The sequence below is a fragment of the Herpailurus yagouaroundi genome, unplaced genomic scaffold (genome assembly GCF_014898765.1).
Source record: "Herpailurus yagouaroundi ecotype Mexico unplaced genomic scaffold, PumYag 29, whole genome shotgun sequence".
Taxonomy (NCBI): domain Eukaryota; kingdom Metazoa; phylum Chordata; class Mammalia; order Carnivora; family Felidae; genus Herpailurus; species Herpailurus yagouaroundi.
This window is the reverse complement of record NW_024412377.1, coordinates 3729836-3797290: the sequence shown is the minus strand read 5'-3', so window position 1 is coordinate 3797290 and position 67455 is coordinate 3729836. Positions and strand designations below refer to the sequence as shown.

Genomic DNA, 67455 nt, shown 5'->3' with positions numbered 1-67455 from the left:
ACCTGTGTGTGCCTGTGCCTGTGTGTGCACGTGTGCACAGGTGAGGAGGAAAGGCTGGAAGATGGAGGTATGCAGGGGAAGAGGAGGGCAGAAGGTATGTCAGGAAATGGAACAAAAGAAGGACTCATTTCCATTCTATTTTAAATGTTTGGTGGCCAACCACCTGGCTAGTTTGTAACATAAGGTCTCACTTCTTCAGAAAACAAACATTTTATGGTCCTTCAACGTTCTTCCTTTGTAGTTCAGATTGACACGTTACACCCTGGGAAAATAACTTAATGATACGAAGACTTACAAAATTCATACTAAAACGCAAAGCCAAGCCAGCACATGCAAAACACAAGCGAGTCCTCACCTGGACTCTGTCACCAAAGGAATCCTTCCCTGCTGTGGTCTTTGGGGCCCGTTCTGAGGAGGGGACAGAGTGACAGTGAGGGGGCACTCCGCCTGCCCTGGTGTAGGTGAGAGTGGAGGGCTGGGGCGCCACACTCTGTACCTGCCCTCCGGGCTTCCTGCTTCTTTCCCTCCCGCTCTCATTTCTCCTTCTCTGTTTTTCTTGTTCAACTACAACCTAGGACCAGGACGGAGCTGCACACCCGCCAGTGTGATAAACAGCAGCTCTCCACTGTGACCCTCACAGCAGCTGGAACAGAGAAGCTTGTCACAAACCTCCACTGTGTTTATCTCGGCAATGCAGGATTTGGGCGTAATTTTGGGGTGTGCGGTAGCCTGCAAAAGTACAGTATTAATTGTCGTGGATCGTGAATTCAGATTTTTGTCTTATAGCTTCATCTAACACAGTCTCCAGTACAGCCTTTGAACTACCCTGCTGGGGCAATGTAAATGCAGTGTCCGCCTTACCTGGTCAGATCCTGCTCCCAGGGATCCTTTCCTGGCTGTACTCTGACCTTTCAGGAACGTGAGTCATCTACGTGACTGCATCTGCTGTCGTACCTTCCAGATACGTTTCTGGGGTCACGTCAGAACATGTTCCGTGGAGAAACCATTTCAACTCGGACATAATGACCCACACTAGAACAGGCGACCCACGGTCCATTTCCAGAAAACACCAGCACTCTTTATAAAGGAGAGTCACTGAATTTCTAATGAAGCACAGGAGAAAGGGAGGGTCCCCAAAACAGATGTTACAAAAATAGCCTATGTCATTAAGACAGCAAAACAATATGAAAATGGGATGCACTTGAGACCAGCACATATTTCCATAATTTATGGAAATGGCTTTTTGCTACATTTAATGGCCATCAGGAGCTCCATTAAGAACATACTCCTCTCTTCCTTCCTTTATACCCTCAAATTAGAAATCACTATATCATTCCGTGGGGTTTTTTGTTTTAATCTCATTTGATTTACTGAAATATAGTCTGTGGTTTTCTTTGACTTGAGTTTGATAGCTACCCCAGAATTATACAGCAAGATCAGCAAAGCCAAGGCTGGAATAAGTATCAAAAATTGTTGTTGACTTGTTGTGTTCATGGCATTCATCCTGCCAGGCTGCCTTCTTCCATGGACTCTTTCTCCAAGAGCTCACCTTTTCTCCCCAGTAGGGGTCGCTGCTTGGCAGAATCCACCAGTCCGGGCCTTTTCCAGTTGCCTCTTTGGCAGCCCCCACCCTGGTTTAGCAGCCCCCACCCGGATTTAGCAGCCCCGGTATTTGCCAGGAACAGCAGTTCTAATCTTTTCCTCAAATGACTATTTTGAAAGGAAAACAAATCCTGTGGGTGCAAAGGAAGGCAGCACTCCATGTAAATAATATGAGGGAGTGGTGATAAGAGGGTCAACCTGGAGGATGACTGCAGGCCAGTTGTTTTGTACAGTGACCTGGAGTTTGGCTTTGCTTAATGTTCCCTCACTTAGCTTCTTATGTTTTTGCAGCAACATTACAGAAGTGATGTTGTATCCTTCTCTGTGCATCATATCACGAGCCACAGGATGTCCCTTGGTCTCTTTGCTTGCAAAATTATCTTTGATTATGCCATTAGAGTGGTGTCCATCATGTTTTTCCATCGTAGAATTATTATTTTTCCACTTGTAATTAAGCCCTTTGTGGAGAGAAGCTTTGGGACCATGAAAAAGTCCTGTTCTTTGTCAAACTTTCATCTAGTGACACTAGAAATCAATGATGTGAAGAGTGAGGACAGGAAACTGAAAACGGAAAAGCCACAGAAGCAATATTAATATAAGACAGGACAGAATTCAATATTGAAAATTCTAAACAATATAGACGGATGTTGTACCTGTAACAAAAGTCCCACATTACGAACAAAATACATCAGTGATAAACCTTAATACACCAAACAACATAACATCCAACCCGTAGAGACAGAAGCACAAACATGAGAGTACGATGAAAGACGTTGAGCAACATCGTTTGATCAGACATTTCCCCTGGAAAAAAAAAGAAATAGATTAATTTGAAAAGTTAATTGAAAATTTGCAAATGTGTAAGTGAATAATAAATGTATAGAGAAATGAACCTTTTTTTAGAGACTGTTTTGTATGTAGCGGATCACTTACAAAAATTGGTATGTACTTAGCTACAAAAGCTAAACTCATTTTTAAAGGTAGAGTTTTGTAAGGCACCTGAGTGGCTCAGTTGGCTGAGTATCAGACTCTTGATCTCAGCTCTGGTCTCGATCTCAAGGGCAGGAGTTCAAGCCCTGTGTTGGGCTCCACTCTGGGCATGAAGCTTACTTAAAAAAAATGGTAACAGTTTTAGATTTGTTTGTTTGGGTTTTTGTGTTTTGTAGTTCACACGCTCTGATTATGAGCTAGTAAAAGTTAGGAATAAGTGATCAGAGAGAACAAAAATCTTTGACTATTTAGTTATTGAGATGCACTCTCTTAGATAACCCATGGATTCGACTGAAAGCTGCAGAGCAAAATAGATGCTGTATATCAAGATCACTGTCATCAGTCAAGAAGAGAAACTACCTATAAGGGATACTCATACTCATTTGAATACATTAAGAAAAAAGCAAAAAAAAAAAAAAGAGCAAAAATTAAGGAGAAATAAATGTAACAGATGCTACATATAATTCAGTATAGAACGATAAAAACAGTAACTGGAATGAAAAAATAAATCCAAATCTGTTTTTTAAAGATCAACATGATAGATAAATGTTTCATTAGCTTCATTGAACACATGATTGGAATCATAAGCATGAGCCCACTGGGGAAAAATATCCATCACCCAAAATGAACGAGCAAGAGGGTGGGCAGCTAAGTGCATAGGTAATCTTAGAGCATCTCTCTACTCTCAAAATGACCTAAGCAACTAATGGATACTTTTAGATGATCTGACTGCAAATAGTGTGTAATCACATCTCAGGTTAGACAGACCACTGTTTAGAAAGCGGTGTTGGGGCCTTGGTATGTTGCGGAACAAATCAGTTTCCTCTGTCTACTTTTAGCTTGAAAAGATTCAGTCTCAACCTCTGTTCTCCCCTACCTCCTTGGCACACCGGGCACGTTCCAGCGCTCCCTCCTTCCCTTTCCTGGGCAACGTTGCACAGCCACCCCACGTGGGATGGACCCACATAGGACATGTTTGAGCCTCAGTGAATCCACTCTGATGTTCTGGGCCCTGGTGTGAGGTCCGCTTGAAAGAATTCAGCTGTGATATTTCCATGACAGTATCATGCCAGGAAGTTCTTTTGGTGCCTCATGAATTGACATCAGGCTTTCACTTAACACAGCTGTTTATTTTTGTCACGTTCTCGGAGTTGCAGTGTGGTCTATGCAAGTTGCAAAACCGGGCAGAAACACGGCCCTTCCATTTCTGATGGATCAGGCCGGATCCTGAAGACAGGGTCAGGGAAGAGGCCAGCATGGGGACGGACACCGGCACAGAGCAGGTATGGGTGCAGCTCTGTGGGGTGCCTGGGGGTCTGGCCCTGAGTCTTCCTGCACCACTGTTTCAGGAACTCAAGAGGTAGAAGCATTCAATGATGAAAGCATGGACTTGGGGGCCAGAGTCTCTGGGCTTGAACCCTGGCCTCATTAGTCATCAGCTGGATAGCTTCAGTCAAATGAATTTTCATCTCTGGGCCTCGATTCTCCATCTGTAAAAAGGTCACAATAATGTTTTTCCGCATACGGTTTTCTTATATGGGGAGTGAGTGTGTTATGATGTCTAGTACTTAGAACATTAACTGACATACAAGTTCTACGTTTAGCTATAATTATCTCAAGCTAGACCATTCCTTGGGGGAAGATCATTTCAATTCATTTTTTTGTGATGGGAAGATAAGATATGGGAAACACTGAGTCTCAAATCAGGGTTTTTCTCATGATGATTATTATGAAGTGTGCATTTGTGGAACTAAACTTCCAGGAGTAACTGTGAGAATGGTGGGGGCGGGGGGGGGGGGCGGTGCGGTTACCTCCACAGAAGAAAAGAACAAAACTGGACAAAATATTAAAAATAACTATTTCAGAGGACTGAGAAATGACCAAAAGGAGACAATAATGAGGAACATTTTATATATGAAAGTAGAACAAAATATTCCAGAAAGAGTACATTCGGTAGGCAAAGCTGAAATAAATGTGATTTTTCCTTTTTAATTTCTTTAAAAGATATACCGGCCAGGGGCGCCTGGGTGGCTCAGTCGGTTGAGTGTCCGACTTCAGCTCAGGTCATGATCTCGCAGTTTGTGAGTTCAGGCCCCGCGTCGGGCTCTGTGCTGACAGCTCGGAGCCTGCAGCCTGCTTCAAATTCTCTGTCTCCCTCTCTCTCTGCCCTTCCCCTGCTCATACTCTGCCTCTCTCTGTCTCTCAAAAATAAATAAATGTTAAAAAATTTTTTTTAGATATAAAAGTTATACGGCTGGTTAAAATAAACTCGTGACACTGTGGTTTTGGAACTATAACATAAACACATGAAATATGTGTAACAAGAAGGAGACGGCACATGGAGTTGTAATGCTGCTAAATTTCTATATTTGACCAGAAGTAAATTAATATTAACTTGGAGTAGATTGTGCAAAGGTAAAGGTTTATATTGTACTACTAGAATAACCACTGAAAACCATATATAGTCATATAGCTAAAAAGTAAAAAGAGAAACTGAAATGGTACTAAAAGTATCTGTTTAAAACAAAATAAATTAGTATCAGAGACAGACGAATCAAAGAGATGAGAACACATGACAAGATATGGCAGATAGGAATTCACCATGTCAAGAATTATATTATAGGTAAATGGAATAAACAATTGAATCAGAGTTGTAACTTACATGGAATGAGGAAGCACAGCATGATTACATGCTGCCTAAAAGAGATGTACTTTATTTATTAAATTTTTTTTAATGTTTATTTATTTTTGAGAGCGAGAGACAGAAACAGAGACAGAGCATGGACAGGGGAGGGGCAGAGAGAGAGGGAGACACAGAATCTGAAGCAGGCTCCAGGCTCTGAGCTGTCAGCGCAGAGCCGGATGTGGGGCTCAAACTCACGAACCACGAGATCGTGACCTGAACCAAAGTTGGACGCTTAACCGACTGAACCACCCAGGTGCCCCAAGAGATGTACTTTGAACTCCAGGACAGAGCTAGTATGAAAGTAAAGGATGCAAATGTATATTCCCTGTCAACAATAAACTTAAGGGAAACAGACTGGCTATTTGTCAGAAAAAACATACCTTATATTAAAAACTAAAGAATAAAACAATCATTTCCTAACGACAAAAGGCAACTAGGAAAGGGACATATAAAAATTATGAATGCTCATGCACCTAAAAACAGACCTTAACATATATAGCAAAAACTGAAAGACAATGGAAATATCAACCCTTATAGTTGGAGATTGTAGCCAACTCGCTCAGTAACAAATCCCTAAGTATATAGACTTGAACAGCACTTTCAACCAATTTGACTTAACATCCATAAAACACTATAAATACACTTTCGTAAATCAAAACAGTTGTATATACACGCTTTTCAAGTTTAACCGAAAATTTCTCTAGATAGACCTTAAGCTGGGCCACAAATGCCGTCTCAGTGAGCTAATCCATATGTCTAATGTTATGCCAATAATTGATTCTCTTGATTACTATAATTTTATAGCAAATTCGGAAGTCAGGTAATACAAGTCCGCTGGGTATTCTTATATTTTAAAATTATTTTGTTATTCTAGGTTTTTTTTTTGTTTTTTTTTTTTGCATTTCCATATACGTCTGGAATGCGGTCATCAATTTCTATTAAGTGACTGGTGGGATTCTGGTAGATTACCTTGTAGCTATACATTGATTTGGAGAAAATGCCTATATTGACAATACTCAGTCTTCCAATCAAAGAAATTAATACATGTCTATTTTCTTCCTTTCTGATAGCAGTTTTGTGGATTAAAAAAAAGTTTTTTATTAATTTTCTTTATTTTTGAGAGGCAGAGAGAGAGGGAGACACAGAATCGGAAGCAGCTCCAGGCTCTGAGCTGTCAGCCCAGAGCCCGACGCGGGGCTCGAACTCATGGACCGCGAGATCGTGACCTGAGCCCAAGTTGGACGCTGAACCGACTGAGCACCCCTGGCGCCCCCGGTAATCTTTAGAAGAAAATTGTTTTCCTCCGTGTCTGACGAGCTGCCTCTACTGTGTGCTTGTGGAAGGAAGGGTTCCCTGCTCAGGGCCACGTTGGGGACAGTGTGGCTCGTATTTCTGGCCCTCACAGCAAGGGCCGCTCTTTCTCCTTCTTGGCTTGTTACCTGATGTCTTTGCAGCTTGAACCTCGTAAGATAACTCTCCCTTTGGTTGAATCATTTGTAGTATTTCTTCAGGTGACAAAAAAAAAAAAAAAAAAAAAAAAGATCTACGAGGACTGTATTTGCAGGTTTCCCATCGTTCAGGCAAGTGACAGCTTCTTTTAAACAATCCAGGTGCTTTCCTCCACTTCTGTCCCAGGAAGGAGCTGTTTGTCTCGCTTTGCTGAGACAGATGGCCCTCCATGCTGAGGACACAGCCTGCTGTCCGCACATCGTTGGGGGCAGCGAGTCTGTGGGCAACTCACCTTCTGCCTCTTGTAACTGAAAATAGTTTTGTGTCTTTTTCTCAAGTCTAATCGAGATTACGTTTGAGTTATAGGTTCCGGAGAAGTAGTTTTTCTTTTCTTTTCCTTCCCTCAAAGCTTCTATATTGAACGTGTTTAACTTCTATAAACAACAACAACAAAAAGCATTTTTTGTTGTTTTTATTTTTTTTTAAATTTTTTTTTCAACATTTATTTATTTTTGGGACAGAGAGAGACAGAGCATGAACGGGGGAGGGGCAGAGAGAGAGAGAGGGAGACACAGAATCGGAAACAGGCTCCAGGCTCTGAGCCATCAGCCCAGAGCCCGACGCGGGGCTCGAACTCGCGGACCGCGAGATCGTGACCTGGCTGAAGTCGGACGCTCAACCGACTGCGCCACCCAGGCGCCCCTTTTGTTGTTTTTAAAGATAGCTTTGATGAGGTTAGGGACCTTGATCACTGATACGTAAGTTGAGGAATCGGAATGTGTTAAAATTGCACCTCGACACGGAGTTGGACAGATTAATTAAAGACATGTTAAGGCTAATTTCGATTTCTAATAACCTCAAAAAAAATAAGCAACATACAAACACTAGTAATTTTATGACATTTCAGAAAATCAGGAAAGTCAGGGACAAGGTGCTTTCTATAAATAAATAGGAGGGCTTTAAGTTTATATTGCTTTTATTTGCAAATTAATTTGAGTTTGAATATATTATGCAAATTGAACATACAGGTAGTGCAGAGAGATTATATTCTTGGGTTCTTATCATCTAATAAATTGCTTCTAAATCCTCCCTAATGAATTTACGCCTTGCACCTGTACCATTTTTGGGTGCATTAGCATAAAAGTTTTACTTTAGAGTTGCCCGCGTGCTTGCAGTGGTGCGGGGCCGGTGGAGGGGACCACGGACCACCAGATCGTGACCCGAGCTGAAGTCGGACGCATAACTGACTGAGCCACCCAGGTGCCCCCTTCTTGGCTTGTTTTCGAAGCTCCCTTTTGGCCTCGGGCTCTGCGTGGCCCCTCAGTCCCCAGCCCACGTTTCAGCTGCTGGGATGGTGTGGGCGCAAACAAATGGAGGGTGAATACAGGGGTGTGATTCTGAGTGTGTGAAAGGCACATCCATGTTTATAAATGGAAACTAACAGGAGCAAGTATCAGCCCCGGTTTGCACTTGATGAGACCCGAGGGAGGGGCGTCTGTTCGTGCTGACAGGTGAGGAGGTAGAAGGGAGAGCTTTAGTGTCAGGTGAATTCTGTTTCCCTGGGGTCGTGGGCTGCCAGGGGTTGGGGGCACTTGACGGGACCTAGGACGATGCAGGGCCTCTGTGTTAGTGTTTCTGGTGGTTTTTCACTTCCAACACGTGTAGTTGGCTTCATCAATAAGCTAGGTTTCTTTACTTCTTTTTTAATAACTTTCTGGGAATTATTAACTCCAAATGTAATTTGCAAAGGTAGAGTTGTAACAGGAGTGATTTGTCTTCTGTTCCACATTTTCTCAGTTTGCGATGCTTTTTTTTTTAAGTTTATTTATTTATTTATTTTTGAGAGAGACAGAGACAGAGAAAGAGGGAGAGAGAATGAGAGAGAGAATCCCAAGCAGGCTCTAGGCTGTCAGCACAGACAGAGCCCAACGCGGGGCTCGAATGCATGAACCAGGAGATCATGACCAGAAATCAGGAGTCAGACACTCAACTGACTGAGCCAACCAGGTGCCCCAAATGCTCTTTTTTTGTTTTTTTGCAAGGAAGTCATCCATCATTTCCAGCAAGGCCTTGTAAGCCCTTCCCTTGTGGACCTGGTGGGGTTCCCGCGGTCCGGGGCGCATCTGTCCTTACATCAATATCGAAACAAAGCAAAACACAGCAAAATGCACTGTGTCCTCCTGGCCAGGCAGCTAATTGCACACGGCTTTCCGGGTGACTTTCGTTCCCCTTCCCTCCCATGCTGTCTGCCTGGCCAGGCTCACGGCCGAAGGGTCCTCTGGCTGCAGAGGGGACTGCTCCGTCCCCTGAGTCATGTGCATGTGGGTTCCTGGCCTTGGCAAGTTGCATAACCCCTCAGAGCTTTGCTGTCCTGTTGTGTAAGCGGGAGGCAAGCCATGGCCGTGTCCCCAGCCCCGTGATAGATCACCGGGAACAGTGAGCGGCCCCATGAAGGTAATCCGTACCAGAAGTGTGTGTCTAACTCCAACCTCCTGCCCAAGCCGGGGACTTCGCTCACCTGCCAACTTGGCGGGGCTTCCTGAAGCTTTCCAAACAGATCAGATGGAACGTGCCCGGACGGCCTTGCCCCTCACCAGCCTGCTCCCGCCCTGCCCTCCTGGATCCATGGCTTGTCGGCCGGGGCCCCCATCACAGGACACCACACACTGTCAAGCTTCGAAACACACTTCCGTCCCTGACGGTCCCGGGGGCTTCAAGTCCACGATCGGGGCACTGGCAGGTTTGGAAATGCTCCTCCTGGCTTCTGGAGGGCCACTTTCTCCCTGTGTCCCCACCTGGCCTTTCCTGGGTGTGCGCACTGGGAGGGAGGGAGCTCTCCAGTCTCTTCTTACGAAGGCGCTGATCCCTTCGTAAGAGGGATTTCTTCACCCTCATGAGCTCGTCTAACCTCCCAAAGACCCATCTTCCTGATAGCATCACACTGGGGCTTGGGGTTTCGGCATATGAGTGGGGGGCTGGCATTCAGTCCATAACATGCAGTTTGTGGACATGGTCCCCAGGAGCAACAGAAGACCCAAGGCAGGGGATCACCGCCCCTCGTGCTCCCCTCTGTCCCCCAGGCCCCAGCCTCTATCTGGGGACAGCACCACACCCCGCCCTGCTGGCCCCGAACCGCAGCCCCTTCTCCCTCCGCCGAGAACACTGCTGGCCTCCTCGCCAGACCCCTGGCCCTGCCTGCTACCAACTGGCTTGAGCCACTGCCACGGGCGCTGGCTGCTTCCTTGCGGCTGGCGGAAGAGAGCCGGACTTGAGACTGTTGAGTCAGCTTCTTCCAGGGACCCGGAGCCCCCATGGCGCCCTTATACCTCAGGGCACAGGCAGCCACCCCGCTGAGGGAGCTGACCTCCATTAAGGCACCTGTGTCCACATGGGACGACTACTTTCGTACCTTCCTCCTCCCCTAGACTCCTTCAGGGCTGGGCCCCTGCCTCTGCAAACCCACCACCATCTCGGGTGACCGCCGATGAGTCCTCTCGGGCCCCTTTCCTGACTGCTCCTTTGATAGCAGGGCACAGAGGCCGCATCTCATATATACAGATGAACAGCAGGGGCTCCTGGGGGGCTCAAGCGGTTGGGCGTCCAACTCTTGATTTTGACTCAGGTCACGATCTCACTGCTCATGTGATTGAGCCCCGTGTCAGGTTCTGTGCTGACAGAGCGGACCCTGCTTGGGATTCTTTCTCTCTCTGGCCCTCCCCCACTCTCTCTCATTCTCTGTCAAAATAAATAAGTAAATAAACATTGAAAAAAAGGATTAGGGGTGCCTGGGTGGCTTAGTGGGTTAAGCGGCCGATTTTGGCTCAGGTCATGATCTTGGGGTTAGTGAGTTTGAGCCCTGCATCGGGCTCTGTGCCGACAGCTCGGAGCCTGGAGCCTGCCTCGGATTAAGTGTCTCCCTCCTTCTCTCTCTGCTCCTTCCCCACTCACACCCTGTCTCTCTCTCTCTCTCTCCAAAAAATAAACATAAAAAAAAAAAGGATTAATGGTGCATTTCCACACCGAAGGATCAGAAATGGGCATCTCAGAGCTTCTTGACCCTCGGTTGGGAGGGCTGGCTTGGATATGGGATTCACACCGCAGAGGACGGGCGGATTGCTTCTGGTGACTTCCCCTCCAGGGAGCATTGGCAGCCTGCAAACAGGGCCAACGCAGGAACCCTGGTGGCCTGTGAGCATATGCTGGCTGGCGGCAGGGACAGGGAGATTTACGCCAGACCCTAATATAAAGGATCCACTGAGATAAAAACATCTAGACAGTTCAGAGCAATATTGCGACATGCACTTTTCTTCACGTATAGAATTGCATCCCTTCTGCAAATGTTTGTTTCTTCGGCCCCCAGGGCTGTAAAAAAGAAATGTGATTAAAAAAAAAAAAAAAGAGGAGAAAAGGCCTTTTTCCGAGGAGCACGTGGAAACTCCAAATTAGCATATATTTGCAGTCTTAGCCCTTCTGGGATGACTTTCAGGTTACGGTGCATCAATCCCACCTGAAGAGGAAAGCCCAGGGTACCCATCATCCCCACGGGGAGGCGGTCTTGCGAGGAGGTCCTGGGGGCACAGCATCACTGCCGCTTCCAGGTCCGCATGCCATGTCAAGGTCGTGGTGGCTGTGAGGCTGGGCTGGGGGCCAAGAGCATCTGCCAGCAAAACACGTTCCTAAGAGAAGAGCTACACCAGGCCACGGGTTGGGGGACCGAGCTGTAGCTGTTGGGACTGCTTGGGGGCACACCGCAGGTCTCCCAAGTTACAGCCCTGCCCTCCCATGGTTATTTTCTCCAGAAGGACGTGGTAAGAATATGAGACGTGTATCTTTTTATGTCCATTTGTTTTCCCTTCTCCTCCTTCCAAACTCAGCTCCAGATCCCGTGGCAAACAAGCAGAAAACTGTTAACCCACAATCCCTTGTGCCTTCAGGATGGACGGGATAGATGAACGTGATGTTTTTTCAACCTTTGCAGGTAAACATGTTACTGGATAACATTCTTGCGCAAAGAGAAAAAAATGGCAGGTACAGATTTATGCATCTTTTAACTATGAAACGGTTTTCCAACGAGGAGCCTCCTTTTGAGGCTTTGATTTCAAGAGACTGGAGTGTGGCTGCAGGGCCCCAAAGTCCTCAACTCCCCGTAGGGCTGAGTCTCAGCCTCCAGGGATGGCTCGGGTGGGGGGGCAGCCGAGGGGGCGCCGGGGGCCGTGATGTCACGTAGGCAGAGTGCATTGCTCAGCGTGGTGTTGATTGCCCATCTGAATTCTGCACTTGAGTTTGAAACGGCTGGAATTCACTTGATGTGAGGTGGCAGGGCAGCAGACGGTGGCAGCGTGGTTCAGGGGAGGTGAGCCTGGAAGGGTCAGGAGCCAGGATAGGCCACCTGCGTCCCCCTCCCCGCAGCCACCCGCTCGCTGCCCGCCCTGAGTCAGCAAAGGCAAAGGAGAGAGGGAGCAGTAGTCCAACAGATCCTTTTCTATGTCTCCCCACTTAACTGCCCTCCACCACCATTCACATCCTTGTACGCTAGTTTCTAGAATTTTCCACGAGGCGGTGTCTCTGTGGCGGAGTCCGGTGCTTCATATCGCCTTGCGTGTGTCTTGTCCCATCTCTATTCAGGACGGAGACAATGGCAGACAGCTTCTCAGCAAGAGACACAGCTTGCAATCCCGCAGAGCCGCGAACGTGAGATTGGAGACGTGTCTAGACAGCATATTTAGACAACCAGAAAGGAAACACAGATGTCCCCGGCTCCCGATACCAGTGCTACGTGGCTCTGTGCGCTCTGCCGCATCTCCCTTCTTGATCTCCCGGGACGAGAGCCACGATACCCAGCACGCTGGAGGCACTGGATTTCTCTGCTGATCAGAGGCAGCTCTCATTCCTCCCAGGACCTGCCCCGCTCCCGGGATTTAAAGGCCGTCTCCTCGTCAACCGGGCTGTTCCCGGCATGTGCAAAAATCTCTCCCTTCTGGACCTCCCTGGCCAAGGACGACTTCCTTCTCTCGCTTCTTGGCAGCCCGTGCCGACCATGCCGCCCTGGGGACGGAGACCCGCAGAGAGGGGCATGCACTGAGGGTGAGCGGTGACTCCACGGACATGCTACGTGGGACGGGAAAAGAGCCACATCCTGCAAAATTGCACGAGCTACCAGGGCGCTGGCAGCTAAGATGGACCCTCATGGAGGTTGGGTTGACTTAGAGCTGGTTGGATTCCTGGAAAGGCCATGAGCGAGGAAGTCGATGGCCCCACAGCGGGACGAATCAGAGCCAGTCGCGCAGAGAGGGCCACATTAACCTCCTTCCTGGGTATTTTTACTCAGAACAAGTTTTCTCCAAGAAAAGCCCTGAGGACAAACCCCAAACCCCACAAATGGATACACCCCCGAGCGGCCTCCAGTCTGACAGCCGTCGCCCCCTCGGCCACACGCTGCCTCCCATCTGTCCCTCCGCAGGCCCCCCCACGGCACCTGTAGCAGAACATCAAACCCCCGCAGTCACCAAACCCTGGATTCTTAACTTTGAGAAGGAACCCGTCCAACTTGGCTGAAACTCTTCCGTGGCTGGGGAGAGAGAACAATGCCAGAAATAGAAGTCTCGAGAACTTTGGGGGATAATAAGAAGGAGGGCTACAGATGGCGAGATATTTTTCAATCCTGTGATTAATTCTTAATGAACTTTTACATTCCCGCAAACAGAACTGAATCAGCTGGTAACTCCCTCCCAGAAGAGGGGCAGGACTTCAAAGGAAAGTTGCTTTTGGCTCACGGAACAAAACAGAGCAACAATTCAAAACAAATGTTAATACAAGCAGTTCTAACTCAGACGGAGATTGAGCTCCAAATGCTCATTTTTGGACATTTGTGAAGCACTGCGACCACTTCCTCTGAAAGCAGACACATCCATACATCAGAGTGGAGCGAGGGGGAAAATGGTCTGTGTCTTGTTCTGTCATGGTGTTTGAAATGCTCTGGGCGCCGGCCCAGGAGCGAACCCCCCTACACACACAGGGTCTTGTGGGGAGATCTCTGAGCTTGAGATCCAGTGGCCATGACCTCGTTTTCAAGTCGGAGAAAGCACAGCCTGCAGTGGTGTGGAGGGAGGAAGTTTTGGGCTGGCCGACCCCCTCTTGAAAGTTCTTCCCCCTGAAGGGATTCTGAACTGGGACGGGACAAAGCAGGAGGTTTTAGAGTGGGGTTTCCTGATGCCTGCTGAAAAGGTATTGTGTCCATTGAATTCAATGCTAGTAAGGCAAGGACTGCCTGTGGGGCAGAGCATTGTAGAGGATAGGACAGGGTCTCTGCTCCCCCATTGTCATCGCACCTGAATCCACCTGCCGTCCGGTGTTGGCTTTTGCATCCTGTTGGAAACTTGGATCTGCCATTTCTCTACTCACATAGCTCCGTTTCCTTTTCTTGTACTCAGCAACTCAGGTGCTCTGAGAAGAGAGTACTGTGGCGTGTCTAGGGTCTCATGGTCCAAAAACTGAGGTTACTGCCAGAGACTATTACTACGGCGCCAGATAAAGGTGCTTGTCTTCAGTACAAGTAGGAAAAGCAAGGAATTTAGGGCTGTGGAGGCTGGGATTTGCATTCTTGATCCCTGCTGAGGCTCTGGGAGGCAGCTGTACGTCCACATTTCTTATTGGCCAGAAGGAGATAATAATACCTACCTCTCAGGGCTCATGTGGCCCTGGGACATCATTAAAAATTTATGTACATAATAAACCAGCGTAAAGCTTTTATCAAGAAAACTTGATTATTTAAAACGCGATTGAAAGAGTACCTATTATATTAAGACTGCACTGAAGGGGACATTGGTTTCTAACAATATGACCTTCTAAACCCAAATGTGTAACAATTATGACAGTTGCTGCTTACAGAGAGCCTAAAAGCGGCTCTAAACGCTTTGTATCAGCTAACTTAGTCATTTCTTACACATCAAATGAGAAAGGGAATGCCCCATCCCAATTTACAAATGACATACCTGAAGCAGGGAAGTTAGGAAACCTTCGACGCTTTCTACACATCCTGAGGGGTGAGACTGGGCTGGAGCCAAGGCTATAAGGCTCCAGAGTACACCCTATTAGCTGCTATGCCATACTGTCTTGCAAATCAACTAGGAAACAGATAGACATGCCGTGATATATGTTGGAATGCATAGATAGGATATCGAGAAAGCAACAGAAATTTCCGGGGGTGCTGAAGTGTGGGGCCTGAGAAGAAAGGTACAAGCAGCATCTGTTGCTAAAGCTTCTAGAAAGGATGAGAAATGGGGAGACCAGGCTGTGGGTGGGAGTGGAAGTCTGTGTAAGAAAAGCCATGGGTCTCCACAAGGTCTATGGCACCCAGTTAGGAGCCTCACAGGATTACATGGTCAGTAAAAGGGGGAGGAAGAAAAACCTGCTGATTAGTTCAGGAAGAAAACGAGCAGCCTTGCTTGCCTTGGTCTGGGCTTTGAGACGAAAAGAAGTACTTCCAAAGAACAGTTAATGTAGGCCAGCCTACCCGATTATATTACGTCTATCTGGAAGCTCCTGAACTGGCATACCAGTGGCACGCAGGCAGAATACCCCAGGCACAGCCAAAAGGAAACACTGAAACCACGTCCTGGGGACTTACCTCCAACCTAGTCTGCCAAAGATTACCAGCTACAGCATCCACCCAAGATGAATCCACAGTTCACGCACTAAGGAAGAACCTGCCACAACAGGGGTCAGAAGACACGGTCAGTCACGTGAACTGTCCCAGAGCATCAGGTGGAAGACTGCCAGGGAGTGCCTGGGAGATGACAACATTAAAAATAACCCAAGACACGAAGAGAAGGACTCAGCGTGTAAGGAAGGTACAAGATACAACTGAATACAGGGCAGACGTGAAAATCACCCAATAACTGAAATGAAAAATTGAGGAAACGGGGAGATTGTACGAAGCAGAAGAGAGCGATAATGGACTGTAGGATTGCTCTGGGGACCTACTCAACTTTACCACAAGGCTTGTTTCAGGGACTAAGTGAAATGGTATTTACAAAATGCTTAGAAAATTATAATCACAGAATAACTCTTCTTAAATAAGATTTTTTAAAACAACGCATATTATTATTATATATGTGTGTAACTATATATATGTAACTATTAATAATTATGTGTATGATAATTAAATAATTAATAAATAATTAACAATGTTATGTTATATGGGTGATATATCACCCATATAACATAACATTGTTAATTATTTATTAATTATTAAATATTTATATATACTTAGTATATATTACATATAATATATGTATCATATATAATACATATAATAATTGTATATGTAATTTCCAAAGGGAAACACATATTTCTTAACAGAAATGAGGGACCAAATTATTGTTACATATTCCAAAAGGATTTCAAGAGGAGAAAACAGAGAGAGTGGAAGAGAAGAAACAGTCCAAGTGTAATGGCTGGAAATTTCTCAAAAATATCAATGAATCCAATAAATAAAAGATATGCACACCTAGACACATCATGATGAAGCTATGAACTCCACAAAGAAAAAAAAAAGATCTTAAGTGTTTCCAGTGAAAAAAAAAAACAAAGTTACTTCCATAGTGAAAATTTGCCTGGTGAAGACTTCTCAATATCAACAATAGAAATCATGTGACAATGAAATAATCTATAAAGTATTAAAAGAAAATAACCTTCTGCTTAGAATTTTGTATCCAGCTGAAGTATTAGTATTATTTAATAATGAGTGTTAGATAATGCTCTTTTCAGACAAGGATTGAGGAAGTTCACTTCTATAACTCTCTGTAAACGAGTAAGATTAAACACTGTAGAAGGAAGAAATGGAAGCCAGAATAAATTGTAGGGAGAATCGTTGGTCCATCTAAATGAGCAGGATTGTTCTAAAGCAATAAAAATAATAACGATTAGATTATTCACGCTCTATGATGAAGAACAGGAAAGACAGGAGGGCAGTCGTCTAAAGTACTGTTAGATCGCAGATGAGAAGAACATAGAGGTCATGATTAATTTTACTTTTTTGGGTAAGTCAAATATATGTGGTAAAATCTTGAGTGTGATCACAAAAGGCCACATGCCAGAGAAAATGCCACGTCTAATGATTAAAGGAATACAGTGGAGTAAAAAGTATTTGATGAGTACAACAGGAAGAAAAGGAGAATAGAGAGCAAATTCACAGACACAACGGGAGATTTTAACACCCTTCTCAATTACAAGGATGTGGTAATTATATACACTGTAATTGACAAGTTCAGTTGAATGAAACATACATAAAACCCTGTCCTCGCGTATAATTGTTTTGAGCGCATATAGAACCATTGTAAAAACTACCCCTTTTGGATGACTGAATCTCATCAAATACTAAAGAATGTCTATCATAAAGGAGCATCTAAAGACGATGACGTTTTAGAATACGTTTAAGGAGAAAAATTTTGACAATATTGAGAGACAGAGAGAGATTCAGATGATGAGACCCAGACTACTTACAAAGGAGTGGAGTCAGGTCAACACCAAACTCATATGCAAGGATGGATGTTAGAGTGACTGAGGAGTAAGATCCTCAAAGGTTTCCAACCTTTGGAAACTTGGGAAAAGTTACTTTAATGTTTATTTATTTATTTATTTTGAGAGAGAGAGAGGAAGGAGAGGGAGAGGGAGAATATGAATAAGCACGAGCAGGGGAGGGGCAGAGAGAGAGGGAGAGAGAGAATCCCAGACATGTTCCACGCTGTCAACACAAGGTCTGATGTGAGGCTCAATCCCATGAACCGTGAGATCAGGATCTGAGCCGAAATCCAGAGTCAGACACTTAATGGACTGGGCCACCCAAGCACCCCAGGAAAATTACTTTAATCTCAGCATACTTCATCTTGCTAAAATCACATTTCAGGATAAGAGCTAAACACTTTGGAATGCATGGCCAACCTATAGAAACTTCGCAAACCCTGGTCCCTCCCTGCGAGAGTTACTCTGAATTTACCATAGCGAAATACAAAATGAATACAAATAATGAGAGAATGTCAGACACAAGACGCAAGGACATTGGTGTGGTTGAATAAAAGAGGACAATTAATACGTATCTGGCAGGAAATGCAGAGGATTCCATGGGAGAGGGGATGGGAGCAGCAGAGAGACATAAGTAGCATGATCTGGTTCTTGCCTCATCAGAGGGAGGAGGTGAAAGACAGACGTGGATAAAATATGTTTATGGAACCGGCATCTAAGGGTAATCCAGAGATATGTAAATAGGATTTGTAAATTCAACACTACGTGAAGAAAAACTGGAAGAAAATCTGTGCTCCAAGTGAAAATAAAATTAACCGCACTGAGTCAGTTCTCCGTGAGTCAGAATAGACAGAGCTAACAGGAGAGTCACATGCACGAGAACTTCACTCTCAGAGAGAGTTTATACAATATAAAATGTTTAAATTTACTGATATATTTTTTAAAGATTTTAAGTCATCTCTACACCCCAAATGGGCTCAAACTCAGAGCCCCAAGATCAAAAGGCACACACTCCTCTGAATGAGCCAGCCAGGAGCCTCTTAAATTTATCAATATTTTTAAAAAGCATAGACTTCATGATGTACGGTCAGGCCACAAAGGGAACAAAGAGTATTTTTAAAAAAAGAAAAAACAACTCTTCTAAAATTTAAAATACGATAATCCAAAAGAGTGAAGAACATACCGAACAATACGTTCGATCCATTTGAAGAGATGGGAATTAATTGGACAACAGATACGCAGAAATGAGCCAGAATGAGACACAGGAGGAGGGAGAGATGGATATTTACGAAAACAACTCAAATTCACTTAATGGCAGAAGGCGGTTTAACACATTTCTAGTGGAATTTGGGGTCAGAGTCAGTTTTCCAAGAAGCAGCAGCTAAGAATTTTTCTAGACCTGAAGAGGGGAGAAAAACCTATAGGACAAACACAGAGACAGAGAGAGATTACGTATAAAGGGATGACAATTTCACTGTCCTCAGGGTTTCATCAGTAGCAAAGCGCTGAGGGCGTAGATCTGCCAAATTAGGAACCAGAAAAGTCAAGACACAGAGAAATGATCGCTACCAGACTCTCACCGGGTGGCTTTTAGTAATTGAAGGAAATCAGTGATGAGGAAATGGAATTCCGAATGAGGCAAGTGGATGTTAGAAGCAACAGTGAGCAGGGAAACTGGCCGGGGATGTTAGTTCACCTACACAGATGTCGACCGAAGGAAATGCCAGGGCGACTCAGTGCGTCAAAGTTTGCAGGTATGACAGTGATCACTCAGAATAAAACCCACAATGCCCCGCAGAGGCTGGTCCACGGCCACCTCGCTAACATCACCACCTCCCCGCTGCTCCTCTCTCGCTTGCAGGGCTCTGGCCACACAGGTGTGTGTCCCTCAGATGAGCCGTGGCTCTTTGTGCACGTTTCTTACACTCTCCGAGTTCCCGTTCGCTCAGTGACAAAGTGTGCATAGTAACAACTGCTCATGGAATGTCCAGAGGGTTAAACGAGCTCTGGGAGCCTTTACAAAGCAAGGCTTGTATGTGGCAACTCGTCTGCATCTGACTTTCCCGATCCCTCCCGACCACCAATATCCGCCTGCCAGGAGGTGTGACAGCCCACAGAATCCCCTCCCCTGTCCTGCAGGGACCCAGTGCTCTCCAGCACGCAGGGAAGCAGGGAGAGAGCCCCGCCCGGTACCCGGCACAAAAGCCTTGCTTTAAGAACACCTGTCATCTGACCGTAATCTGGCTGGAGCACTCTCAGTACTAAGACGTTACCTGCAAGGCTGCTTTCGGCGTCAAGCCCTCCCAGTGCTTGGCATCAGATTCACACGTCCAGATGGTTTCTGTACAACGTTTATTCGGTAAAACAAGCCACGCCTCCAAACCCAAGTGTCTGGAGGCTGATGAGACGCCAGGAGGCTGATGAGATGCCAGCCTGGAGCAAGGGAACCAGCTCGCGAGGAAGCAGACCAGCACCCCTCTCCTCTCTCTCTCTGGGTTTGCATCTTTTGCGTGTCCCTCTGCAGAGGGCGACCATGAGGGTGCAATTTCCCCGCACACAGATGACTCCCTGGCACATGCTGTTCCCTCAGCGCGCTCCCTCCTGTCGTGACACGGAGCTGATCCCGCCGGGGACACGAACACCTTCGTAGAACAATGTCATGTTAACCTCGCTCTCTGAGGCTCCAATGAAACGATATATTCAGCACAGCCTTCCCAGTTTCAAAAAGAATCCTAAGCACTACAAGCAGTAATTGCAGATGCTGATTAACATTTATTAAAAGAGGAAAATTTTAACGTGAAATAGAAAGGTGGAAAATAATACAGAAAAGGAGGGAGGTGACGAATACTGGAGCTGGCACAGGTAATGTGTAGGCAGGTGTGGACTTCCTTTCATTCTCTTTTGTGTTTGTATTGAATGTTTATGATGCCATAGAGGGTTAGGCTCTGATGCAGGCACACGCACACACACACACACACACACACACACACACACACAATTGTGCCGAACAAAAGACAGCGCATTCATATGATGAAATTTTAACTTCCTCACACATGCAGTCACATCTTGGCCATTGTATGCTAATTTATAACTTTTGATTATTCAGTAGGATTGATGGAGACTCTTCCAGGAAAGAAAGACATTGTTAACAAAATAACTATGCAAATAAATTTGCAGGTTTAAGATAGCTATTTTTTTTTCAGATTCTCTCCAGCATATTCAAATTACCCAGTTGCTTGTCAACAATTGATATATGCTAATTAAAAAATAAATCAAAGCTTTTTATGAAAGTATTAACCAATGTAATTTACATTTCTTTGAAAACATTCAATAGTTCAAACTCTCCATCAATTTCTCTAATGAGATCTCACCGACTATAGTTGATTTATACACATGGACGCATGCGGACACCTACACGGGTGTGTAATCCATCAGCCGGGAGACTTCTCAGACCTCTAACTTGCAGTACATACTGGTCTCAACTTGAACAATTATATTATCATTTCTTTTCCTCTGCTTTCTCGCTTTAGGCAGAATATCCCATAGCTATTATTTGGTTATAGGGTACAAACGCTCTTTAGTTTTGACTTTTTTTGACATATCGGAGGCAAACCTCTGCTTTAGTCTATACCTCACTGGTCTAGAGCTTTGGATTTGACATCGTGAGAGAATTCAGGAATGCTATTGGAAAAATACCAATGAAAGACAGAATCGTTGAAGCAGGTGTATCACTGGAAGGTCCAGTGGTTTTCAACTGATGTAGGGCGGCTCTCCACGGAACAAACGTACCACTTAAATACGAAGCAACCAGAAGGAAGCCCACAGCTTTAAAAGGTTGCGGCTTTGCCTCCTACCTGACCTCGATTCTCAATTTCCTGGGAAAACAATTCCTTGAAGTTCAAGCTGGTTGCTGAGCAATCTTCCTACAGCTTGAAATGACCATGCTGGCTTTGCCCATTTGTCCTCTTAAGATACTTGAATGGTTTGGGGGGAATTTTCAAGGTTAAGGCAGACCCTTGACAGATGGCTTTCATAGAAAGGAACGAGCCAGGAGCTTCTCTTAGGTAAACAGAGGACTGAGTTGTAGGAGACACTTACGATTTAAAGACTAGTAGTTGTGACTCAGATGCTCAAGGTTAAGGTCCAACAAAAGTTTGAGACCCAGGGATGCACACAACAGACGTGAAGAGAAGACAGTGCGCCATGGGACCACAGAGAAGCAGATGCCGTAGAAAGGAAACATTTCCACAAGGAAACGCACCGCAGCGGGCGCTGTTCTTGGCTACTTAAAAAAAGGAATAAACCCCTGTGAGCCTGAGCGGTACAGATTGGAGGAAAGGGTGTGTGAGAAAGTGTGAGCTCAGTAGCACTGGTGCCTTTCTAGCAGTTTCCAACAGTACGTCACGTGAGATTTTCTGCACGACCATATCATGTTTCAGTTTGTAAAGCATTACGCACACCACTTGCCCGCATCTCCGTGGTCAAGAGCGTGGCCGAGGTGGCCTTCGAGGGTTATTCTCAAGTTGCAGGAGGAACCAGCACAGGACTGGAGGAAGACAGTTCAGGTGCCGTGAGGAACCAGGCGTCCTCGTGGAGTCAGAAAGTCCAGGCTTTCCCCCTCTTTGGCCACCTACTGGCAGAATGTCTTAACTGCTGACTCAACTCAATAGCTACCGTCAGCCCCCACATGGGAATGCTCCGGAGGGTCACAGCGGAACTGGGGGCTTGGAAAAATCACACAGCCTCTTAGGACCTCAGTCTCTTCATCTGACAAACGGAAATTAAATTACTGAATTTTCCAGGTAGCCAAAATTGGAATAAATGGCAGGTATGGTAAAATAATTCTGGTAGCGAATGAGAAATTGTTCTATGCCAGAAATTGTGCTAAATGCCTTGTGGATCCTATCGTATTTAATATAAAACGGCCGTATGCAAACAGGAATGACCGGGGAAGCTTTGTGGGGCTGCCTGGCAAGGAGGTGCTGTGTCCACTTTCCACTTCTCCGGCACCTGTGCCCTCCCTGGCCCCTCAAGGCGGGCAGCGACCGGTGTGGGTCCTGCCTGGGGCTCAGCGTTCTGGTGCCTTCTGATGTCCTCCGGCCCAAGCAGGCCTCTGGGACACCCAGAGAAGGCAGGAGCCACACACCCGCGTCGGGCTGCCTTCCAGGCCACACCGAGACAAGCGGCTGAAGTTTGCCTTAAGCCTTTTTCACGGCAAAGCACACAAGGTGCGTTCTACCACGATGACCGTTTCCGGGGGGGACACTGAGGCACGGAGAACTAGAGCAGTCTGCCCAAGGTCCGCAGCGGTGGCAGGGTGGGGTCCCCTCCCATCTCCTTTGACCTTGTCCTTCAATGCTTGGGTGTTTCCTCCCTGCCCTTCCAAGGGCCATGCTTGCCTGAGGTGATGAAGCCACCCGCCCTTCATTTGCTTGCAGAACCTCCCTCCACTTTCTGCCAGTACACAGCACACTCGCACACATGCACACACACACACACACACACGGACCCACAAACACACAATTACACACATGTTCAGACACACTCAGGCACACGCAAGCACGCACACCACACTCACACACGCAAACACGCACAAGTACACAAACATACACCACACACACATTTGCACACGCATAGACACAGACGTCACACACAAACACACATCATACCCACTCATACGCACACATGCCCATAGACACATACACCACAAACACACACAGACACGCAGACACACGCACACGCAAATGCACCACAAACTCGTACACACTCAGAGACACATGTACGCACACACAGATACACACACACGCAAACACACTGTGGAAAGACACGAGACTTCACACACTCTCCAGAGAGCTTTGGGGCCAGGTACCCCCTCACCTCTCTTTTCCCCTCCTTGGTTGCCCTGGGCCCAAGCTGACTGGTCACTGTGGTACGTCAGCTGCAGCCCAGACACGGAGGGGTCCGGGGGGGGGCGGGCGGGCAGCTCTTGCAGGTGACCGAGGCGGCCGGGTCCAGGCTGCGGGTGTGAAGGGCTTCATGCACACATACCTCTGGTGTTTCCATCGCCTGCTAAGGTATTTTTCTGCCATATAATCTCCCCTCTCTCTCTCCTGCCTTAAATAATAACTTTTAAAAAAATATTTAGTTTGAGAGGGAGAGCGCGCAAGCAGGGAGGGGCAAGGAGAGAGACAGACAAAGCAGGCTCCGCTGTCAGTGCAGAGCCTGATGCGGGGCTCGATCTCACAAACCATGAGATCATGACCTGAGCCGAAACCGAGAGTCAGGGGCTCAACCGACTGAGCCACCCAGACGCCCCTCCCTTTGGCAATAACTTCGGATGGGGTATGGTCTTCATCCTTTCCTGAAACTTATTTTAATCTGAAATTAGTTTTCCTGAATTCTCAGAAGGAAACACGATTCAGGAATGATGTGAGGACTTGACAGGCCCCCTGTAGGCTGTGTCATGTAGCGATCCAAGAATGTGGCTTTTGGATCCAGGGGTCCTGGCTCTTTCCCCTCCCTGTTGTGCAGCTGGCATGACTTTCTTTCTCTGGGTGTCCTTGTCCCACTCTCTTTATTCCCACAGTCGCCACTCCTCCGTGTGGGGCCCTGGCCGGGGGTCAGGAGCCCCTGGGGGCCGCCCTGCCTGTCTGGATGAGCCGGCCTGCCCTTTGCCTCCATCCTGACAGACATGGACGAGGGGCAGGGCTTGGCTTGCTGGTCACTTACGGGGTCGCCCAAATTGCAGACGGGTTTACGGGAACAGGGGTTCGCGCTCTCTGGTCTGGCTCTCCAGTGGTTCCTCTGCATGTTGGGAGTTAGGACAATAAACACTGAGGCTCAAACACCATGCCAGTGTCCTCCCAGGGTCTCCCCCGCCCCCATGCCCTTTGGACGGTTTTCCCTTCCAGGTGCGCCTCCTCCCTTCATCCCGTCCCAGGCCCTGCAAGCAGAGCCGAGCTGACTCATGAGCTCCTGGGCCACACGGTGCCCCCTGGGTCTGCTCTGTTCCTGCCCTGCCTTCTCCTTCCTCAGAGCGGCTGCCCTGGCCCCTGTGTCAGGGAGCCCCCGCCTCACGCTCGGCCCTGCCTGAGAATCGGGGGGACTCTTCCCCACACGCCTTCTGGTGCCAACGACGATGACATCCCACGCATCCAGGGTCTTTCCCTTGCGGCCTCTGCCACCTCAAGTCCCCGCTCCCTGTCACCCTCTCTCCAAGCTCCTGGGCACAGGCCCCACCTCGTCCGTGGAAGGCTCCCCTCTGCTGCCCCCTGCCACACATTTGCCATTGTCCTTCTATGTCAGGGGCTGCTGCCCGGCTGGTGTCCCGTCCCATGAATTCCACTCCTCGCCATCGTCTCCCACGGCTAGTCGTCAGGGAGAACTGTCAAGGCCTTGAGCCCAGTCTGGTACCATTACCCGCTTCTCACCTGGAGCTCCTGATGCCCGTATCCACCCCAAGACTCCACGTGGACGGCCCGCAAGTGTAAGGAAGTGAGCAGTCTACAGCTGGATGTGGCCTCTCGTGTGTCCTCTGCGCTGACCATCGGTCCACTTGTATAAGCCAAGAAGCCAAGTCCTTCCTGGCCACCAACCTCCTCACCGTCCGCACCCAGAGACGGCCCCACACAGCGGATCCTACCTCTGCGACCACATCCCTACCCTCCTCTTTTCCTCACCTTGTGTCAGGTGAACACAACCTCCTTCTGAGTACTGCAAAGCCTCCTGAGCGGCCTCTCTGTCCCTGCCTGGTCCTCTCCACCCACCCTAATGTCGCAACGTGCACATTCTGTGGCAATCACGCTTCTCCAAAAACCCTCCGGTGCCTCCCCACAGCCTGTAAGGGTTGGCTCCCGCTTCCCTTCCCGGATTTTCCTCTCCACCTGCTCACATCTAACCCCTTTCCAGATGCCCCTTTCCAGATAATTCCCTTGGCCCCTTTCCCTTCAGAGTTTTCCACACATGACTACCAGGCTCTTCAAGGGCCCCCTCCCTGGCCTGGTCACCATGCAATGCATCAGGGGCCACCTGCCACCCCTCCCACACCTCCCACCAGCCTCCCGGCCTCCCAGCCCACAGGAGTGGATAGCCCTCCAGCAGCATCCACGTTAGAGAAACCACCTGTTTATTCGTCTGTGTCCACGCAGGGTTTTGTACTCCTCATGGGTGTTCACTGACACGAATATATAATTAGAATAGCAAATTTTACACATGTCATTTTAGCATGTGGATACAACCCCATCACCTGGGAGTATTGGCTTGCTCAGTCATTTTAAAGGAGAGTCAAGATGGAAAGATGACGCATCCATCAGAGCGTTTTAAAGTGGGCACAGATGCTTGAGACTTTGTGCTTCATTTCGCATCATTCGGAAATATTTGTATGTTCGCCGTGGAATTTCCAGTTGTCTGTTTAGAATAAGTTTAACCGCAGGCTTACTTTCTTGATGACCATATGGGGAAATATTAGAAAAAAATCATTGTCAAAAGTTATGAGCCTGTCATTTTGAAAAATGGTCAAATCCAAAGCCTTGAAGGTTGTATCAATGGAGGCTGAGTGTCTATTCATGTAAATTATGAAATTACATGTAAATTCATGTAAATTACTTTACAAGGGCATTTGGGGCTGATAAGACCACATCAGCAGTATTGGGTGCAGCAGTCAGGGTGTAGATTAGACTCTATGTTCCCTTCAAACTTGAAGATTCTGGAATTTTCCATATAGAACACCTTTCGAGCACACCCACTCATGTGATACGAGAGAGAGAGAACTGTTGTATCTGTGAATATTAGACACTTCTTATGTGCCACACTAGGCCATCAGGGATCTGTTCAGGGGCCTTTGACGAATTGTTTCCCCCTGGCCCTCATCAACATGCTGCTTCGTCATATGGGCCCTCCAGCCAACTCCTTATGGACACCAGCCTATAGCCCCGTGCCTCATGTGAGGGCCAAGCATCTCATCTGACTCCTGCCTCAGCATTTCCCGGAATGTGCTGAGTGCCCACACGCGCCCAACCTGAACGTACAGGGGTAAGTAATGCCTTAGGGAGAGAATTTGTCAGCAGCGAGGGAGCAAGCTGGAGGATGTAGTCTTTCTCTTTTTCTTCCCCAGAAGGACTGTTCCGAAAATCAGTCATTTATACAGCCTCTGGAAAGAAAGCCCCACGGTTTGAGTAAACGGCTGGACATAATAAAAATGTGTTTTGATGATGCACTTTTGTATTGGCCCACTCCTCCTTCCTGGCTTGCACTTGTTTTCAAGCAGTCACACAGGGTCCCTTTGTTTCAGGCTCTGTTGAAATGGAGATACGAAAACAAAACAACTAAAGGACACTGGGAATACGGAAGAGAAGATGAATAATCGTGACTCGGAAGATTAGAAAGACTTCATAGAAAAGGATCAGAACCAAGTTTACAGGTGCGAGTCCATGTCAACGCCCAAGAAGCAAAGTCAAGGGGAATGGGAGTCTGAGAGTGGGTCCTGCGTGTCCAAGCCGGGCCTGCCTGAACATCAAGAACTTGGATGCCCCGTGAAGCGACTGGGTTCAGGTTGGCTGGTCAGAAGTAGAGCCGATCTTGCAGTTCCCCTGAGACCAAGTATTTCCTGATGCCCAGGGAGTATGTGGCCGCTCCCCAGCACCAGCCTGTGACTGCGGGGCCAGTCAGATAATGGCAACCACTATATGCACGGGGTTTTATGATCCTCACGATGGCTAGAAACTTCCAGATTGGTTTCACCACTTTTTAAGACTTTCACATTCTTGAGCTTGGATCCGAGCAAGGGAGGTAAACGTGCACCTGGGTGTTTGAGTGCATTGCCCACCTAGAGGAAGGTGGGTTGGTCGCGGAGTTTCAATACTGGCTATCCTGTCCTAAAGCCCAGTTATACTCTTGTAAAAGTTGGCGTGGGGACTGGAGGCTGTCAAGCATCTATGGAGCCATCGAAGGTTTTCTGTCTGGGATTGCACCTGAGAGTCCAGGCTACCCTCACCAGAAGACAGACAAGAATGGTGAGCTTGGTGACCACAGTCACAAAGAGGGGGTATGAGCAGCTGTGGATGTTGGTCACCCACTGTGACCATCTCCTGGTTGGACTCCAGGTTAGAATTGTCCCTACAGAAAAGAGCAACCCGGGAGGCTCTTAAAACTCCTGCTCAGTCCTTCCAGTTTTGGAGACTGCTGTAGGTAGGGATGTAATAGCTTCGGGCCATGTGGAAACAGAACTGAAATCAAAGACACGGCCTCTGGCCTTGGGGAGTTTCTAGGTGAAGAGGCAGCCATTCTTTTTGTTTTCAGGATGAAGTTGCCTTTTCTTCTCTAGTCTCTGCTGTTGAATTATAAATAACAGGCATTGCTAGTGCACACTGAAAGCTTCCGTAACTTCCTCAGATTCTCAGAGGGGTCCGTGACCTCTATAGGATGAAGATCCGTTGATTTAGAAAAAATGACATTTCTTCATCCGACATGATTTGGATTTTCCCCTACACTGTAGTTCAGAAGGAAACATCATGGCCCTATTCTACTGTCAATGTGCCTCTGCGTGTGTGTGTGTGTGTGTGTGTGCACGCGTGCATGTATTTTTTAACAAAACTAATTTTATGCAAACTGAGAAGACAAGGTCTCCCCCAGGCTTGTGTCTGCCAAGTCACTGACATCAAAAGAAAATTATTTTTCTTGTCTAGCTATAAAACAAAGATTTAAGCTTATCCACACAGTTGGCTAACTTATTGAAATATTGAAATCAACAAGCCCAGGAAGAAAAAGGAAAGTCCCCGATTCAAGTGTATTTTTTCCCTTGATTAGGAGAAAATGGATGTGCAGGTGGCACGGGCTCCTTTGCAGTCAAAAGGGCAGCCGAGCCCAAGCGTGGGCTCGCTGTTCTTTCCACTTCCCTCCCTCTCGGGGTTATATGCCACACTGTACCGTGACTGCAGCAGGCTGTAAATGATGTATGAAATTTCAGAAAAAAAATCCCATGCCAGGGCACTCAGCCAGACTCTGTATTCACAGCTATTTTTGCTACTGAGGCTCAGAGGTGGCTGGGAAAGCAAAGCCTACACGGAGAGAAACAACCACCAGGACACTCAGTGATGCTTTTAAAAAAATCAATGTTGCTCCTTCCTCCTTCCTCTTCCTTCCCCTCTCGTAGGAAGAGTGTCAAGCAAAATATTTCAACAGAAGCAAACATCTTAAAATAAACCAGCTCAGTCATTCTTTGAACCAGGTTTCAAACCAACATTTGACGGGGTCGATCTCTACCTCCCTGGAAGGTAGGGTGGGAAGATGGCCCATCACGTACTCCCCTGCTCCCACATGTGGCTGAGACCAGGGCCAGTGGTCTATGAAAGTCGGTGATCATGATGCATTTCAATTAAGCATTTTCTTACAGTATGTCATGTGTAAGTATATTTATGAACTTAAGGTTTATAATCCATTGTATCATCGTCAATCAATGTCCCAAGACAGTATACAGACTTGGAGAAAGGTCATTAATTAACAATAGTGAAAATAAATCCATCTTTTTTTAAAGTTTATTTATTTATTTTGAGACAGAGAGAGAGAGAGAGAGAGAGAGCAAGCAGGGGAGGGACAGAGAGAGAGGGAGAGAGAGATAATCCCAAGCAGGCTCCATGCTGTCAGCACAGAGCCCCAACACAAGGCTTGAACTCAGGAACCATGAGATCATGACCTGAGCTGAAATCAAAGTTGGACGCTTAACCGACTGAGCCACCCAGGTGCCCCGAATCCATCTGTAAAATACACTTCTTGATAAACTCAAGTGTTTTGGCCAACTTTACAGCTGCATATGTGGTCAGGTTATTTCATTCGACAAATAGGTATTTAATGATTATCTGTCTTCCCTCAATAAAGGTAAGTTCCATAAGAGTAGGGAACTGCATTTGTGTTGAGAATCATACATAATTAAGAGGTGTGTGAGATGTAAAGGAGTGGGGTGCCCTTTTAGTCATTCCAAGGAAGGCTTCAATAAGAGGGCGATATTTGTATCTAGTCTCGGAGGCCGTGAAAGACAGGACAAGGCAGACAGGCAGCCGGAGAGGGTTTCAGGCAGAGGGAGAAGACTTTTACAGAATAGCTCAGTTGACACAAACGTTTAAGGGTTAGCTTAGTGTTGCCCATTTCTCCTGTGTACTTAAGGGGACACTTCTTTGGGGGAACCACCGAAGAGTGCAATGCTGAATCATAGGAGAGGTGTTAAGTTTAACTTCTTAAGAAGTTTCAAAGTGTTTCCCAAAGTGGCTTTATGCCCCGGTGGTGTGTGAAGGTTTCAGCGCCCTCACACGCTCCCCAACACCTGTCGGCCAGCTTTTAAACTCCTCAGCATTTGATAGTGGTATCTCATTGCGATCTTAATTCTCATTGCGTTCGTGAATGGTGATGCTGAGCGTCTTTAACGTGCTTACTGGCCATCAGTATTTCTTTTTCAGTCACGTACTGACCAAATGGACATTCTAATCATTTGCCAGCTTTTTAATTGGTTTGTTTATATGTGTATCGCTATGGTCTGAATGTTTCTGCCTCCCCCAAATTCATAGCCCCCAAAGGTGATGGTTTTAGAAGTTGGGGCTTTTGAGAGGTGGTGAAGTCATGGGAATGAATGGGATCCATTCCATCATAAAAGAGGCCCCAGGGAGCTCCCTCACTCCTTTCTCCAGGTGAGGACACAGAGAGAAGACACCCATCTCTAAATCAGGAAGTGGCCTCGCCCTGAGACAGAAGAGTGTCTTCATCTTGGACTCCAGATCTTCACACTGTGAGAAATCACCTTCTGTGGTTTATAAGTCATGCCATTTGTGTTATTTTGTTAACAGCAGCCTCAACACACTAAGGCACTTAATCATTAGTTTTGAGTCCTCTTTATAAATCCTGGATAAATGTCCGTTTTCAGGTGTATGATTTGACAACATTTTCTCCCAGACCAGGGCTGGTCTCTTCATTCTCTAAACAGTCATTCCAAAAGCAGACATTTTTAATTTTAATAAAGTCCAACTTAGCAGGGGTTTCCTCTGTGGATCTGCTTTTGAGGTATTAAAAAATCCTTGCCTAACTTAAGGTCACAAAAACGCACTCTTCTATTGTCTTCCAGAAGTTTTCAAATTTTCAGTTTTATACTTAGGTCTATAGTCCATTTGGAGTTCACTTCTATATGTGGTGAAAGGTGTAGTTTGAGTTTCTTGGTCGTGTTTTTTTTTTTTTTTTTAAATATATGGATATCCAAATGTTCCAGCACTGTTTGCAAAAAGACTATTCCTAATTATTGAATTGCATTTGTACCATTTTTGAATCAATTGTACAGATGTGTGCGTTTACGTCTTCTATTTTGTTCCATTGATCAATTTGTCTATTTCTACACCAATACTACAGTCTCCTGGCAACTACCACTTTATTAGAAGTCATGAAACTAGGCTGTATTCACCCTCTAAATCTGTTCTTCTTTGTTAAAGTTATTTTGCCCACTTATAGCATTTCCATGAGTTTTAGAATCATTTGTCAATTTCTACCAAAAAAAAAAAAAACAGGCAAATCAACATGTTAACAATAGTGAGTTTTTTTGACTCTTGTACATGATATAGCTCTCTATTTACCTAGTTCTCCTTTAATTTCTGTCAGCAATATTTTGTTATTTTCAGTGTGCTGTTCTCTCATATCTTCGGACAGACTTATTCTTAATTATTCAATTTTTTGGTGCTATTGCTAATGTTTTTGTTGGCTTAATTTGAATTGCCAATTTATTTGTTGCAAACAGATATAAACAGGGTTGACTTTAATATATTGATTTGTATGCTGTAGATTTGTTACACTAGTTATTGGTTCTAGTAGGTTTTTTTAAAAGAATTTTTTGGATCTCTTCCACAGACGATCATGTCATTCGTGATGGATGCTTTTTTCTTTTCTTCCCTCATATGGCTGTACTGGCAAGAACCTCCAACATAACATTGAACAGAAGTGGTGACAGCATTGCTCACATCTTGGCCTTGATCTTCTGGGGAGAGCATTCGGTCTTCTACCTTTAAGCGTGATGTTAACCACTTTTTCATGGGTGACCTTTATCAGTGTGAGGGAGATTCCTTTTATTCCTAGTGTGTGGAGAATTTTTATCAGAAGTTTGCTTGAGTCCATCAAATGTTTTCCTGTGCCTGTTTAGAAAACCAGATGACTTTTCTTTTCTAGGTTGTTAATATGGTTAAGTTACATTGACTGGTTTTGGAATGTCGATCCAACCTTGCCTTCTTGAGAAAAACCCAACTTAGTCATGAGGAATGTTTAATATGTGAATTGGGTTCTCTTTGCTAAAATTCTGTTTAGAATTATGCGTCTATGTTCATGAGGGAGTATTGGTGAGTAGCTTTCTTTTTCTGTGATGTCTTTGTCTGCTTTTAGTATCAAAGTGATGCTGGCCTCATAAAACGATTTGGGAACACTCCTCTCATTTTCAATTTCTGGAAGAGTTTGTGCGGAATTGGTACGGTTTTGTTCTTACATTTTTGGTGGAATTTACCAAGGAAACCTTTAGGCCTAGAATTTTCTTTTTGGGAAAGTTCATGACAAATTAAAAAAAAATAAGGGATATGGCTCTGTTCAGATGACCTGTTTCTTCTTGAGTGAACTTTGATAACTGGTGTTTTTCAAGGACTTTGTCCATTTCATCTAAGTTTTCAAATTCATTGCCGTGAAGATATTTATCATATATTCATAAACCTTTTTTTTTTCAACGTTTATTTATTTTTGGGACAGAGAGAGACAGAGCATGAACGGGGGAGGGGCAGAGAGAGAGGGAGACACAGAATCGGAAACAGGCTCCAGGCTCTGAGCCATCAGCCCAGAGCCTGACGCGGGGCTCAAACTCACGGACCGCGAGATCGTGACCTGGCTGAAGTCGGACACTTAACCGACTGCGCCACCCAGGTGCCCCTATTCATAAACCTTTTAACAGCCATAGAACCAGTAGTGAGGTTGCCTCTTTAATTCCTGATATTGACAAAATCTACCTTCTCTCATTTTTTAATCAGTCTGCCTCCAGGTTCATCAGTTTTGCTGATATTCTCAAAAAACTAGCTATTGATTTCATTGATTTTCTCTCTTTTAAGTTTTCTATTTCCTTGAGTTTTCCTCTGATCTTTATTGTTTCTTTTCTTCTGCTTGTTTTGAATTTCATGTGCTCTTTCTTTTCTAGTTCCTCAAGGTGGAAACTTAAGTCATTTATTTGAGAATATATATTTTTTTCAGGCATCGACAGGTAGAGCTAAATGTGCCCTCCTCCAACCACTGTTTTGGCAGCATTCCACAAATTTTATTACAGAGTGTTTTTATTTTTCTCCAGTTCAAAATGTTCTCCAGCTTTCCTTTAGATTTTTCCTCTGATGCTCTCATATTATGCACTTTCCAAATATCCAGGGATTTTCCAGACAGCTCTCTGGTTTAGATTTCTAAGGGAATTAGTTGTGGCAAGCAAATATACTTGTAAATTTGATGAGCTTTGTTTTACGGCATTAAATACGGTCGATGTTGGTAAAAAATTTTGTGGGCACTTGCAAGAGCATGTATTCTGCTCTTCGCTTGGTGGGGTTTTCTATAAATGCCAAGGAGGTCAAGTTGGTTGATGGTGCTATTTAAATCTTTTATATCCTTACTGATTTTCTGTTCACTTCATCAATTATTGAGAGAGGGAGATTGCCATATTTGAGTATAATGGCGGATTTATCATTTTCTCCTATTTTTCAGTAATGTGGTATTTTCCTGATTCATTGCATGCCTGGGAATCTTTTACTGGCAGACAAGCTTTCAATTCTACCTTGTTGGCCCTTGGATAGTTTTGCATTTCCAGAAGTGTTCTTGAGCTTTGTTCTGAGGCGTAGTTAAGCCACCTGTAAGCAGTTTGAACTGTTTGGGTCTCGCTTTTAATATTTGTTAGGCAGGACAGAGCAGTGGTTGGTTCAGGGATGATCCTGTCTGTGGAGGCAAGACCCAGCTGAGAGTACTCTGCCCAGCATCTCGTGAACCGTGCAAACAGTGGCTGCTGCAGGGCTCAGCTCGCTTTTTTGCCTGCCTACCAAGGACAATCATCCTTCATCGCCTGACTTCCAGTGTCTTGAAAATCATCATGTCCTAAATCCTAAATTTTGTCCATTTTTTCCTTTCAAGGGAGAGGGTGTATTCAGACCCGGTGACTAATTCATGTTGGCTAGAAGCAGAAGTCAAGAACCTGTGTCCTTAGGGAGGTGTGGATATGAGGTGTGGGATCCTGTCTGCCCATTGGCATCTGCCAGAGAGTGACTGACAGGAGTGTTCTCTCTGGACCCATGACTACTGGGAACCACCTGGTATCTCTGTGCATGTACTCTAGAAGCCTATTTTGTAAAATGTAGCTACGTAAAATTGGGGAATACAATTATTAAAACTACTTATTTTATTTATTTTTGGGAGAGCACAAGTGGGGGCAGGGCAGAGAGAGAAGGACAGAGGATCCAAAGTGGGCCCTGCGTTGACAGGCTGACAGCAATGAGCCTGACATGGGGCTTGAACTCACGAACTGTGAAGTCATGACCTGATCTCAAGTTAGACGCTCCACCAGCTGATCTGCCCAGGTGGTGCCCCAGGTAATAGGATTTTTAAATCTATTTACATTGGTCCATTTAAGCTGCAAAGCAATCAAGTGAGGAACTGAATGAGGTGCCGCTTCCTGCGGTGTTGGGTCATGGCGCCTCTCAGGAAACACCCGTCCATCAGCAGCGACATGCACACAGATCAAGGGCGCAATTAGACTGTTATTAAACATTAGGGACACGTACTTCCTTTCTCACTACAACTTAATACAAACAGGAGCTCTTAAATTCCCATCTCACAGCCCAAGGCTCATTTTGCTCCCCGCCCCTGCAGGAGCAAAACCTTTCTTGAAAACCTTTCTGTGGAGGAACCCCGACCGTGGTCTTTTTCTCATATTGGTCCCCCAATCACATGCCTTGCACTTCCTAGCACATCAGTGATAAAACCATTGAAAATGAAATAGGTCTCATAGGGACCACTGGTAGCTGTTCAGGGTTCCAGTCGGTATTATGTCCATATTCGTATGTCCTGAGATACGGTGTCCTGTTTCTAACTCTGCCCAGGCATAGGGGAAATAGACATTGCATTTGTTCAGCTTCCCCATGGAGCAGGACCCACACCATTTCTTCGCTTTGTTAGGCAAAGAGATGACTCACCTCTCCATAAAACACTTTCTTTGTTATCCCTAATTTTCACACATCAAGATGACAGACAACAAGATTCATTTTTATTCAAGATTCCCCCTTGACTCAGGATGGAATATTAACTCCCCACAAAAGCACCACCACACAGCTAAGATTTTACTTTTTTCTCCATCAGAACACTATTTCAGGGCCTTGAATGGAAATACTGATGGTGTTAATATAACCATTCTTCTACCAAAATTATTTCTTACAGCTTGTCAGAAGCAGTGTTGGCTAGATAATAAGTCCAACGCCTGTGCTAATTTCCTCTTAATAAATTCATGTGGGACTATTAGTAGCAGGAGTTCCCAACCCCATCTTCGTCTCCTCGAATTTTTAATGCTTGAATTCCTATCTTCAGACCCCATTTGTCACCAAGTAGTTAGCTTACTTGTTGGCATCTTCTGCCCCCAAGTTGAATTAATGAAACCTCTATTGTGGAAATGACCTTCAATCAGCACGGCTTCTCATTTCCCATCTTCTTATACTTTAATGGAACGTGCTTCCCACTCTTCCCGCCCGATGCTGTTAAATGTGTGTGGTCGGACACACAGAACAAAGGTACCTTAGAAGATGGGTATCGTTCCTCAGGTTACATTTTTAAAAAAATGAGATATGAACAGTAATCTCACTTTTTTTCATTACTGATTCTCCATTTTATGGGTAAAGCACAATCGTTTGTCTGTTTTTCTCTCAGTGGACATATGGATTTTTCCCCCAGTTTTTGTAGCTATCTATTTTTTTATACAAATCTTTTGTTGACATAAGTTTTCATCTTTTTTTCTCAAGTAATTACATTGGAGTGGAATTGTCAGTCTTATTTTGCTCTTGAGTCCCCAGTTTGGACCTGGTTCAGTGGGGAAGCTCAGTGCTGCTCCACTCAATGTCAATAGAGACATCTTGAAACCTGGGTCACCTGTGTCTCAGGGCTGACGTTATCAGAAGGCTCATTCCCTTCTTACCTGGTGGTTGATGTTGGCTGGCATCCAGGACCTTCACTGAGGCTGACATCCAGAACACCTGTGTGTGGTTTTCTACTTGAGGAGGCCTGGCTTCCTCGCAGGTTGGTGGCTGGTTCCAATAGCGAGCATTCAGGAGTACAAGGCAGAGTGCATGATATTTTTATGACATACTCAGAAGTCACATAGTGTTATTTCTGCCATATTTTATTGGTTGGGACAGTCACAGGGTTTCACACAGTTTCAAGAGTAGGAAAGCTAGGACGTAGACCCTACACTCAATGGGAATATTGTCAAAATTATGTCATAGGAATAATATGTGGGATGCAATGTATTTTGTTGATAATTTTTGGAAAATACAATCTGCCATAAATGCTCAAGAGATGATCTCTTTCCCTAAGGCAATATGTACCCCCAAACTCAAAAACATTTATATCTTTTCTCTCAGTCATCTCACTTGGATATTATCCTAAGGGAATTAAGACAAAAACACTCACAGATTTACGTATAAAGATATTTGTGATAACACTTTGAACAATGGGAATATTTAGAAATCAATTAGAAAACATGTAGATGCAAATATGGAAATAGATTTATTTTACATTGTGGTTTGAAGTATTCCTACAACTTCTTTGATGTTCTTCCTTATAAGAGATGGAACCTAATCCCCCTTCCTTTCAGTAAATAATGGGCCTAATGAATTATTTATACACAATATATAAACAGTATGTCATCTGTGTGACTTTGGAAACTGTGTCACGAAAGTCACTGAGACTCACACCTTCTCTACCTTAGATCTCTCACTTTGCGGAAAGTCGCCTACATATTATGAGGAGAGGTCCACGTGGTGACCCATGTGAAAGCGCCATTAAAAAATTTTTTTTTCCAGCCTTCAGATGACCATCGCCCCACCTGCCATCTTGATTGCATTGTGACTGTAATGCTCTGTCTCCTGTATGGAGATGGTGAGCCAGAATCTGCTCCCAGATTCCTAAATCTCAGAAACCATGTGAGATAGTAAATATTCTTTGAAGCTTCAAGTTTTTAAAGAATAATTTGTGACACACCAATAGATAACTAAGTTTTACAACATTCCACTCAACGGAATGCCGTGAGACCACTGAAAACCATATTTTATAAGATTCGTCTATGATACGGAGATACATTCACAACACTACTAACAATACAAACTGACCAAGTCAATATATGCAGTATAATCACAATTTCTTTTTACAATGCAAATCTATACGGAGACAGAAAGATTAAAGGAAAAGAGAATTTAGTACTTGATGACGATGATTACTATGGTAAAAATTTTATCCTTTATCACTTGGACTGAGATTGAATCCCACTTACTAGTTGTGCGAACGTAGGGCTGTATAACCAATTATTAAGTCTCTACACCTCAGTTTACTCATCTATATAATGCAACTCATATAATGTCACCTAATTTATGAGGCTTGGGGAGAAATAAGCTAAAAATGTCTAAAAAGTACTCAGTGCCGAGATTGTGGCAAGTATGTAACGAATGTTAGATAATTTTCACTGTGACCACGAGTAATAAATAGGTCTTTCTGGAACTCACAACTTTTCTAAAATAGATTTGCATCATCTTTATGGCTGTAAAAGCGCTCTTTAACTTGGATTCTTATAATGGTAATTTTTGTAACCTTGTGTTTGAGGTACTCCCACTCCTTCCTCCCTTTGCTTACAGAGTGGGGACATCTGAGGCATAGGAGAGGCTCAGACTAGAAGCACTAGAGGGTCCTCGCTGTGCTGTGACCCGAGTCTTTGACGTGCAGGCAAGGAGCCGGAGAATCAGTCACACAGTTGGCTGTGATCGGTGGCAGCCGAGGAGAGGAGTCAGCCTGGGCACAGCACAGTCCCGTCTGTGTTCCTGGGTAACGAGGCCCAGCAGATCTTTCTGGAAAGTGAAGACAGCCCAGTCCATGAAGCCTCTTGCCGCAAATCCCCCGGGCTGGTGGGGACATTTTTGCAAGGCAAGGCATCCCCCGTTTCAGAGATAGTACCACATTTAGTGGACTCTCTGTGCATAGTCCTGTAAACTTACATCAGTCTTTTTTTTATTTTAATTTTTTAAACAGGTATTTATTTTTGAGAGAGAGAGACACAGACAGAGTGCGAGTAGGGGAGGGGCAGAGAGAGACAGGGACACAGAATCCGAAGCAGGCTCCAGGCTCTGAGCTGTCAGCACAGAGCCTGACACGAGGCTCGAACTCGTGGACCACGAGGTCATGACCTGAGCCGAAGTCGGACGCTTAACCGACCGAGCCCCCCAGGCGTCCCAACTTACATCAGTCCTTATTCTTTTTTTTTTATTCTTCCATGTATAGGGGCCCCATGTCCATCAATATAGTTGTATAAAAGAGACACAGTGTCAGGCCTTCCTGTTTTGTCTTTTAACCAGACCTTAGAGATCATGAAGGTGTGGATCACACTTACCCCTAGTTCTGTAAATCCAACTTTCCATAAATAATTTTAAAATGAAAGATTGAAAACACACAAAAATGAGCGTCATATTATAAATATGGAGATACCCTCCCTGGGTTTCCTTGGGAAACACAGTTTCAGAAATGCAAGTTTAAAAACAAAAATAGGGGCACCGGGATGGCTCAGTCCGTTAAGCGTCTGACTTCAGCTCAGGTCATGATCTCACAGTCTGTGAGTTCGAGCCCTGCGTCTGGCCTGGAGCCTGCTTCGGATTCTGTGTCTCCCTCTCTCTCTGCCCCTCCCCTGCTCATGCTCTGTCTCTCTCTGTCTCAAAAATAAATGAAAACATTAAAAAATTTAAAAAACAAAACCAAAAATAACTGGGCCAGGAGAATGAATAGTCATGGTTTTTTGATGATCGCTCTTCCCTCCGAAAGCAGCTACGACACACCTTTGTGGCATCTTGCCTTGTGTCCCCCTGTGAGCACGTTGGGATGATGGTCTGCTCTTCGGCAATAATGGGGACGTGATAGCATTCTTCTTGTCCACCGGAGAGTTAGCACAGAGTTCCGAACAGAGCCTCCCCAGTTGCGCCCAGATTTAAATTTATTCCTGCTTCTTCCTTTTGTTTATCCACTGAGTTCAAAATGCCTCTCTGAAGTCAAAACACTCTGCATCAACAACTTTCCAGGATATTCCATTCCAGCAAATCTGTCAATAAACAAAAACCAAAAAGCTGATGTGTGAGATGCTCCTCTGAGTTTTAATGTCTATTAGTTACTACAGCTAGTGACTACTAACTAGTCTTACTAGTACCACAGACTACTCCTTATTGCTGGGATCTTGTCTTGTCTCCCTTTACTCACTGGATCTTCTAGACCTCTTCAGGAGACCAGTCTTTTTTCTAAATCCGTCGTGCTGAGAATTTAATGTGTCTTTATAAAGATGCTTATTCTCAGCAATATTTCAAAGATTACTTGTTGTGATCAGCATCATATTATAAATTTATTTCCATGGACCACACTGCAGCCAATCTTGCCCAGACATCAAATGTTATCTCAGAATTTGCTCCTCTATTTTCAAGGCCCTTCTAGCGAGGTTCGTTCTGTCTTTCCTATTGGAAAAGAGAGGAGACATGAGAGTGGTTTTCTTCTTTCAAGAGTCAAATACCTTCTGGTTATGCCAACTTGTAGTCTATCGTGTTTTACACAAAGTTCATAATTGTCCTTGGCTGGAAAGTTAGTCCAACAAAAGAAACTCCTCTAGGAAGGAGTTCTTTTTTTTTTTTTTTTTAATGTTTTTATTTATTTTTGAGACAGAGAGGGACAGAGCATGAGCGGGGCAGGGTGGGGGGGGACGGGCAGAGAGAGAGAGAGAGGTAGACAGAGGATCCGAAGCAGGCTCCAGGCTCTGAGCTGTCAGCACAGAGCCCGACGCGGGGCTCGAACTCACAGACTGTGAGATCATGACCTGAGCCGAAGTTGGCCGCTTAACCAACTGAGCCACCCAGGTGCCCCTCTAGGAAGGAGTTCTAAGAAGGGATTGAGAAGGCACATCTTCACATAGTTTCACATTTCTGTTTTAAAAATGTACCAATTGTATGGATGTGAGAAATATAGTCAATTCTCATTATTCACAGTCGTTCTGTTCTGTAAATTTGGCATAAATACTGAATGAGTGAATACTGAGCATTGCTTCCTGGGCACACACAGAGTTAGGTTCCTGTGAGCTGTATTTTCATCAATCGGCACACAATCTTTTTGTGTTTCTATTAATGATATCCTATTTGACATACGATGTTGATTCTTTAACATTAAACTCACGGCCAAAGCGCTATAACCCATGTCTGAACAAAACTTACCTAATGTTATGTGTTTTCTCCATCATGCACATCACAGCCTCCTTGTGCTTGAGAATAGACAGGACTTCTGCATTATGCTTTGGGCTTTTTTTAAACTGCAAAATCACTAACAAAAAGCAGAAAAACACAAAACCATGACACAAAATATATTACAAAAAGCACACCTGTTGTCAGTAGGAGAGTTAGAACCGGAAGGCGGAATGTTGTCTTGTCTGGCCACGAGAATGCTGAAAGTACTGATTTGGAAGTTATACATAAATTTTAGTAAGTTCAGTTTTTTCTAGGCTTTATTTTCCCTTATGCTTCATTTTGTATAGTTGCTATTTCTATGTTCAGATTCATTGATTTTTTTTTTTTACAGGACTTAATTTTGTGTTAATACCATCCAGTGAAGTTCCCCTAATACTCAAAGTAGAGGATCTTTTAACACATGGGACTTTTATGGATAGGACTTGTTTTCATCTCAATAAGTTACGTGAGTTTCTTCTTTATACCCTCGATTTTTCTTCTCATCGTATTCATGTTTTCTGAGCATAATATAAATACTGTCTTCAAGTCTTTTTGTGCTAATTTATAATCTCTCTTGTTTCTGGGTCTGTTTTTTTAGTTTTTTTTTTTAATGTTTATTCATTTTTTGAGAGAGAGAGACAGAGCATGATTGGGGGAGGGACAGGGAGAGAGGGAGACACAGAATCCGAAGCAGGATCCAGGCTCTGAGCTGTCAGCGCAGAGCCCGACGTGGGGCCTGAACCCACGGAAGGCAAGATCATGACCTAAGCTCAAGTTGGACACTTCACTGACTGAGTCACCCGGACACCCCCTGGGTCTGTTTTTATGGGCTCATTTTTCTCCTGGTAATGGGTGGGATAGCTCTGTACCTATTGTCTTTTCCAGTAATTTTTGGTTGGACTCGCTTATAATTTTGAGCTCCCAGTATTGTTTTATTGCTTGAAAACGTGTTGGACTTGAGCTGGTGTATAACCAGGGCACTTTACAACCTGTGGGCCAGCTCGAACCTTTTGAAGCTTGGTTTTTAGAATTTTTTTTGGACACACTTGGGGTAGATTTTACTTGAGGGCTGTTTTATCCCTAGTTCTCTGAGAAGACCTCTGTATGCTTATTGATTTTCTGGGATCTCTACAACATGCCCAGTGTATTCGACAAGATAGCTGCAGGCTGGCTGGTAGGAATGCAAATTCTCACCTCTGCCTGGGGATTTTTTGGCTTACCTGGCAATATTTCTGAACCTGGAAGTAGTTCATTTTCCAGCCTCCTGGAGTTTCTTCTCTTCCTCCAAGGGCTATCCCTCTCTCTTCCACTGAGAAGAGTGTTCTGCCTGAGTTCCTCTACCCAGAGAGAATTCTAGAAATTGTCTGCAGGCATAATGTGATGACAGGCATTGCCCGTTTGTCTCCTTCTGTTAAGGGTCAGAGTTCTGTGCTGACTATCGTCCAATATCTTGGACGTATTTTGTCTAGTTTTTATTTCCAGTTGTTTATGGTGTGTGGGTACATCCCACACCAGTTACCTTTCCAAGGTGGAAGCATATACCCCTTAGCAAATGTTTACTTTTCTTTCTCATCTTCAGATTTTTTTATCCCACTTAGCACTGGTCTTTGTATAATATAATATTTAAATTTTATATATACTTTTTATTTTTATTTTTTGGATGACTACTTTTCCTCATACTCTTCACTAAATATGCTGGCATTTCTCCACTGAATTGCAAAGCTGCCTTGGCGACGTACCAGTTTTCACTAGACTCAATCCTTGACAATGTATTTGATGTTTTGTGAATAGCATTTTTCATAATTCGATTTTCTGTTTGTTGATGGTTATTTAGAGCGCAGTCCATTTTCACATATTGATTTTACATCCAGCAACCTTCTGAATTTTCTTTAATTTCAATAAATTAGCTCTAGATTCTCTTGGGTTTTCTATGAACACAAATATATTGACTCTTCTATTCTTTAATATTTGCTTCCTTATTCTCACTTAATAGTGTTGTCTTGGGCACCCAGAAAAAAAAAATTGAAAGAAAAATGTAGTGAGAATAAGCATTTATTATTTCTCTAATATTAGAGAAAATTCTGTTGCCGTTTCACAATCAAATGTGGTATTCATTATAGGTTTTTTTTAGCAAATACTGATTATAATAAGTAAAATTATGTTTTTTCTAGATATTAGAAAAGCTTTATTTTGAATGTAATTGAATTTAATTAAATATAATTACTGTATGCCTTAAATTAATTGTTTTCCATCTATGTTTTGAATTGCAGTTATAGATTTTATAATGTTGATTATCCTTATGTTCTGGGCATAAAACCAATATGTTCATGATGTATTCTTTTTTTAATGTATCACTGGATTTAGCTTGCTGATATATTGAACATTGTTGCTTCTATGATCAACAGTGAAAGTAGTCTACAACATCCTTTTCTTATAATGTCCTTGTCCCTTTCTTATAATGTCCTTTCTTATAATGTCCCTTTCTTATAATGTCCTTGTCCCTACTTTGAACAATCTTATTATCAGATTTGAGACCAGCTTTTTTATCCTTGGATACAGGATACAGGATGGAGTCCTTGGATTAACTTCTACAATGTTAGAATATCTGTTCTTGGAATTATTGGTAGAATTTTTACCTGAAGGCCTTTTTGTTTTGTTTTTAGTTTTTGGTGAAATTTTATTTTATTTTAAAGTTTATTTATTTATTTTGAGGAGAGAGAGAGAGAGAGAGAAAGAGGGAGAGTGTGAACAGGGGAGGGGCAGAGAGAGAGAATCCCAAGCAAGCTGGGCACACTGTCAGCACCGAGCCCCATGTGGGGCTCGATCTCACAAACCATGAGTTCATGACCTCAACCCAAATCAAGAGTCAGACACTCAACCCACTGAATCACCCAGGTGTCCCTTTGTCTCCTTGTAAAAATGCACTTATTTGTTTTATTAATTTCTGCTGGTATCTTATAACATTCCTTCTACTTTGTTCATGCTTATTCCTTTGCTTTTTTTTCTCTAATATATTGATTTCAATAATAATACTATGCATTTCCTGTCAATCTTCTTTGCTAATGTTAGTATAATTCTAAATGTCTTTATAACTCTTATTTTGAGAAGTAGTATTTTTATTATCATTTATGTCTAGGTGTATTCTAATTTTTATTTTTATTTTTTTTATTTTTTACTTTTTCTACATCCAATGTGGGGCTCAAACTTACTACCCCGAGATCAAGAGTCATATATTCTACCAGCCAGGTGCCCTGTATTCTAATTTTTATTATACTTTCTTCTGTGAATCATAGGTTCTGCACAAGTTTGCTTTGAGATACCCTGACATACATTATTTTTAAAAATAGATAACAATTTACTTGCACTCTGGTCAGAAGAAATAGTCTGTGAAACCCATGGTGATTTGTCTTATGGTCTAGATAACAAAATCAATATTAACAAAAGTTCCAATATTAGTCAATGTTCACAGGTGAAGTGTTCTATATATGTTTTAAAAAAATTTTTTTTAATGTTTATTTATTTTTGAGACAGAGAGAGACAGAGCATGAATGAGGGAGGGTCAGAGAGAGAAGGAGACACAGAATCTGAAGCAGGCTCCAGTCTCTGAGCTGTCAGCACAGAGCCCAACGCGGGGCTCGAACTCACGGACTGTGAGATCATGACCTGAGCCGAAGTCGGCCGCTTAACCGACTGAGCCACCCAGGTGCCCCTATATATGTTTTTTTAAATCAAGATGTTTTATAATTGCAACATTAAAGTAGCCTATATCCTATTTTTATTCCATATATTTATGTCATAGTTGCTGAAAGAGATTGTCCTAATGATCTCCCACAATAATAACACATTTTTCATTTCCACCTGTAATTGTCAGTGTTCGTCTTCATATGTCCTGAAGCTCTGAGATACAGACACGCACACTGAATTTTACATGAAGATATTTAGAATTTTCCTGGGGAAACTTATCTATTGTCATTATGTTTATATTTTTATGTTTGATGATAATTTTGTCTTAAAACTCTACTTTGTTCTAAGTTAATACATGTTTTCTTTGCTTAATGCTCTTTTTGCTTTGGTTAAACTTGATTTTGACTTTGTTTATCCTTGTACTTTCAACAGCTCCGTGTTTTGCCTCATTCACATGTGGGTAAAAACTTGAATAGACATTTCTCCATGGAAAATATAAAAATAAGCATGTGAAAAGATGTTTGACATCAGTGATCATTAGGGACATGCATATCAAAACATTTACAATGAAACAAACAAACAAAAGCTACAATGAGATACCTCTTCACATCCGTTGGGCCGTCTACTAAAAAAAAAAAAGAAAACACAAGGTAATAAGTGTCGATGAGGATGTGGAACAATTTGAAGCCTTGCGTACTGTTGGTGAGAATGTAAAATGTACAGTGGCAGGGCAAATACTATGATGTTTCCTCAAAAAATAAAAATAGAATTATCATCTGATTCAGCAATTCCATTTCTGGGTGTTTACCCCAACGAACTGACAGTGAAGCTTTTTACACATCAATGTTCATAACAGCACTGTTTACAGTAGCTAAAAGATAGAAGCAACCTAAATGTCCATCGAATGATGACTGGATGAGCAAAATGTGATGTGTACGTTCAATGCGACATTATTGAGCCTTAAAATGAAGGAAATTCTGACCCATGCTCCAGCACGGATCAACACTGAGGACGTTGTGAAATAAGCCCGTCGTGGAAAGACAAATACTATGTGATTCCACTTAGTCAAAATCGTGGATACAGAAAGCAAGCTGACAGAGGCTGTGGAAAGGAGAAATGGGAAGTTATCGTTTAATGGGAAGGGAGTTTCAGCTTTACAAGATAAAAAGAGTTCTGGAGACGGATGGCGGCGATGGTTGTCCAACATTATGAACTCAACTGTTCACTTACAAATGGTTACTATGATAAATGTTATGTTATGTGTACTTCACAATAAAAAATGAGGAAAAGGGTATGACATTTCCCAAATTGATTAATCACAGAAGTGTCCCCGAGAATCGGCTCGGCTAGCGGCCCCCTAATGACCACAGGGAGCTCTGGAGGTTTGGAAATCGTGTTTGGACAGGAACACTAGAGCCTGGCCCTAAAACCAGGTGGAAACAATTTCTCCTAAGCTCTCAAATGATCTCTTTAGTTCCGTTCAGAAGGTGACACCAATACATTTCGTACTTTATGGGATTAGGGAGACATCCTCCCCCCATCACCCTGATACACACACACACACACACACACACACACACACACAGGGAGAGAGGGAGAGGGAGAGAGGGAGAGATTACTTCCTTTCCAAAGCAAGAAGTATTACTTCTCTCTGGTTAGCTTACCTAGTTGGCCTTCAATTCCATGGGAGACACAATGCTTCTCCCCACAGAGTCCAGAGAGATGGTTTAGAGAAGGCCCATCCTTCCTCAGGAACTTGATCTCCCCCACATCAGGAGGCTCCATGGAGACGTAAACACCTACACTGGATCCTTCCACCACTAGGGCACGTCCTAGAGGAGAGCTGGAGCCATCCTAGATGCCATTACTACACCGTCCCACACTGTGGATTCTTTAAGCCATTCTGAAGTGAGTACTTGGGTATTTACATTTGGGTAAAGCCCACTTGGACCTTTTCGTATTCTCAGGTTTGCCAGGCAAAGGACACCTTCCTGCACATGGGACAGATGGACATAGGTGGCAATGGACATCTCGAAGGCCCATCAGACAGACACGTGCATCATTTCTTCCTCCTCACCTTCCTCCTCCTCACTTGCACACACTGGGAGGCTCCGAGGGAATTGTCATGGGAAGTAAATCCATGCTTCTTTGTTGAAGGGAGCAGAAAATTCAGAAAACAAAAGGGTAAAAACCCCAATGAAAGGAGCATGCACATCTGTTAGGAGAAATGAAACAACACACATCTCACCAAGGGCAAGCATTTGGAAGGAGGAAAAGACAAATGTTCAGTGGGAAGTGCTTTGAGTAACTGGAGGCAAAGCTTAGGGCAACTGCAATGACTCCAGTGGAGTAGACTTGGTCTGTCTTTGAATGTTGAAGAGGTGAGTTTCAGAAGGCGGAGAGTCAGGGCCAATGGCAAGCCTGCGGGGACATCTGCAGACTGATGCCCATGACACGCGGATGGCAGAGAGGCCGTGGAGAGCAAGGGATTACACAGCGGGTTTCTATGCTGGAATCAAATAACTTTAATTGCATTTAACAGAAGATTTTAGCGTGGGTAGCAGAGGGTCAGTTAATAAGCCAGCTTACGGCCAAGAGCTGGGGTTTTATTAAATTTTAGAGGCAGTACGGAGACACTGTGAGACCCTGTCAAAAGAAGTCAAGATCAAAATGAGGCCGGTTGAAGATAATTCTTTCTGTCTCTGCCATGTCGATGGAGGTTCTGAAATACTAGAAACAGGAAAGGGCTTGAAAACTCTCTCTGGCAGGTGACAGGAGCTGGGAGTCAGGGAGAGAAGACTTGACCATGAGAGTGGACACGGATGGAGGAAGTTCAAAAACAAACAACCAAATAGACAAACAGAGCCAAGTGTGATGGGCTGAGGACAGAGAGAAATCATTCAAAGTCTCACGGGGGGAGAGAGAATGGTGACCTTCAGTGGAGACCTCCAAAGAGTGTGTAGGTCTCTAGCTACATGGCTGAAGTTTGTGGACGGGGAGACGACGTAGCCACGGGTTTGTCCACTCACTTAGTGTTACCGAGGGCCACGCATTGCACTTAGAAGCAAAGTACAAGTATGTGTAACGAAAATTAGCCCGTGCCTTCCAGCCGTTCATGGTCTAGAGGAACACACAGGCAGGTGACTGGCCTGTGACAGCAGGAGTCTACAGAGCTATGATACAGCTGAGGGCAGGGTCCCAGGGAACCTCTAGGAGCAGTGCCTTACCAGCTTGGGGATTGGGCTGGGGAGGAATGGCTCCTTCAGGTGCTAGGGGTAAGGGACACCCTCTCTAGGGCGGTCGATGCCCGCGATTGTCGCTCTCAAGCAGGAGTCTGACGCCGGTGCCTCAGGAAGGCAACGCTTTGCATCTCCAGCAACATCCGTGTCAAATGACTGGAACACGCATTTTCCGCAGGTTGCCTTTTGACAAATGAGCCTAGAGACGTAGAGCCCAGAGGGCACAGAGGGGCGAGCACGGTGTGTCGAGGAAAAGAGGGGCACGGCAGCACTAAAGCCAAAAGCCGGGCTTCCGGCCCTGGAAGGCTGAGATGCAGGACACCATGTGTTCTGGTTAATAGGTTAATATTCTAACCCTTTAGGTATCTCAGGATACCACATGACAGACACGATTTCATTCCTGATCCCCGCCCTGGGCGTCTGCTGACGCACGATGGGGTGCTGCTCCCCGCATCCTGAAGTTGTTTCTTCCCTTAGTGCTGCGGCCACGACCCAAGATCACAGTACAGATCTTGTGAGGATGCCACACACACTCGCCCCACGGCCACACGGCGGGGCTCCCGCCTGGTGTCCCCTCCTCGCCTTTCCTCTCCTCCCGCGGGTCTGGTTCTCCACCAGAATTCAGGGACGTGGTTCCCCAGCTGCTCCTTTTCTGTTCAGAAAATCAGCCCTTCATTTCTTTCCTTTCCTAATTTATTACCATCTCATTGAAAAATGAGCCAGATTGCCCCTCCCGTCCCTCTGCCTGTAGTTGCACAGAGTCTTTCCGATCCCCTTCACGGGTATGTATTCTGAGCCCGTTACAGAAATTACTGAGGAGGAAGGGGTTGCTGGCTGACCTGGAAACAAGCACTCTATCTACAAGCGAGCCACAGGGTAAGAATAAATGGTGAGAGATAGAAATGTCTGGGAAATGTTGGTGGCCCCTCTCTATTTTTAGTCCCTGGAGGCAGGGCTTGAGTCAAGGATTCAGGAGGAACAGTTTAAGTGGGAAAAGCAGGAGTCTCTGGTAGTGGCTGGGGACGTGGGCAAGGTAGAGGGGGACAGTCAGCAAACTGCATCATCGACATTAACCCCACGGAGGCGCCCCAGGAAAAGTCGTGGGACAGACACCCGGGGTGATGGCGCTTACGGGAGGAAGACACCTGCCGGGCGCCCACGGAGCCTCCTAGCAGCCTGAACTTGGGTATGTTCCCGAGGAGTGCTAATTCCTTGCACTTTGCTGTCTGTATGCACAGTGACTGTCCCTCCCTCTGGAAGGAGCTCCAGGTCCCTGAGATGCACACACTGTGGGAGCGGTGCCAGGATGTGCGCCTCTGGACCCCGTTGAGCGCTGGCTGTGTGGTCACCATGCGCCGGGCCTGGGGGATGTCTGGCCACCTTGCCTCTCCCTGCCCCTCCCTTAGCTGCTGGGGCTCCAGGCCAACCACCAGACGTCCAGGGCCACAGCCTTCTTGCGGGAAGAGCCACACAGTCCTTCCACCTTTGAGCTTCGTGCAAATCCATGTAACAAAATGTACTTCTTCCTGGGTCTCTGAGTTCCTCGTCTTTAGCTCTCCTGGCTCAACGTCGGCCACACTTTCAGAGCGCGGAATTTGTATTCCCACACGCGGGAAACTGCCGCTGGAAGAACAAAAAAAAAGCAGAGAGAAGACAGGACCGTCTCTTCCGCAGTCAAACGTTACCCCACCGCTCTGCAGACACATCTGCCCACCCACAGCTACCCTGTGGTCCCCTGGCCGTCCTCCAGCCTGAGTGCCTTTCCAGATCAGTGTCCCCTCTCACACCTGTGTTACTGACACCTGCTTGTCTACGGTCTCGGCCAGATGAGCTGTGGGCTGTTTTTAGAACCACAGCGTCTTTGCGGCGGGCCGGGTGTAGATGTGTGTGTCTTGTTGTCAGGCACCGGCCAGTCATGCGTCTTCCACACCACACCCCGAGACTTACCCTGCAGGATTCCAACACCCCATGAAAGGACATACTATACGTTGCAGTAAAAATGCCTTTTCTGTCCGGATTAAATGTGTCTACAATCTTGAAGCCGGAGGGAGAGGTGGCGTTTCCCCAAGCCCTTCTCTGTTCCTCCAGGGCACCAGCTACCCAGTGTTTCCAGCCTCCTCTGCATTTTGGTGTGAGTAGGGGACATAGTCCTGGCCAACAGAGCACTGGAAAGTGACAGGTACCACTTTCCCATAAATCTCCATCCCTAGGTGCCCCAAGGAGGACAGAGCCCCCAGATGGAAGGAAGCTGGGTACCAGCTCGCAGAAGCATCTGATTGGACTTCTGATGACTGAGAATCAACTTGGGTTAGGCCGCCAAGGGCTTGGGGTCCTTTCAGTTGCTGCGTTAGGGAGGGCCTGCAGGAAACAGATGGCATTCTTCTCTAAGGCGGTCTCCTCCTGGGAAAAGGCTGGCGTTTCACGACCCCCTAGGAGGTCCCAATTGACCTGCATGTCTACAGCAGCACTTTCTTCCCTTTGCAAATTCCCTACATGAAAGGAAACTCTAAAACCTACCATCAGCAGGTTTTCCCTTTTCTTGAGTAATTTCTAGCTCTTAATCCTTCTTTTCAGGACCCATTTCTATTAAATGCAGCCATCCTCCTGTGTTCACGCATTCTGCGGGCACAGGCGCTAGGCCATCCATAGAGATGGGTAGTCCTACATTGCTGACTCTACCTACTGCTTCCCCAGAATAGTGAGCATCTGTGCGTAGCTGTTAAATAATGCAATTAACAACCTGCCTTATGCTGGGCTCTGTGCTGAGCATCGTGCTACATACTTGCAATTAAAATTCAAATAAAACGTAGTCTCTCACCTTCTGGAGTTTGCAGTCAATAGTACACAGCGAGAGGCTGTCGAAATCTTGAAAGTCATCTCTCCCTGGTTCAGACCTGTCTGTGTTCCTCTTGGCTGCATAATAAAAGGGAGTTATATACATTCTTAGGGTTCTCAAGAATCCACCAAGAGTGAGCATTTGGGGGGAGAGCAATACGGTCAATTGTTTTGTAGAATCGAATGACATCAAGTGGGCATACGCCCTGGCACATAGCAGGTGCTCAGTGCAGGGAAAGTACTATTTTCAGTGGTTGGAAAGTAGACAGGTATCCACTCATGTCTGCTGCGGGAGAATGAGTAGAGGGGGGCAAGTGTCCAGCCTGGAGGTCAGGAACCATCTGGAGACAAATGGCAGCTGCATCGAGTTTAGGAGGTAAGTGTGAGTTAGCTGGACGGAGGAACAGGATGAGAAAGGTCGTCCCTTTACAAAGGACAAGGGAAGGACGTGGAATGCCCAGAAGCCACCATGGGGCTGACCACACCATCCCTGAGAAAGATCTGAGTAGATGTCACCTCCTTCAGCGCAGGGAGCAAGGGCGGATAAAGGCGGGGCAGGGGACAGGTAGTGATGCACCGAGCCAATCTGGCCGGGTCGTTAGCATGTCACAAGGGCGCAGGTGCAGGGGATCCAACCGTAACCCCGGTGGCACCTGCCCAGGGCCTGTGGGGGAGAAGGGTCCTTGCCCCCTCACCAAACACGGACCCCAGGCTGCAGGAGGACCCGCCCCACTGGAGGCTGGAGGAAAAGAGGCGGGACACGCGGGCACCAAGGGGAAGCGCGGAGCAAACCAGGAGAAGGAAGTCTTGACGCCCCGGAGCACAGGACGCCTTCCTGGCTGGGTTAGTCTGCTTTTCAAATCCAGCAAGAGAAAATAAAAGGAAATTTCATGGAAGATTTACATGCTGATGGCTTTGAAGCTCGAGGCCCTTTTCATGCCTGAATTTGTTCCATTTGGCGCCCGGAAGGCCAGAGATCCTGACTTTCCCTCCCCCTCTGCTTCCTGGCCCAGGACGCCTTCACCCCGCTGCTGCCCTGGGGCCCCTCGATCCTCTGAGCACCTGCGGCTGCGAGGCTTGGACACCTCGTTGTCCTCTCCCTGCAGCCTCTTCCAGGGAGACACCCCTCCCTGCAAAGAGGTACCACACACGTGCTTTGGAGCCTCTGGCCACAGTTGTTGGAAAGCGGTTTCCAGAAACTAGTTTTTGTTTTGTTTTTTTTTTTCTCAATTACTTTTTACTTCATGTTTGTTTGTTGTTAGGAAAATACATGCTTGAAACGTGACACTGGTTTCCCCGGGCCTCGATCTGCTGCCCCGCTGCCTTCCCCTGGGCCCCGAGATGCACAGTCATGGCCGGAGTGGCGAACATCAACGAGAAGCACCGAAAAGGTCCAAGCACCTTTCTGGATGCTTCCTTCTGATTACACTCTGTGTGGAAACGGCTCCTGGAGACTCCCCCGGAGACGGACTATGGGAAACCTTACCTGTTCTCAAATTCATGTCCTTACCGTGCCCTTTAAGGGACCATCCATCCCCTCTGTCCCTCAGACTCCTCTCCCTCTTTTTCTAAGTGCAGCTAGATATTGTGTAAACATGGCGACTGCTCTCATCTTGGACACTTGGGGTGAATTGTGCTCCGCTGTGCAGACCTGTGTCCCAGGACCCCAGACTGGAAGCATTTTTCATGAGGAGGGGCTGCCTTCTACCTGTAGTGAGGGCTGACCTTGTCCTCTGCAGCCCCGGGGGACAGGAGGGAAGGAGCAGGAGGCTGGTATAATTGGACAGATCACTGGTGGTCTCAGAAGCAGGACCTAAAGCAGTCTGCGGTGACAATAAACTAGGATGGGACCTGTAATGAAGGTAGGAGTAGAGTCCAATATAAGCGAATGTTTAAATGCATGATCTGATTGCCAAATAGAGACGCGACCAGATAAATAATAACTCGAACAAGAGTAAAATCAATAATAAAAAATAAAAATAAAACAAATCATTAAAAAAATCATTATCAGGCACCTGGGTGGCTTAGTTGGTTGAGTACCCAACTCTTGATTTCCACTCAGGTTATGATTGATCCCAGGGTGGTTGGGTGCAGCCGCGAATGGGGCTCTGAGTTCATGGAGCCTGCTTGAGATTCTCTCTCTCTCTCTCTCTCTCTCTCTCTCTCTCCCTCTCTCTCTCTGTCTCTCTCTCTCTCTGCCTCTGCCCTTCCCCTACTCATGCTCTTTCTTTCTCTCCAAAAAAAAAAAAATCACCATCAGAATTTACAACATTCTGAGAACTAACATAATAGAGCAGGCATCCCCCCAACACATGCACACGGGAGCTGTGTTGATTTCCCATCGTGGCCGCCAAGGCATCCCCAGCATCAGGGACACGTCCAACCGTGGTTAGGGTGGTGAGCTTTGGAGACATGGTGTTACTCGCCTGCTGTGTGACCTCAGGGAAGCTACCTCATGTCGGTTTCCTGCTGCCGAGTGGGGGTAAATATGGTGTGCACTATACAGAGTTGCAAGGATTATTGAGAGAAGGTGCACCAAGGGGCTGGCGGTGATATGGTGCGGGGGGAGGTGGCACGTGCTCAGACCGCTCTTGTCCCTCCTGACCTGGGCAGGTGCTTTGCTGCTCCGGGTCTCAGGCACCCCATCTGCATGGAGGACCAGTGTGACGTGAAGGTGGTGGACGAGGCATGGGCTTCGGGACAGATGGTTCCTTCAGGAACAGTTGTCTCTGGGCAGAGTCACTGACTACGTTCTCGAGCAAGTTCAGCAAACACGTTCCCAGCCCTGCCAGCTCCCCGTGTGAATCCTTCACCCCCTAAGATGTCCCCTCCGACACCGCGGACGAGGCCCGGAGTCAGGACAAGGCCAAATGGGAAAGTCCACAGTTTCACGGTCTCAGATGTGCCCTTATTTCTTCTCTCACCTTTCGTGGGTGTTTTGGAAAATTGCTGGAGCCCTTTGAGGCACCCATGATGTCCCAGAGAGACGTCATGCTTCTCTGTTCCAGGTCCCAGGTGGGATCAGAGCACATGCGACCTGCATTTCCCTTCAGTGTCTTTGCCGACCTGGGATGCTTGCTCGCACACAGCCTAGTGCATGTGGTTGGCTCCCCTCCCTCTCAAACAGCCTTAGCCACTTAGTGAGCTGGTCTGGGGGCCCCAGCCCACAGGACCAGGATGAAATGGGGCATAAGGGTTTTCTGTCCGTGACCTTCTTCTCTTTGGTCATCCTGTTTTCCTCGCTTGGAGATCATTCCGTGCCCCAAGCCCCCGTCCTGGTAGGATTGAGATTCTTCCCCCTGTGTTAACCTGTTTTGGCCGGTGTTTGGATTCTCAGGGGCCTGCTGTGATGGATTCTTAAGATAAATATGGAGCCTGTTGGGTCCTGGGAGCTTGCAGCCAATGGGTCTTCCTCTCCCCAAAAGGAAACGCATTGCACATCCACACGTACAATTGCAGTTCTAAACAGAAAAGTACTGGACTGAATGACCAGATATTAAAAACACAAACCTCTCAGAACGTAGCCCATCTTATAAATGGCACCGCGTCCTCCTATGAAGCTGAGGCATTCCAAGAATATTTCCACCTTCCAACCGCGGAGAATCTGCCTTCTTGCCTTCTGGATCATACGTCACTTCTGGATCGTGGCAACAGAAAAGCATTTCCAGCTTTTGCGCCTCATTTGACAAGTCATTCCGTCACCCCCTCATCCCTCACTCCGGTAAAACGACTTTTCAGAAAACACGAAGGAATCGAGAGCTTTACTTTTTGTTGAAACAATAGTCGGGTCTCCTGGCCGTGCGTCAATGTCATCCCACATGGGACGCAGAGCTCGAAGCCACTTGGACCGCATCACAGCAAAGTGGGTTAAGGATCACTCAGGGAGGGAGTAGACCCCGCTCTACTCGCTACAAGCTCTGAGTAGAGCGTGGAGGCCGCACTCAGCTAAGGGTTAGAAAGGGCCCGGGTGCGGCTGATGTGCCAGGGTAAGGCTGAGCTATCCGATAGTTGCAAAAGCCACCCGCCTAAAGGCCGGGGGTCACACTTCCAGTATGCAGGAAGTCCCCTGCCACAGGGTGGCAAGAAACAAGTTGTTCCTTACTGGGTGGAAGGTGGTAAATATGGGAGCACCTTGGTGTGCCTGTGCCCACGTCATGTGGAGGGGACCATGCTGGGCGGTGAAACTCAAGAATTGCCTCTTGCTTTTGACTTTGTGGCGTGACCTTGTGCACATGATTGAATTTCTCCGTGGTTTCACTTCAGTTGCTGAGCCCTACCTCGTTGCCCATTGAAGAGCTCTGGCCCAGGGCAACCGGGGGACAGCTTCAGCTGTGACATTGGACACACACTGTTGTCTTCAAGTGTGATTCAAGACTCGTTAGGTCTGGGTCAACCTGACACCCGCCTGATCAGCAATCCTGGTTTGTAGAATAATCCCAAGTCGAGTTTCCCCATCGTTCTTGGTCCTTCTGATTGTTTATCTCCATTTCCTTCAGTTTGTGCAGAAACTCTGTTCTTCGACTGAGACGCTCAGATGAATGAGGAGAACAGGGCTCGGAGTCAGACCCCGGGGCTAGCGTTCTTTGATTTCCAGTTAACCATTCCACAATCTGTAAATACATAACGTGTATGATAATATTTGCCTTACAGTGTCGTGTTGGAAAGTATGGTGGTGTTTGTTAAAACAGTTCACAAGCTCACAGTGATTCAGTACTACCGTCAATTGATATTCCTGTTTTATCTTTCACTTGACTTTCACCATTTCGCAAACAACCCTTCCCTGAAGGCAAACAAAGAGCCATCCATTTTTATGATTGTAGAATTCCTTACAAAGGAAACATAACCTTGTACAGAGTGTTCGACGAAGGTGTGTTTTAATTTCGCCGCTGGATTTTGATTAAGCGCTAGCGGTCATGGCCACCTCCCTAAGTCCACCTTTATTTTTGTAATGTATCTAATGAGAAGAGAGCATTGCATCATCTGATGGCTTTCCGCTTTCATTCTTCATTTTAATAGGCAGTAACGCATGCTAATATGTAGCAGAATTATAACGCATAGGGCTTGTATATTAAAAATTACTGTACGTGAAGCTATTTATGTACTTGTGACAGTTAATTTTATGTGTCAGCTTCCCTGGAATATGGGACACCCAAGTATTTGTCAAACATTATTCTGGAAGTGTCTGTGAGGGTGTTGTGGGTGAGATTAACATTTAAATCATTGAACTTTGAGGGGCGCCTGGGTGGCGCAGTCAGTTAAGCGTCTGACTTCAGCCAGGTCACGATCTCGCGGTCCGTGAGTTCGAGCCCCGCGTCAGGCTCTGTGCTGATGGCTCAGAGCCTGGAGCCTGTTTCCGATTCTGTGTCTCCCTCTCTCTCTGCCCCTCCCCCGTTCATGCTCTGTCTCTCTCTGTCCCAAAAATAAATAAACGTTGGAAAAAAAAAATAAATCATTGAACTTTGAGTAAAGCAAGTTGCCCTCCATCTTGTGGGTGGGCTTTGTCTGATCAGTTGAAGGCCTGAATAGAAGGAAAAGATTGGCCTCCCCTAAGACCTTGCTGTTGAATATATTTGAGCCGAAAGAGTGAATTCTCCAGCAGATGGCTTCTGGACTTCATCTGCAATGCTGGCCTTCCCTTCGGAAGGCAGACTGCCTTTGGACTAGAGCTGAAACTTTGGCTCTCCTGTCTCCAGCCTATAAACCTTTGAGCTGGAACTATGGTATCAGCTTTCCTGGGTCTCCAGCCTCCTGGCCCATTCTGAGATTTTTGGATTTGCTAGTCTCCATAATCCCATCAGCCAAGTCCTTATAATAAACAAACTAATTAATTATATTATTTATATATTATATATATTAAATACATGTTATGTATAGCCTTGTACATTATTTGTATGTAACATATATTATACACACATATACACAAATCTTATTGGTGATGTTTCTCTGGAGACCACTGACTATCTCAGAACCCATAACTCAGGGGAATCAAAAAATCACAAAACACGATTTATTCTTAGCCATCAGTAATTTCCGTGTGCCTCACCCCCTGTGTTATTCAGGAGCCTTACAAAATGCAGTGCTGGGGCTGGTGCAGTGAAAACTCTCCACAGAGCAGTGCAGTGAGATATGCATGCAGAATTATGAACCGAATGACACTTTGGTGTATTTCTAAGGTCAGTAAGTGCATAAAAAACAGATGAGTGAGATGAGTGAGAATGCTGATTTTATCGATTTCAATTTCACTACGTGTTTTCCGTGAAGAATATCATGCATTCATGCATAGGGGCACATGTACCCCAATGTTTATAGCAGCACTTTCAACAATAGCCAAATTATGGAAAGAGCCTAAATGTCCATCAACTGACGAATGGATAAAGAAATTATGGTTTATATACACAATGGAATACTACGTGGCAATGAGACAGAATGAAATATGGCCTTTGGTAGCAACATGGATGGAACCAGAGGGTATTATGCTAAATGAAATAAGTCAGTCAGAGAAAGACAGGTACCATATGTTTTCACTCTAATGTGGATCCTGAGAAACTTAACAGAAGAACATGGGGGAGGGGAAGGAAAAAAAAGTTAGAGAAGGAGGGAGCCAAACCATAAGAGACTCTTAAAAATGAGAATAAACGAGGGTTGATGGAGAATGGAGGGGGGGAGGGTGGGTGATGGGTATTGAGGAGGGCACCTGTTGGGATGAACACTAGGTGTTGTGTGCAAACCAATTGGACAATAAATTTCATATATAAAAAAAAAGAAGAATATCATGCATTCATAAAAGGAAGTTAATGTTGCATTTTGGCTTCCAACCATCTAAAGCAATCAGTTTTCTAGACTTTTAAAACAAACAAAATAAAGAAAAACAGTCTTGTTTTGGATGTTTCCAGAGGCTCCTGACAGATTGGCTTAAATGAGGATTATAGGTTCAGTGACAAAATTCTGATCCAGACTATCAAACTGGCGTGATCGAAACAATGAGGCAATATATAAATATTATATGTCTTCACATATATACATGCAGGTGTATGTGACTTTTACATAAATATCTCCCATATATAGGGAACAAACACGCCTCACTACAGACATCTACCTCAGGGTGGGACGTGTCTGACTCCACATGGAATCTTCAATAGCTTGTACAGAGGAGATGCCTAGAAACAATTTTTTGAGAAGAGTGTCCATGCATTCCCCGTGTTTTTCAAATTTTTAAAAAATTCTTTTTTTTTTTTTAAGTTTATTTATTTCGAGAGAGCTCAAGAGTGCGTGTGAGCAGGGGAGAATCAGAAAGAGAGGGAGAGAGAGAATCCTAAGCAGGGTCCTTTCTGTTAGTGCAGACCCCAACACAAGACTCCATCCCGTGAACTGTGACATCATGACCTGAGCCAGTCAGTGGCTCAGTCGGTTAAGCGTCCAGCTTCAGCTCAGGTCATGATCTCACCGTCTGTGGGTTCGAGTCCCGCATAGGGCTCTGTGTTGACAGCTCGGAGCCTGGAGCCTGTTACGGATTCTGTGTCTCCCTTTCTCTCTTCCTCTCTCTCTCTCTCTCTCTCTATCTAAAAAATGAATAAACCTTAAAAAAAAAAAGAGCTGGATGCTTAACCGACTGAGCCACCCAGCCACCCCCAATTTTTTACCTTACTTATTAGGAAACAAAAATATTTGAAGTGTGTATTGTAAAAATACGCTAACATGTTATAAAACCTATTTGGAATTTTTTTTAATGTTTATTTTTGAGAGACAAAGAGGCAGTGTGTGAGTGGGGGAGGGGCAGAGAGAGGGAGACACAGAATCTGAAGCAGCTCCAGGCTCTGAGCTGTCAGCACAGAGCCCCACGTGAGGACTGAACTCGTGAGCCGTGAGATGGTGACCTGAGCCGAAGTCGGACACTCAAGCGACTGAGCCACCGAGGAACCCCATATAAAATCTATTTTGGATATGCTTAGTACAGCTGTATTTAGTAAGGAAAACAGATTCACTCTGAGGAGGAGTCCTTGACCCCACGCGGTGCACCTGACTCTGGCCGGCTGCACAACCAAAGAAAATGAAGCAGACGGCAGAAAGCTGGGTACGTCCAGCTCCAGGAATGGGGAGCCACCTCCTAAATGCTGCCTTTGAGTTGAGGAGCCGTGTCTGAAGCTGGAGTTGCCGCAGGGCAAGGTTAGAGCTGGACTAGTGCAGCCCCAACTGGGCCAGTTCCCTTGCCCCGGGACCGACAAACCCGCATCATACGATACTTTTAGAAGGGGTCCTGGTGATCCAAAGGCTTGAAGGGAGAGAAAGCGATTACATTCATTGCCAAGTCCATTTCTTCTCCATTAATGTAAACGGATAGCCAGTTACTGCTGGGGACCATCCAGAGAACTTGCCGAGGCCGTAGCTGTTTGGGGGGCTTGTCCTCCACGCTGCCTCAGTTGCCCAGTCGCAGACAATGGGTCAGTTTACACACAAAATGTCTTGTCTATACGACAAGAGCGTTACGTTTACAGATCGAGTTGGGGGAAACTGCTGTTTTTCTGATATTGAATTTTCTAATGCATTAATCTGATACATCTCTCTACTTATTTATATCACAGTAGGTAGCTAGCTAATATGTTATGTTGCGTTTTTCACATATGTTTATGAGACAATTGATCTGTAATTATCCTTTCTTGAAATACCCTTTTTAGGATTTTTTTTAATGTTTATTTCTTTTTGAGAGAGAGAGAGAGAGAGAGAGAGAGAGACAGAGGACGAGCTGAGGCGGGGCAGAGAGAGAGAGGGAGACACAGAATCCGAAGCAGGCTCCAGGCTCTGAGCTGTCAGCCCAGAGGTCGATGCGGGGCTCAAACTCACGAACCGCGAGATCATGACCTGAGCCAAAGTCGGACACTTAACCGACTGAGCCACCGAGGTGCCCCTATCCTTGTCAGATTTTATTACCAAGTTTAGGCTAGCCTTCTACATTAATTGGATATTGTTTTTTCTTTTCTTCTTCTCTGGAAGATGTTGTGCAAAGTTGGTGCCATTACATTTTATTTATTTATTTTAAATTCTATACTATTTTTAAAAAAAATTTACTTATTTAAATTTAAGTCGGTTAACATACAGTGTAGTATTGGTTTCAGGAGCAGAACCCAGTGATTCGTCACTCACATACAACACCCAGTGCTCATCCCAACAAGTGTCCTCCTTAATGCCCATCCCCCACCTAGCCCACCCCCCCACCTCCCCTCTAGCAACCCTCAATTTGTTCTCAGTATTTAAGAGTTGATTATGCTTGCCTCCCTCTTTGTTTTTATCTTATTCTTCCTTCCCTTCCTCTGTGTTCATCTGCTATGTTCCTGAAATGCTTTTAGAATATACGGAGGAAGTCAGCTGGGCCGAGAGTTCTTTTAGAGGGGATTTTAATTATGGATTAAAAGATAGAGGACTATTCTTATTTCTGTTTCTTCTTATGTTATTTCTTATAAATTGTGTGTTTTAAAAAAATTCCTACCAATGTATTTGAAAAATTTATATTAAATGGACAAAACTATTACTAGAATATTCCGTTTTTCTTCGACCTTGAGATATGCCAAATTTTTCTTTCTTGATGCTGGTTTGCTCTCTGGAAACTTTGACAGTGTTGGTCTGCTCTGTTTTCCACTTGCTCCTTGGCCACCCCATTTCAGAGATCCTGGTTGGATATCTGTGCCCTTTAGCAAGGACACCCCTCCTTGACAAGTTCCCAGTCCGATGTGGGTCTTTCTCAGCCTTGGAAGCCACCTAAAGCTACGCCTACTTTGAGTCGTCCTCTGCTCTTTCCCACCATTTGGCTTTTCTGTTCCTTGGGGTCAAATCACCGGGCCACTTTCACTAGTCAGCAAATGTCTTGAGGCAAAACACTGTCCTCAGTGTTGGGGTTACTCCTGTGTTTTCCTGCTTTCTCTGATCTTGTCTTTTGATGTCCTCAAAGTCTAGGAAGCTCTCCACCCTCTTTTAGGAGACTTCAAAGTATCCTCAGTTTATTAATGGAAATGAGGAAGGACCTTTAAATGATTCAGCTGTCTCCTGCTATATAGGTTCTGGGTCATTGCAGTATCTTATCATCATTGAAATCCGTCTGTAATCTCACCATTATGTTGTTTTCCCAATTCTCAAAGGGTGAAGAAAGAAATATGTCTAGCCCACCATCGAGGAATTCAGGGCAAACTGATGTTTTTATTTGTTTCAGATCTACGTGTTTAGTGGAGTTTATGAATAAATAGTGGTGAGGATGAATTTGGGAGAAAGTTGGGAGGCGCAGAGTAAAAAGATTCTATTCACTTAGAAAAGTCTGTGATTTGGAGCCTGGAGATGGGGTTTCGGTTTATGGATAAAGTTTATGTCTGTTGGGAGAATTTTTCCCTCTAATTTCTACTTGGCTGTGTTAGTAATCTAAAAAGTATTTTGATCATTATGAAAGCAAAAAAGAGGAAGGCGTAACAGGAGGCAAATTGCTTTATTCACCCAATCCCACAGCACTTACTATGCTCACAATGATAATTATTCACATTTTTATGTGTTTTTCATGTTCCAAAGTGGCAATTTACTTTTCTGGCAAGATGAGTGTTTTGGTTCGTGGAAATGGTACTGTAGCATGGGAATAAAAAAGAGCTACCAATCATGGGCTTCGAGAACCTAACATGAAGACCACCTCTCACATGGGTGACAAGGTTTTTAAAGAAACTTCCGTGTTGAGGGAGCAAGCTGGTGAACCACCAATGGACCACGAAGCAGACTGTTCAGAGCAAGTCGTATTGAGTGGGAATTCGAAGAGCTTTCTCGACTCCTGGTCATTCCACTCCTACTCCAAATAGGCTTCTCTCCCAACCTTTCCACGATTTAAGGTCAACCGTGATCTCCACGTCACAAACTCCGCCCGTGTTGTCTGACTCCTACAGCACCGGGAACGAGTGACCAGTATCTCCTTCTCAGACACACGCTCCTTGTTCACATCTTTCCTCAATGGCAGCTCCTTTACAGTCTTTTGTTGTTGTTGTTGTTGGCTTTTCCTCCCCTCCCAGGTTTGTAAATGTCTAAACGCCTCTGGAGTTAGCCCTCAACCCTCTGATCTTGTCTCTGCAATTCTCGCCTAAATGAGTTCATCCATCTTAGTGACTTTAAATATCACCAACTGTCACTCACTCCCGGGTTTGTGAGTCCTGTCAGGACCTTGCATCTGAGCTCCAGACTCCTCATCTGGCTGGAGCTATAATGAGATAGCTGGACTTGTACTAATCATCAGACACTTTGAGTGTTTCCCGTATGATTCCCCTGAGGCCCCTACAGAAGGACCTGGAAGTTGGAGCTGTCTTTCCGGGGCTCGCGATGGTCTTTTACTGAGCTCTGTTTCTTTCTCGAATCCTCGGCACACCCTCAGAGGGATGACTGGTGGTGACTGCTTGCTGTTCACCAAAGCCCATCTCTTTCCACAGCTTCCAGCCTCATGTACGATGAGGTGTGACCCGGGACCGGGTTCTGTCCAGCAGATGGACAACAGAAGGCACAGAGCTCAAGTGTGTAAGACGGTGCTGTGCTCTTAGACACGTAAGGCTCCACAGCCATCTCCTTCACCCAGTAAATATTTATGGAGAATGCAATAAACAACTGTGCTAATTGCAGTGATTGGGTGGGGCCCCCAGCATCTAAAGGGAACCAATCTATTCCTTGAAAGCAGCTTAGTCGTTAGGATCATCTATCTGATGACAAGGTGTCCCTGACGCTTCTACCTTGCATAAAGAATGCAGAGAATAAAAATGAAATAAAACGTTACATCAGTGTGTTCTTATTACAACGTATCTGCGGCAAGTTATTTTGTAGCAAAAATTAGCACGGTGTCCTCACAAAAGCACCAGTGAGTGTTTTACACTGAGGGTAAAAGTCTGGGCTCTGACACTTCGTGGCTTCTTAAACTTAGTTCCTTCTTTACCGTCTCTGAGCCACCCGTCTCTCCGTTGCCCACGACTCGTGGAGTTTGCCTAGAAGAACCGCTCATTTCCTCTTTCACGCACTCACCATTCCCACCACCCCATCCCTAACACCTCGCTCTTCAGAGTGATCATTATGCCGAAATGTTAAACATGCAATCTTGGGTTGTGTACCCCTGAAGGGTAACTTCCAGCAAATACAGTATTTTCCGTGCTGTTTTATTTTGAAATACCACAGAGTTCTGTGTTAATTTCTTCCCTGGAATTAAATACCATTATTTCAGAATGAAGCCCCCCAACGCTGCCCTCTTTTGTGACACCGATCATTATAATTGAGAGCCAGGCTGTTTGGGGCCAAAATTACATAAACAGACAAGTTAGGCCAAGATCCCTTGACGTACACGAAAATCATCACGTTTCCTTTTCTTACATGATATGGGTATCTGACCGACACAAAGATAAGATAATAAGCACCTCAAAAGTTAATGGAAGTTTACGGCAGCCTGTCCCGGCTGTGGACGTCAATGGCCCTCGATGTCTCTGGTCAGGAAAGTGCAGCCCAGGCTGGTGTGTGTGTGTGAGTGGAGGTGGCGAGGGGGCGGGCAGTGTGGGGCGTTGACGACATGTGCTCATTGAACCTGGAAAGGAACACACCTGGCAGGTACTCGAATTTGACATCAGTGCCCCAACCTGCTCCTGAATCTTCATCATCTCCTGCTATTAATTAGTAAGTTCTCGCATGTGGGGGGATCGTACCTATCGGTGTCATTCTCACTAAAACGTAGGTCTCATTTTCCTTTGAGCAAAGGTCAAGTGGGCTCAGGGACACAGAGGAGCGTCAGGGGACAGAAAGACTGCTCCATTTGTGACGTAAAGAAAACGCCGGGCAATCACGGGGCACGAAGGAGTGGGACCCCGCCCCACGCCAGCACCACCCTCTGGAACGTTTGCACCTTGGTGGATTGAAGAGCAAAGGTGTGGACATCGGTGGGACCACCAGCCGTCTCGGTGCCCTACGCCTGGCTGAAACACGGGATTAGCTGCACAAATGCACGCGAGACTGGGGAGACCAGCCTGAAAACAGAGGGAAAGAGCTCCTTTCTGAGGAGGAATCGGGATAACATAAGCTCCCAGACCCGGGCCCCATCAGTCCTGCTTGCGTCTGGTCACGTCTCAGCTGCGAGGGCCTGGACGAGTTGCTAATCGTCTCTGAGTTTCAGTCTGTTCACCTTCAAAATGGGGGCAGTGGGGCTTCCTCCAAAGGGTTGCGACGTGAGCCAGCAAATACAACATCCTGAGGTCCTAACATAGGACACGAGGCTGAAACACACACACGTGCACATGCACACACACACACACACACACACGTACATGTGTGTTATCACTTCTGTAGGCCAGGGTCACGGGATGGTTATTGCTTCTTCTAGCCTAGCGAGAGAGTGAGGACGGGCCTGTCAGTGGGACCACATACATATGATGCAGTCACGGAAAGAGACCATCCATCATGTTCTATGGTTAGGAGGTGCTCACAGGGTCACAGGCCCCTCCCGTACTCACTGGGGGGAATTGCAAGTAGGTGTGAGCACCAGGAAACGGGGACTGGGGTCCCACCTTCCAGTCCTCCCACCACTGCTGGTGCTCCATATAGGCGGCCGTGGCTGCTGAAATTTGTATTTCAAATGTCTGAGTTGGTATTAAACCAGGCAAGACAGGTACCCAGTCACACATTTTAAGTGCAGCCAGAAAACGGTCAAATCCTACAGGTTGCCAAGACTCACTGGCAAGTTCTACCAGAGAAAGGCTGTGAGTGTAAATGTGAACATGGGTCCAGTAAGAAATGCAATGTATACGGCTAATAGAGATTATTCAGCCCCCAGGTTTTCCAACATAGGTCAAATAAAGTATTTTCTGAAGGTCGAAGTATATATGCAGCAGAGGAATGAATAAAAACCACTCACTTATGTAGTCTATGTGTGTCTTGTATATATTTATGTATGCATTATTTCATGAATTTCATGATATTACATAACAAGAAATCTACTAGGCACAAATGTACTTGGATGTTGGGAATGAGAAGCAGAGATCGCCCTGTTTCCCCTTCAGCACTAAGAAGGGGGTCCACGGACCCACCCAGATGACCTTTCTCTAAACCAGCCAGCTGGTCGCTTCCATCAGTCAGAGCTGTGGGGAATAGGCAGCTGCCTAAGGAGACGGTCATTCAAGTTTCCAGGACACGGAAATAGAGCGGTAGAGGACACGGTGCGGCTTCTCTGCCACCGACTTTCCTGGTGAATGTCAGATTTTATGCACACAGGGACATCCTTCTAAGAAGAAGGGGTGATCGATCAGGGGGCTCGTTTCCGGAGCCGGGGAGCCTCCTCTCTGGGAATGTAGGAACGCACATGGCTGTTTTAGGACCGAGCCCAGCGTTTTGGAACCCAGCCCCGTGCACCTGGACACATAAACGTTTCCAAACATCACAGAGACACATCGCCTTGATGTTGAAGCATCATCCGGCTCTTTGTGAGGGGAGAGGGGACGCGAGTGGTCCTAATGTGGCACGGAGCAGTGTAGACAGAAGCGAAAGGGTGGGTGGTCAGGGGGACCAGGAGCTGGTGTGGGGTTCCCCTCTCACTGGCTGGGTGACCCGAGGCTGGCCATTTACCCGACTGAACTAATTTATTTGCCCGAAGAAAGCTACGAATGCCCCCAGAGAGGATATTTGTAATGTTTAGAAATGGCCATAGGAAGCTAAGTGATATATGAACCAAATATCCTATTTGTGTATCTATAGAAACATAAATATGTGAATTTATGGGGCTATATGGGCGTGTATGTAAAAAGATATATATGCACGTTTGGGGTATGTGCGTGTGCATATACAGAGGACAGATGTGTGTATAATTTATCAGAGTGGATGTCTGTGTGCAAACAGATACACTTATATGCATGTGCATAGATGGGATTTATGTTTGTGTATACAATAAAATTAGTGCGTGTACAGGGATACATATCTCTGGATACATAGAGATATAGTCTGTAGTGTATACAAAGAAATATAGAAATATATATGCATATATATGAAAATACATGTATGTGTACATATGGGGATATTTGCCTATATATGGGTGATATAGATAGAAGTATGGTTGTAATATAAGTTTCGATATAAACACAGATATAGATCATATAGATATATATGTTTGTATATATATTGGAGTTTCTGGCTGCCTGTGTACAGATATATGAATGTGTCTACAGAGGATGTGCATATGTGTATAATGGGGATAGATGCCTGTGTGTGTATAGAGATGCAAGTGTGTGCACATAGGAGGTGTATGCATGTGTTTACACGGGAAATGTGTATGTGCATCTATCTCTGTCTGTATGGGAATATACATCTGGGGTGTATGCATATATGGGGAGGTTTGCCTGTGCTTGTGAAGAGCGTGTATATGAATTCATGCAAGTGTCTCATAATGGATATTATCGTTGTTGGACTTGGACCTGCCTTGGAGAAAATGGAACTCTGGGGGCGACTGGGTGGCTCAGTCAGTTGAGCATCTGACTCTTGATTTCAGCTCAGGTCATGGGATTGAGCCCTGTGTCAGGCTCTGTGCTGAGTGTGGAGCCTGCTTGAGGTTCTCTCTCTCTCTCTCTCTCTCTCTCTCTCTCTCTCCACCCCCCTGCCCTGCTCCCCAATTTGCGCTCTCTCTCTTTCTAAAAGTAAAACAAAATGGTACTCTGTAAGACAAGTGAGTCACCGCATGAGGTGGCTGTCAGTATTAATTATGTGGCTATGTCTGAACTTGAAAATAAGACTATGAACAGGTGCAACAAGTAAGCAGGCTGTTGAAGTTGCTGGTAATGAAATGCTGGCTGCCCTAAGGCTGTGGGAGTATACATGGAGGGGAGGGTGCACGCTGGGGATCCCCCATAAGCGCCTCAGTGGTGACAGCAGTTAGCAGTAAGCATTCGCTGGAGGAGTGGGGGAGGTAGGAAGAGGGAGGTCAAGCTTGGTTTTCGGGTCCCTGCGAGAGACAGACTAGATGGCCAGGGACAGTCGGGGAGAGGGACAGGCAGGTTGCAATGGGTCCCGGTGCCTGAGCTGCACGTCAGAAAGCTGTGTGCATGAGCCTGGGGCTCATGGCGGTCTGGGATGATGGAGGCCATGTTGGAATTCACTGAAGAGAGACAAGACCGTCTGGTGGCTGTGGCACAGGCCGTGGAGTCCTGGAATATGGCTTTGACTCCTCCCTTCTCCATGTGCTGCTTGCAGGACCTGAGCCTGCCTCTAACCTCTCTCTTCTCCGAGTTCCTAATTTGTAAAGTGATGAAAATAAGGGGGTCCTTATGAAGGCTGATTTAGGAGTTGACCCAGCTGAAGCATCGAGAACAGGGCTAGCACAAGGAAAAGCTCAGTTATGTCTAATGACAGCCAGCATTTATGTGATGCTCTTTCGTATGGTTTCAGCCAAAATCAGCTCTCAAGCGTCCCCGTGATTTTGACTTGTGGGGGTTAAAGATACAGGCATGAAACATTCCCACTGGGAGACAGAAGCCAGTGAGAACAGCAAAAGGAAAAGGAAGAAACTGGGGATGACTCCTATTCTTGGAGGGCGGATAAAGAAATCTACGAGGAGAAAATGAGGCAGACCAGTGAGGCGGTCGGAGGTCCGGCATAAGAGGTGGCTGGAGGGCAGTGTCATCAGAGGCACTGGCCTCTGCCACAAGGGATCCTTGTCTCCGTCTCTGACGTGCTTTGACTAAGTGTTCCTCACACTTGAGCAGACATGCACATCCTATAAAATGCAGATTCTGGTTCAGTTAGTCTGGGTTGTGGCCAGAGATCCTTTCTGCATCTCTCACAGCCTCCCGGGAGATTCTAAAGCTGCTGGTCTGCAGACCTCGCGATGAGTAGCACGGATCGAATACTGGTGGTTGCTTTTTGTTTTGCTTTGTTTTACCAGAACGAAGAATGGGTCACCCACCACCCAGGTAGTAATGTTTCTATGTAAGCTGCTCATCTTTCTCCACCAGCAGGTAGGATCCCCAAGGGACTGCCCTTGCTTGCCTTTGTTCCTGGCCCCGGACCTAAGGAGCTCACCATAGGCATCTTGCTCTCTCTGGAGCAGTCCGCTCAGTCCTGGAACTAAGGCACAGAGAGCACACTACGCTAAACATACCCTTAAAAACTATTCTAGACTGGGCCATGACTGGGCTTCCCTTGCCAACCACACAGCCTGGAATTCCTGGTCTCAGGAACCGTAAACTGAACCCAACAAACCCCAGGGCTTTGGAGGTGAAAAAGTCAAGTATGTGCACTCTGCCTTTGAATTCTGTTCTCGAAGTCTCTACATCGTACTCTGACTACATAGCCAGGTACCAGATTCCTGGCAGGACATACATTATGAATGTAAAAGTCATAAAGGGAAATTTACAGACGGCTTCTGATGCACTTAAAATTAGCATTTGAAAATTGAGTCGGCATTCTGATTCCACCAAGGGTTGAGCGATTGCTCCCTGTATTAATTTGCTCTCCTACGGGCCACAGGCTATTGCTTTCAGGGCATGCATGTGGCAATTTGTCCACAGCCTCTTGCAAGAGACCCAAGTTTTCAATGCCTGATGCATCCTGCGTCACAGAAAGGAGGCTAGGAGTGGGCTTCGTGGTGGAGAATAGGAGTCAAGAGGTAATGAACGGTCCCTGGGGCTTTCGCAAAGATCGAATCAGACTCTGATGCCCTTCTTTTTAAAAAAATTTTTTTTTTCAACATTTATTTATTTTTCGGACAGAGAGAGACAGAGCATGAACGGGGGAGGGGCAGAGAGAGAGGGAAACACAGAATCGGAAACAGGCTCCAGGCTCTGAGCCACCAGCCCAGAGCCTGACACGGGGCTCGAACTCACGGACCGCGAGATCGTGACCTGGCTAAAGTCGGACGCTCAACCGACTGCGCCACCCAGGCGCCCCTCTGACGCCCTTCTTT

General features: G+C 45.6%; 1 long non-coding RNA gene across 1 annotated transcript; it reads left to right on the top strand.

The window, feature by feature from the left end:
- The first annotated feature begins 10676 nt into the window (after positions 1-10676).
- On the top strand, positions 10677-38113 carry LOC121042361 (uncharacterized). The gene is made up of 3 exons (XR_005796141.1): positions 10677-11705; positions 12353-14191; positions 38072-38113. It is a non-coding gene; the product is annotated as an uncharacterized LOC121042361 (long non-coding RNA).
- The last annotated feature ends 29342 nt before the right edge of the window (positions 38114-67455 follow it).